This window comes from Triturus cristatus, chromosome 7 (genome assembly GCF_964204655.1).
Source record: "Triturus cristatus chromosome 7, aTriCri1.1, whole genome shotgun sequence".
In the NCBI taxonomy this organism is placed as follows: Eukaryota; Metazoa; Chordata; class Amphibia; order Caudata; family Salamandridae; genus Triturus; species Triturus cristatus.
In genome coordinates this window covers 869,340,390-869,412,478 of record NC_140590.1, presented here as the reverse complement: position 1 = coordinate 869,412,478, position 72,089 = coordinate 869,340,390, and the positions used below count along the sequence as shown (strand labels likewise).

The following is a 72,089-nucleotide window of genomic DNA, read 5'->3' as shown; positions in this document are numbered from 1 at the left end:
TCGTGAGGACGTCAGATTCCTTAAAATAGTCCACTCTACGAGTACAGTTTCTTCTTAGTCTCAGGTATTGTCCGTAAGGCAAGTTGTCTCTCAGATTACGGGGGTGGTGTGAGTTGTATCTTAATAGTGTATTTCGCTCCAAGGGTTTGCGATACAGATCACAATACAAGAGCCCTTCCTCCACTCGAAAAGTAAGATCCAAGAAATCAATTGACTCGTTGTTACTAGTCATAGTGAATTGTATATCGTTGGACCTGGCATTGAGCCACTCATAGAAGTTGTTAAGCTCCGTTCTATCTCCGGACCACACCATGATGACATCGTCAATATAACGTTTCCAAATTGTAATCTGGTTGAGGAATGGGTTTTGGAGACTGTATAGATGTTCCTCTTCGTAGTTGTCCATAAAAATATTCGCCAGGCTCGGCGCATATGTGGCTCCCATCGCCACTCCTTTACACTGGTAGTAGAAATGTTTCAGAAAAATGAAATAATTCTTTTTCATTGCGATCTCTAAGAGTGTGATCAAGAAATCGGTCGGGATCCAGTGGGGTCTCTCTCGTTCATCCAGGGTAGTTCTGATAACTGCCAAAGCTTTGTCTTGAGGGATTGAGGTATATAGTGAAGAGACATCCAATGTGACGAGCAGTTGTGTTTGTGGATCGAATTCCTGCCCCTCCAAAAGTTGGATAATATGCATAGTGTCTCTCACAAAGGATTTTGTTTTGGGTACCAATGGTTGCAAGAAATGGTCGATAAATTTGTTTAGTGGTTCCAAGATTGAGCCGCAACCAGAGACAATAGGTCTGCCTGGTGGTTTCACTAGTCGCTTGTGCACCTTAGGTAACGTGTAGATTGTAGGGATACGAGGTTCTTTGTTGTTTAAGAAATCATGTTCGTGTTTGCTCAGGAAGCCGCAGTCAAGTCCGTTTTTGGTCACCTGTTCAATCATTGATTGTATAGTTGGTGTTGGATCTTTTCTGATTAATTGGTAACTTTCTGGATCTTCCAGTTGGTGTTCAATTTCATCCACATAATCCTTGGTGTTCTGTAGTACCACAGCTCCACCCTTGTCTGCTGCTTTGATAATGATTGAGTCGTTGCCACTCAGGGAACGGAGTGCCTGCTTTTCTTCCTTGTCAATGTTAAACTGGATGTATTTTCTCTCATCCAAAAGTTGCATGGTTTCATGGAGAACAATCTTTTCAAATGCTAGAATCTTCTCACTCATTTGGTAAGCATTTGGGGTGAAAGTTGAAGCCGGCCTAAAGTTCGTCGCTGATGGTGCTGGATTGAAAGAATTTTTGCTAAAGTAATATTTCAGCCTGATTTTGCGAAAGAATTGTTGGAGCTCCAGTTTGACTTGAAATGAATCAGGTATGACAGTGGGCACAAAGGACAGTCCTTTAGTGAGAACATTTCTCTCAGCATCAGTCAAGTTATGCGTCGACAAGTTAATTATTGGTTCTTTTTGATCAGTTGTGATGAGCTTATTTAGACCTTCGATCTGATCTGTTACTCCAGTGGTGTCAGGTAAAGCTCTCGGTGGTGCTGTGGTATCTTCCGTGTCAGTATTGTCAACCACAACTGTCCGTTGTACACCACTGTCAATGCTCTGTTCAGTGGCAATACTCGTCATATTCTGATGTGTCCTTTCATTCTGTGTTCCCGGGTTGGTATTATTAGGGTTCGGTAACAAGGCTTCGTTGTTCATGTTATCAGTGTTGGTCAAGACACTCTGTATCTGAGTATTAGCACTGTTTCTCTGGTTTCCAGTGATGGTCAGAGTACTGTATATCTGGATAGTGGTCGGAGTACTCTGTGTCAGGATGTGTGCACTCGGGCTACAGATATCTACCACCTGTATGTTTGTCTCCGGGTGGATATTTCCCCGTGTGTTTCCGGTTGGTAGAAGCGAACACGTGATGTTCCTTGTTGTGAATTCCTGCCTCTGTTCCAACCCCTTGGTCTTTCCCAATTCTGTGCTCTGCCACCGCCCCTGTTGGTTTGGCGGTAGCCTTCCCCTAAAAAATTGGGGCCTTGGTTAGCTTGGTTACCTTGATAACTGGTGGAGGGTCTGTCTAGATCCGTATCAGAGCCACTGCCAAAGGAAGAATCTGAGAAGGTTTTGAATCTCCTAGGGCCCTGTCTGCTTTTATTAGAGAAGAAACCTTGACTGTCTTGCTGATAATAATCGTCAGATAGGTAAGGATATGTGTTGTTCTTATCGTAACTTCTTATGTCCTTAGCTAGTTTATCCAACTTCCTATTCAGTGTGACTGTATTAAATTCTGCCAATGTTTTTTCTGCCCGCTCTAGAGCTTCTCTAGCATTAGAAAGAGCTCTGTCCTCAAGAATCTCCTTCTTAAGGTCAGAGATTTCTTGCGTAAGTTTTTTAACGTACTCAATAGCAGTCTCCACACCGAGAACCATCCAGTGTCTGTGGCCTTATTTATGTAGGCCAAACCATCCAAAAAGCAAAAGCCAGAATTCTCCAGCATACCAGCAGGATTAGGTGCAAAGTACAAGGGGCGCCTATGGTCGAGCACTTTGTGACACACAATCACCCTCCAGACAGCATCAAATGGTGGATCCTAGAGAAAGTCAGCACCAATGTCAGAGGTGGTGCAATTTCCGGGACCCTAAACTACAAAGAGTGTAGATGGATCCATTTGCTCAACTCTGTACAGACCGGGTTGAACGAAATTGAGGAGATTGCAAAACAGATGGGGCAACTTTAGCCTCTAAATATTTCTAGTGCTATGGGTAATACCGCAACATGATTCCCTCGTGCATGCCCCGGTGTGCCGCTTGGGACACAGACTATGCTGTGCCTTGCTTTGACATAGACAAGGTTGTGCTATAAATTGAGGCAATCAGATATGTCTTAGAATACTCTGCATAGATCCCTATGTTAAAAATCACCTGTAATCTGATCAATTGTATATCTATACAAAACTTTAACTATTGTGTATTCAAAACGTTTGAAATGGTTGGCACACTAATAGATAAGAACTCCAATTTTAATTTTTAATTTTAAGTATTCATTTCACAATTATGGAAACAATACAGGTCAGATGTGTCAAAACCACCCGCAATTTTGTTGACCTTTAAATGTACATAATCTCAATGTTCACATGAACCAAATGTTTGCAGGAAAGCCATTGGTGTATTAACAATTAATATATAAGTTTTATTCGTTGATTATATCATCTTCACTAATGCCTCTTAAACACCCGATGTATACAAACAATTTGAATGCATGTAGACAAGTCTTCACTGTGCCTCCTTGCCTTTCTTTTCTTACGTAAATTCTATTAATGCGGGTTATGTTCGTAATCCAATCGATTCAACCATGGATTGATTCTCAATTCACTCCTTGACTCTAACCATGCGAGTCATCACGAGACCGCAATCTATCATCACTGGTCGCGCTTAAATGGACAGCGCTGTGTTAAATAATTTCCAATAACGAAGGCTTGACGTATTCGACGTCGCCCCATTCTGAGTACACACACCGGGGCCCCTAGCAACAATAGCTTGACGTTGTTACCTCAACTACGTACATTCCAGCCAATCCGGATCCCCCACTACAACCAATCAGGACTCAGAGGTCTGAGTCACGAGCGTTTCTTAGCAACCGGCATATGGCGCGGCCGCACGCGCCAATTCCAACGCGCCCTTTTCTCCATTTAACTGACAGCGCCTGTCACACTCACTGACAGACTTCGCGAATGACAGGACGTTTGCCTGCGCGCTGCTGATTATAAAGCACTTGCTTGAATCGTAACTAACTCAGATGGTGAGTGCGCGCCAAGCCCTTCCCCCCCTCCCCCCTCCCTGATTCTGCCGCCATGCCTGATTGAACTTGAAATCCCGACTGAGCTCTTTTATTATTTTTATCCTGACAGTGAATCGTAACTTTGTCTATGCTTACGCATTCCCGCACAGGACGATTAATCCCCAACGCGGATGTATTGAACAGAATTCACGCATTCACCAAGTGAGTCTATCTATCTCTCCTTAATCATGCGATCACTTCAGTAGCCACGACAGGGCTATTATTAAATCGCAATTTCTCTAATCGATTCCTAACCAGGGAGAACAGGATACAACTGCTCTTGCCTCCCTTTACATTTCGCCCTACAAGCTACATTGGGCCTCCTACTTTTGGTGAGTCTCCACCCTGCATGCACAATTTTAGACGGCACTCAGTCTTTCGAACGCACCTGACCATATTCCTTATTATTATTTCATAGGCTGTCACTCCCTGTCCTGATGAAGACCCGTTTTGACTAGCGAATAACGCTACCTTGGGTTGAAACGTCGACACTTCTTGAAGGACCAGTTGGAAATACTCTGCACAAAAGACTGATTCAATCGATTTGCAGATCTTTCCGATTATTCGCTTAAACTGGCCTTTGTAAATTATCAGTACCCGCAAAAATCACACTGTATATATTACGCACTTTTCACCACAGCACTGAGCACTTTATGTCACTTTATGCCACTTTGTCACAACTGTGTTGTATATTTGACAGCCATTGTCATTAGTTATTTATGAATGATGCAATTCATAAAGCCTTTTTGAAAAACTACTTATGGTCTCTATGTGTGTTCGTATATGCATACAAATGAAGTTTGTTTCTTGAAGTAATATTGTTTACCCGACAGAACCGTTTGTACTATTTTTGATAATCCGCCCAGGTTCTGAGGGATACTGGGTTACCCCATTTTGATATTATCAAGTTGAGTGCAGGTACATACTTGCGAGGGTTTCTAACTCTCATTCATTGTCTTGAAACTTGTTTACCGTACTGTGTTTTAATTATTGTTCATCATTTCTAATTTTGTAGTATGTCTGAAAAAGAAACTCTATCATATACTGAAGATTATATAGCTAAACTTATACAAGATCAAGGTGCTTCTAGTTTTCTTCTAGGCTCAGACAGAGTGTCAGTTGACTCGGGTCTTAACGAGAAACTAGCTAAGATTGAAAGACTGGAAAAGAAACTGATTAGAGCCCGCCTTCACGGGCACGTTCTAACCAAGTATTTGTCCTCAAATATAATTCCCAAGGGATTGCAAGTACGCAACGAACCAGCAATTTTCATAGACATCCCCAAGTTCAGGGAAGGATTCAGCTACGTGGCCAATAACTGCTCCAGACACTGGATGGTTCTCGGTGTGGAGACTGCTATTGAGTACGTTAAAAAACTTACGCAAGAAATCTCTGACCTTAAGAAGGAGATTCTTGAGGACAGAGCTCTTTCTAATGCTAGAGAAGCTCTAGAGCGGGCAGAAAAAACATTGGCAGAATTTAATACAGTCACACTGAATAGGAAGTTGGATAAACTAGCTAAGGACATAAGAAGTTACGATAAGAACAACACATATCCTTACCTATCTGACGATTATTATCAGCAAGACAGTCAAGGTTTCTTCTCTAATAAAAGCAGACAGGGCCCTAGGAGATTCAAAACCTTCTCAGATTCTTCCTTTGGCAGTGGCTCTGATACGGATCTAGACAGACCCTCCACCAGTTATCAAGGTAACCAAGCTAACCAAGGCCCCAATTTTTTAGGGGAAGGCTACCGCCAAACCAACAGGGGCGGTGGCAGAGCACAGAATTGGGAAAGACCAAGGGGTTGGAACAGAGGCAGGAATTCACAACAAGGAACATCACGTGTTCGCTTCTACCAACCGGAAACACACGGGGAAATATCCACCCGGAGACAAACATACAGGTGGTAGATATCTGTAGCCCGAGTGCACACATCCTGACACAGAGTACTCCGACCACTATCCAGATATACAGTACTCTGACCATCACTGGAAACCAGAGAAACAGTGCTAATACTCAGATACAGAGTGTCTTGACCAACACTGATAACATGAACAACGAAGCCTTGTTACCGAACCCTAATAATACCAACCCGGGAACACAGAATGAAAGGACACATCAGAATATGACGAGTATTGCCACTGAACAGAGCATTGACAGTGGTGTACAACGGACAGTTGTGGTTGACAATACTGACACGGAAGATACCACAGCACCACCGAGAGCTTTACCTGACACCACTGGAGTAACAGATCAGATCGAAGGTCTAAATAAGCTCATCACAACTGATCAAAAAGAACCAATAATTAACTTGTCGACGCATAACTTGACTGATGCTGAGAGAAATGTTCTCACTAAAGGACTGTCCTTTGTGCCCACTGTCATACCTGATTCATTTCAAGTCAAACTGGAGCTCCAACAATTCTTTCGCAAAATCAGGCTGAAATATTACTTTAGCAAAAATTCTTTCAATCCAGCACCATCAGCGACGAACTTTAGGCCGGCTTCAACTTTCACCCCAAATGCTTACCAAATGAGTGAGAAGATTCTAGCATTTGAAAAGATTGTTCTCCATGAAACCATGCAACTTTTGGATGAGAGAAAATACATCCAGTTTAACATTGACAAGGAAGAAAAGCAGGCACTCCGTTCCCTGAGCGGCAACGACTCAATCATTATCAAAGCAGCAGACAAGGGTGGAGCTGTGGTACTACAGAACACCAAGGATTATGTGGATGAAATTGAACACCAACTGGAAGATCCAGAAAGTTACCAATTAATCAGAAAAGATCCAACACCAACTATACAATCAATGATTGAACAGGTGACCAAAAACGGACTTGACTGCGGCTTCCTGAGCAAACACGAACATGATTTCTTAAACAACAAAGAACCTCGTATCCCTACAATCTACACGTTACCTAAGGTGCACAAGCGACTAGTGAAACCACCAGGCAGACCTATTGTCTCTGGTTGCGGCTCAATCTTGGAACCACTAAACAAATTTATGGACCATTTCTTGCAACCATTGGTACCCAAAACAAAATCCTTTGTGAGAGACACTATGCATATTATCCAACTTTTGGAGGGGCAGGAATTCGATCCACAAACACAACTGCTCGTCACATTGGATGTCTCTTCACTATATACCTCAATCCCTCAAGACAAAGCTTTGGCAGTTATCAGAACTACCCTGGATGAACGAGAGAGACCCCACTGGATCCCGACCGATTTCTTGATCACACTCTTAGAGATCGCAATGAAAAAGAATTATTTCATTTTTCTGAAACATTTCTACTACCAGTGTAAAGGAGTGGCGATGGGAGCCACATATGCGCTGAGCCTGGCGAATATTTTTATGGACAACTACGAAGAGGAACATCTATACAGTCTCCAAAACCCATTCCTCAACCAGATTACAATTTGGAAACGTTATATTGACGATGTCATCATGGTGTGGTCCGGAGATAGAACGGAGCTTAACAACTTCTATGAGTGGCTCAATGCCAGGTCCAACGATATACAATTCACTATGACTAGTAACAACGAGTCAATTGATTTCTTGGATCTTACTTTTCGAGTGGAGGAAGGGCTCTTGTATTGTGATCTGTATCGCAAACCCTTGGAGCGAAATACACTATTAAGATACAACTCACACCACCCCCGTAATCTGAGAGACAACTTGCCTTACGGACAATACCTGAGACTAAGAAGAAACTGTACTCGTAGAGTGGACTATTTTAAGGAATCTGACGTCCTCACGAACCGCCTGAGGGAGAGAGGCTACCCCATGGGTCTGTTGAAAAGAGCGAAAAAACGTGCTTGGTACTGTCCAAGAGAACAGCTGTTAGAAGTCAAAACTAAAGACACCAAAATCAACAACATCGTTTGCGTCACAACATTTAACACAAGGAGCAACGACATCAAAAAAATCGTGAAAAAGTACTGGAACCTGGTAGCGAGTGAACTGATGACCCAGCAAGACCCTATCTTTGCATTTAAGCGGGGCAAAAACATTAAAGATTCGTTAGTACGAGCCTTTCTTGAACCACCAAAACAACCAGATGTGAGGAACTATTTTGGACTACCACCACTGTCGGGACACCATAAATGTGGGCAATGTAAAGCATGCGACCTCTGCCAGGAGGGGAATAGCTTCAGTTATGAAAATAAAACATACAAATTGCCCCAGTTTACCAATTGTAACAGTTCACAGGTTATCTATGCCATTATCTGTCCCTGTGGCCTTATTTATGTAGGCCAAACCATCCAAAAAGCAAAAGCCAGAATTCTCCAGCAGGATTAGGTGCAAAGTACAAGGGGCGCCTATGGTCGAGCACTTTGTGACACACAATCACCCTCCAGACAGCATCAAATGGTGGATCCTAGAGAAAGTCAGCACCAATGTCAGAGGTGGTGCAATTTCCGGGACCCTAAACTACAAAGAGTGTAGATGGATCCATTTGCTCAACTCTGTACAGACCGGGTTGAACGAAATTGAGGAGATTGCAAAACAGATGGGGCAACTTTAGCCTCTAAATATTTCTAGTGCTATGGGTAATACCGCAACATGATTCCCTCGTGCATGCCCCGGTGTGCCGCTTGGGACACAGACTATGCTGTGCCTTGCTTTGACATAGACAAGGTTGTGCTATAAATTGAGGCAATCAGATATGTCTTAGAATACTCTGCATAGATCCCTATGTTAAAAATCACCTGTAATCTGATCAATTGTATATCTATACAAAACTTTAACTATTGTGTATTCAAAACGTTTGAAATGGTTGGCACACTAATAGATAAGAACTCCAATTTTAATTTTTAATTTTAAGTATTCATTTCACAATTATGGAAACAATACAGGTCAGATGTGTCAAAACCACCCGCAATTTTGTTGACCTTTAAATGTACATAATCTCAATGTTCACATGAACCAAATGTTTGCAGGAAAGCCATTGGTGTATTAACAATTAATATATAAGTTTTATTCGTTGATTATATCATCTTCACTAATGCCTCTTAAACACCCGATGTATACAAACAATTTGAATGCATGTAGACAAGTCTTCACTGTGCCTCCTTGCCTTTCTTTTCTTACGTAAATTCTATTAATGCGGGTTATGTTCGTAATCCAATCGATTCAACCATGGATTGATTCTCAATTCACTCCTTGACTCTAACCATGCGAGTCATCACGAGACCGCAATCTATCATCACTGGTCGCGCTTAAATGGACAGCGCTGTGTTAAATAATTTCCAATAACGAAGGCTTGACGTATTCGACGTCGCCCCATTCTGAGTACACACACCGGGGCCCCTAGCAACAATAGCTTGACGTTGTTACCTCAACTACGTACATTCCAGCCAATCCGGATCCCCCACTACAACCAATCAGGACTCAGAGGTCTGAGTCACGAGCGTTTCTTAGCAACCGGCATATGACGCGGCCGCACGCGCCAATTCCAACGCGCCCTTTTCTCCATTTAACTGACAGCGCCTGTCACACTCACTGACAGACTTCGCGAATGACAGGACGTTTGCCTGCGCGCTGCTGATTATAAAGCACTTGCTTGAATCGTAACTAACTCAGATGGTGAGTGCGCGCCAAGCCCTTCCCCCCCTCCCCCCTCCCTGATTCTGCCGCCATGCCTGATTGAACTTGAAATCCCGACTGAGCTCTTTTATTATTTTTATCCTGACAGTGAATCGTAACTTTGTCTATGCTTACGCATTCCCGCACAGGACGATTAATCCCCAACGCGGATGTATTGAACAGAATTCACGCATTCACCAAGTGAGTCTATCTATCTCTCCTTAATCATGCGATCACTTCAGTAGCCACGACAGGGCTATTATTAAATCCCAATTTCTCTAATTGATTCCTAACCAGGGAGAACAGGATACAACTGCTCTTGCCTCCCTTTACATTTCGCCCTACAAGCTACATTGGGCCTCCTACTTTTGGTGAGTCTCCACCCTGCATGCACAATTTTAGACGGCACTCAGTCTTTCGAACGCACCTGACCATATTCCTTATTATTATTTCATAGGCTGTCACTCCCTGTCCTGATGAAGACCCGTTTTGACTAGCGAATAACGCTACCTTGGGTTGAAACGTCGACACTTCTTGAAGGACCAGTTGGAAATACTCTGCACAAAAGACTGATTCAATCGATTTGCAGATCTTTCCGATTATTCGCTTAAACTGGCCTTTGTAAATTATCAGTACCCGCAAAAATCACACTGTATATATTACGCACTTTTCACCACAGCACTGAGCACTTTATGTCACTTTATGCCACTTTGTCACAACTGTGTTGTATATTTGACAGCCATTGTCATTAGTTATTTATGAATGATGCAATTCATAAAGCCTTTTTGAAAAACTACTTATGGTCTCTATGTGTCTCCCTGGAAATGGCGGCAATCACTGTGGCAGCGCCTTAGTCGGCTGCGCGGTGCAAGTGTATCAAGGTAAAGGTTTTAACCCCTTGCATGCCCGCCCCTTTCCCCGCCCAGTGCCGCGCTTTGCATTAGCGGGCGGAGTTCATGACGAGCTGGACTCGTCATGGGCACAGCGCCACCGCAGCCCATGACGAGTCCAGCTCGTCATGGGCACTGAAGGGGTTAAAACACAGATTATTACACAAGTAATCTTAAAAACAGATTTAAAACACCAGCTCCCGGCTTCCGCCTCAGGAGCACGAATCCAATACCCAGGCCTGGCAGTTGGGGCTGGACTGTTCCCATTGGGCGCAGGGTCAAGACTGATTTGCATATGGCTGGGTCCAAACTGGAATGGCATGGTGAGCAAAAAAACGATGGATTAAGGCCCAGATCCCTGTACTGGGGTGAATGTACGACAATGTTCTGCATTATGTCCATCAATTGTTGTTTTCGCATTTGCCTTAGAGCGTCGGCGCCAAGAAATCAAATCCCCGTTTACCCGAATGTGCACCCAAACCCATGCCACATGCCCACCTTGGTGCTGGCAATAGTTTAGAAGTAGGGGATGCCGAAACATCGCCATGTGCACTACTCATAATCCCATAGGCCAAATACCCATTTATTATATGTCCCGTGGCTAGCATTAACGTGGTTGAAACTGAAGACAAGCAGCACTATTAGCTAGACTAACACCTCCTTCCAGTCTGGACAGAACACCATCTGGGGATGTAAAAAGGAGCGAGGTTCGTCAAGAGCATGTGGTCTTGAAACTTTAGCCCAATCTTGAAAAGGGCCACGGATAGACGCATTGCGTTTCCATCTAGGGAAGTACTGTATTACTCATACGGTATAGCTGCCTAATTCATGCCGTAATCTGATGTTGCAGTGTTTCTTCATGTTCCAGAAGTACCCATTACAAAGTTTTGATTTACTGCCTCATTTTCTTCCGATGCCTGTCGCCTGACCTACGTGACCAAAAATTCACCCTGCTCATGCTTGGGCTCCTGTAGCCGGGTAGACCCCTTGATGGGCTCCGGACCAGATCTTCCTTTTAAATCCTTACCTCAGCAGCCCAAGAATCGGCTTCACGTTTTTGCTATACCCTAAGAGGAGGAGCCTCTCATTACCCCAGCAACAGAATAATGCCCACTTTTAAACTCGCCTACCAGCCTCCCCACCACAGCCTTAAAGTGAAACTTGGCTACTACCATCAAGAATGGGAGCGATGATGGTTCCTATATGAATGTGTGTAGTTATGGAGACCTTCTACTCATGAAACCTGGTAGCCCTGAATTAACAGTTCCTGATGTGGCCCCTAGATGGAAGTGTACACAAACACTTCGTAACCGCAAAACATAGACCTTCATAACCATACTCCCTGCGGAAATGGCACTATGATATTATGGGACAGGGGGAGGAGCCCTCTTGAGCTGTCGAGTCTTCAGCGAAGGGGCGGCAGGAGCTACCTGCCCAGTATGACTTCTGCAGCCGCCATTTTGGAGTTGTTGTCTCGAACAGAGGGGACACCAGGCTTAAAGAAGTCAATTGTTTCACAGAAATCAAAAATCTGAATTCCTATAGTACGCGCACAACGTGACATTCACTCTTCCCCAATTTTCGTCACCTTTCCTCCCCGCTGTGCCAAAGAACTCTCAGAATCAGAGTATGTTTTCCAACGTGTTGCCTTTTTATTCACATCAAACCAGGTAATTCACCACAAACCAATATGAGAGTAACAGTATCCTACTTGGTTATATATAAAATTATTCACAGCATCACCCTGTAGCGGCACCAACATGTCAAAGGCAGTAAGGAAATTAGGCACGACATTACACGTGAACTTGGCCGCACACTTGAACTTGGCTGTACACGTAATCTTGGCCATACACTCGAACTTGGCCATACATTTGAACTTGGCCGTCTCCGCCCACCAAGCACCCACTCTGCTGCGCACATTGTGCCAGCAGGCTTCAACGCGCTACAGTAAACAGTTGCACTACTTAATATCCAGGGCACCGCATAGGGCACCGCATAGCGCACTGGCCCACCGGGGTACCTGAACACAGGCAGCCTCCCCAAGGTTCTACTCAGTCCATACGTTGCGGGGTAGGGCAGTAGAGTGCAGGATCCCCAGCAGGGCAGTCACCTTACACCCCCGCTGTGCAAGGTAACTTGCTTATTCAAGTGAAAGTTGGGAGTAAGTAACAAGCTGCCTCCTCTGAGTACTGTACAGGTAGCAACATGCATGTAATAGGGTGCAATCACTAGAATTGTACAATCCAACAGTTCCTCCCCAGAACTCTAGATATTTGCTGCCCAAGCACCCTCCTTCGTGTCACGTAATATCTGAAACCCATGCATGCATTCCTCAAGGCCAGCACACCAGCAAGTCTGGATCCCTGGAGAGTAATACAGATGCGACTGTTGGCTGCTCACCTAGCGTGAACCAAACCTGGCCCTTGTACAAGAATCCTACCAAAAATGGGCTATACACACTTATGATTATCACCTGAGGTCAAAACACCCGCCCTTGCTCGGGCTCGAACTCCTGCTTCACTAGTTTAGGAAACCCATGACACATGCTTCCTGTTCTCTGAAGCTATCAGGTGCGTACAACGTTCCCTGAGGACTCAACCTCTATTGCAACACAGCATCATTTGTGAAAGCCGTCCTTGGGGCCTGCTGATCGAATCGTGAAAAACCGTGGCGTCACTGAAAGGGGAGATTTAGTTATTCTCAACACACCAGTGCTGTCACACAATACCAACATAAACCATTATAAGCCCTGCATTACGACTCCCAAATCTTAGTTCAGTGAAGTCAACGTATCATCCAGCCAAACCGGTGTCCCCTACCATCAAACAAATTCTGTATGCATGCCTAAGCGGTGCTGAATGGTATTAGGCCATGGAATCTAAAGAGACGAGACAATCCTAATCCGATTCCATCTGATGAAAACCTACAACAGAAGTAAGTCCTATTATCTCCCCGCTGCAGTTGAAGAATGTATGAGTGGACCACCGAGGGTCTTGCACCCCAAGCTCCTGCACTGATTGCCACTTATCGAGTGGACTTATTTCATTTCTATGGATGTTGAGCAGGGAGCGCAAAGTTTACCATAAACCAATACACACGTGGCAATTTTTTTTTCTTTTAGGATACGAACCGGTGGACTTGCAATATAAAAAATGCCACCTTTAATTGGATGGCCTCGACGGAGCCGGCCATAAGTGGGTTAATAACCCGTCCAAGTGCCACCATCATAAACAGCGACCTTGAACCCCCTGTTGGGACTTGCCTGAGGCCGAGGTGCGATACCAAAAGCTGAGAAAGAGCCGAAACCTTTTGATAATCAGCGAATCATACTAACTGCTGCACATCACAGAAGACCCCTGCCTGAACCGTTCCTGCACCCTAGAAGCGGGTTTTCCTAACTTGTCTGAATAATGGTTTCATACAAGGATTTGGACATAGCAAACCAACCGATATCCATATGTGACCTCGGTGCCTTACACCATGACTCCCAGTGCCATGGCGGTCTTCAGTGCGCTCTTGCCTTCCCTCACGCTGCTGGCTGGCCAACCTCCTCAGGATACACTGGTGGACTTCCTGGGACCATGCTGCCGCCATCTCTGCGAGGTGTTCCCGATATGAAAAAGAACAAGCATTGAAAATGCAATAGGTTGCGCCTTTGATTAAGTTAAAGACATTTGCTTTGCTAATGGTATTGTATAGCAAGCAAATGGCTTTAACTTAATGAAAGGCGAGACCTATTGCATTTGTAATGCTTTTTTTTTTTTGCGAGTTGTTCCGACTGCATGCATGGTACCTGCCAAACCCAGCCGTATTCCTCAGAGAGTTGGTGAAACGGCTGCCGTCATTCCTTCTCATGAGGACAAAAGTGGCTTGCTGGTGACTACAGTGCACCGACAGGAATATGGTAGTAAGAAGGGGAAAATAATCTGTCAAATTATGTGCCCGGTTGTGAAAGATTTTTACCCCAGAGATGTTTTTTCACAAGAATGCCATTACAGTGCAGTGCCAAGCACTGATGGAACGCACACAGGTACAGCGCCAAGCACTCATGGTAATAACACACTTTCGTGTTAATTGCAAAGTGATGCAAAGTTTTATATTTACCAGTTTTCAGTCAATCCTTATCTTGGTTATTTTGCAATAATGAAACGCCGAGCTTAGCAGTTCCATGGCCTGCATCTGTGTTACTCAAGATAAAATGTATAGAACGCAGGCTTTGAAAACAGTTTATCTTTCCATATGTACTCTCGAGAAGAGCCGCAATCTCTCCAACTTTTATCTCTTCAATACAGAACTAATGCTGTAGTCTGATTGTACCAAGCTTCAATGTGCTCATGCATGTAAACGCCGTCATGCACAAAGGTGCGCTGGCGATATGTGTAGTGTGAATGTTTAACCTGCTGTATTGCACTGCAAGCATGGGGAATACATGAGGGCTTATATCTAGGCAGTAGAAGAAACCTACAAAGAGAACTTAATTTTCTAGCAACCATCTGCACAGAAAGGGACGTCACTGGATTTCCGATCATCTATCGTACAGGAAGTGACATAACTGGTTTCTGTTTCCCGCCCACGGCACCCTGCACTCCTCCTCTTTCCCACAAACTACTTAATGGCAGCTGAAAAACGGATGATGAAAGGATGCGTGCAGCAGGCACAGCTGTACCTATCTGCATCTGCACCGTGTTCAGCACCAAGGACCCTGGTTCTGTCCCAAGCCCCGCTACCGTGCTCTACTCCTCTGTGCTTTCAGGCCTGGCTGCCGCTCACCGCACTGCTGCCACACTGCACCACATAACGTTGAACGAGAGTTCACATGTGTCTCCTGCAAGTTCTTATGATCAACCACTCCTACACCAATCAATCAATCAATCAATCATAGCATTTATAAAGTGCACTACACACCCGTGACGGTCTCAAGACACTAACAGCATCCAGCAGCCCACTTGCCAATAGCTCAAACTCGCAAAATGCGAGACCTATTGCATTGCAAATGCTTATTTTTTCAACTATGGGAATTACAGGCAAATAAAGAGAAGAATTTTTTAATTAAAAAGTTGTTAAGAAAAATACAATTTACTCTTCATCACCAAATTTGTTTGTAGAGCCCCAAGTGGAGCAGATCTGCCACAAAGTACAATAACACATGCATTTGCAATGCAATTGGTCTCCCATTAGTGAAAGATGGAGTTAATGGTGTTGTAAATGACAATGTCATTTGTTTATGGAGTGGATATATGTAGTGTGGAGTTTAATTATATGGTTTGGTTTGAACTTGTTAGTTGTGGAATTGTGTGGGGTGGAATAGTGTGTGTGGGTATTTGTGTAGTGGAATTATGTGGATAGTAATTATGTGGTATTAAATTAGCTAGACTTATGTAGAATGGGATTGAGTGTTATGGAGTGTAAATATGTGTATTGGTATGTTGTCTTGTGGCGTGGTATGTAGTGGAATTTAATTATGTGGTGAGCTGTTGAATTGTGTGACATGATGTTGAATTTTGAGGTGTGGATTGGATGCATTTGTTGTGTAAGTGTGTTGATTTGAATTATGTGGTTTGTCGTTGAATTATGTGGTGCAGAATGGAAATGTGTGGGGCTGAATTGCGTGGCGTGGAACTGTGTGGTATTTTGAGTGAAATGATGCTGATCGGAATTATGTGGCATGGTGTGGAGTGTATTTGAATGGATGATTGCTATGTGGTATAGTAGTTTTATGTGGGATGTATTTATCTGGTATTTAGTAAAGTGTAATTAGGTGGCAATGATTAATGTGCTCGTATGTGCAAAGGCTATATTGAATGTACTTTATTATCCTTTATGAATAACAGTAAAAACAGCTGCAGGAGGACTGTCAAAATTATATGTGTTTGCAGGGCCTGTTTTAGCCTTAGTAAGTTGTTGGATGCAAAGTTACCAGACAGAAACCGCCAAAAAATAAATAAACACAGATCCTGGAGATGCTGCTAGAAAGAGTACTTAAATGAAGGGTTTCAGGTGATATTACAATTTGGATGCAGCACTTGAAACCATCCCCTGCTTATGACTTGGAAAAGAAATACCTTTTTTAACATAATTTAGGTGATGAATGCAGAGTTAATGAATAAAGCTTCAGCAGCATTTCAAATGTTTATAAATGCAAACTCTAAACATGTTTCTTGAAATAGGATTAGAACTCAGACATACAAAGTGCACAGTAATCTAAATACAAACTCTTGCTCTGCTACTGTGCTGGGTTTATGACACTGCCCTGGTAACATTACATGTGAAGTCTAATGGCTCACTGTAGGAGGGTGGAGTAGCAGACACAGCCATAAATCTTGGCAAGGAGCTCATTTATGGAAAAGAGCCACCTAGCAAAGCAAAGAGGCCCAGCTCGGCAGGCGCTCATGTGAGAAAATAAATAGCTGATGTGTGTGAAAAGTGTGGCAGATCAGAAAGAATACAGAGGAGCAGGACAGCATGCCAGGTCCGTCATGTGGGGGAAGTGCACGGAGCAGAGAGGCACACTGGCGATATTGGATCACTGTGCATGAGCACCGCTTGAATTACACAAGATCACATTCATGTTTTGAGGCACGGGGAGAAGTGATGTGCCCAGAATCACAGGATTTTGAGCACGCCGAGATTCAATCATGGTTCTCAAATTCAAAATTCTGCAGTTCTGGTTGTAACGCCACAGTCAACCCTGCAGCTCGACAGACGTGGAGATTAAGACGCACAGCGCCATTAAACGGAGCCTTGCTGGTGGTGGTGTACGACAACTTGTATTTTGCTGCTTCTGTCATTGCATACAGATATATAATAAGTGAAAGAGGACCGCGCTGCAGCCGGAGCATGGGGATCTCTTCTCTTTATGGGGCCATGTGTTTCCAATTAGAAACACATGGCCCCATAAAGATAAAAAAGTGATTTGCGAAAGCAGCAAAGCAGGCTACCGAGTCTGGACCGGAGGCGAAAGGGCGTGAACCCAAAACCTAATTTCCAATGGCAGGCCACCGTTTAGCATAAACGGTGACGCCAGCCAATGGAAATGAGGGGCGGGGCTTCAAGCCCTCTTCTGAAAGTCGTCCTTAACAATAAATCTCGCTGAGCGAATAGCGCATGCACTGCCACGCTAGGCGAGACCTAAAAAGGCAGAAATTAACTGTTCGGCCGTGAACACTGTACATATTGCATTGCGAACTCTGGCAACACCAATGATCGTCCCCTTCACTGTGCCGCTCCATCTACCGTGCTCACCTTTAAGCTGCATCCTCCCAAGTGCACAAACTCCGTGTGCGAATGCGGTATAATGGATCCCGGTGCATACGGGGCACCTCCTAATCTGTTACAGTTCCACCTTAAATGTTTTGCAAACTGTGTGCGCCACCATACCGCCGCTCCAAGAAAGAGGGCGCGCCCCGCATATCGCAGCGGCCTCAATATCTATCTCAATCTACCTCCGAGCCCACTGCATTTCATTACTGCGCAGGGCCGATGCAGGTAGCATCGCGCCAAGAATTTTATTTTTATTTCAGAAAATGTGAGTTTACCAATATGGTTAACCACCACTACATATTACTAAATGCCCCATTATGCGGGCAACACACTACGCCTAGGCCCCCTCCAACCTTCCGGGCCACACTCCTTCAGCTGCCGACTTGAAACCTCGCTCCTCATCAATGATGAGCCCCTGCAGCTTGGCTGAGGTCCAAGGGGACAAAGAGGCTGGAAACACCAGGGCGCAGCCTTAAATATCCTCCTAAGTTTTCCCTACGCACCCTGATGATGTCACCTGACCTCTTCATTCATCCAGTCCCCTTCTTGGCACCAGAGGAGGCTCAGTCCCATGGTGCTACTAAGGGCACCCCTCCCCTAGGCGCGGGGGGGAGCGCCTAGTCATTTTCAGGGGGTTGGGGTTCAAGATTTAAAATACATCTGTAGTCAAGAAAAAGACAGCTATAGATTTGACAAAAGACACTGAAATTACTAGGGCAAATACTCACAGCAAGAGCTGGTGACTCAATGGACTAATGGTTCCCCTCCTGCGATTTGCGTTTCATCATTTGAGAGGTTGGAATTGTGGGGCATCCACTCTGCAATTTATCATTTCAAGGTAAATAGCAAAAGTGCTACTTAGTTGGCTTGTTCTGGTGTTATTGTTGGTAATAGTGTCCCAAATATGCATGCTTTTTATCATAAATAACTATATGTAAGTTGAAGACAGGAGTGTGGTAAGCCAACATCTTTATTTCACCTGTCAGGGCCGCCCTCCCTGGCAGCAATTGCTATCCTGAGAACCCTCCAACTGATCCACGCATTTTACATTCTAAACCCCTATGCAGCAATGCCATGCAAGTCTTTACACATATCCCCCTTAAACAATAATAACACAGAATAATACACTAAACATAACAATAAAAGCCAACCCAATTAGGCACAAAATATGATGCACACAAAATAAGAACCCAAATGGAACTTTATAATATGAATAAACATAAAATGCACATTTTCATTAACCCTATTCGTACAGCGGTTAGCCAATGGTTGACTTCCGCACTCCCTTCCCATTGCCCGACACAGGTGAGGGCTACAAGGGATCATACGGTGCTTGCACCAGATGAATCCTTTTTTAGGTCGAGCATCAGCGAGCATGCGCTGCTGCAAGACCTGCAGGATTCACTCACTCTACAGGAGTGTAATCTGGCATTCTGGCATTCTGGCATGCTTCTTGCAATTGGTTAATTTGTGTGTCGTTTTTTGTTTCCTTGCTCCTTATTCGTTTGGGCTCCGATACATAAATTCCGGTTTTTCGGAAGGAGCACCGGCCAATTACAGTTCCCTTACACTAGTAAGTGTTATTTGTTATTTGGGGACTACTTGTTTATTTAATTCAATGTTAGTGTGTGGCACGACGCATTTTCACTTTATTAAAGATAAGTGCCACCCGCTTTTATTTGTTTATGGATGGCTGTGCCTGGCGCGATTTCGGTTTTCGGTTTTCCTACGACTGCCTACTGCTTTTGGTCAAAGGGGTGTGTTTTGGCTGTAACATTTACGTGCAAGTTACAAATTAGAACCACATGGTTCTGTGGCTTGTATAGTTTCACATTGCGCTTGGTCCAATGGCTAGATCGTCCACTGGTAATCAATAATCTTGGACACAATGGAAACCATTTGCGACTGGTCTACTGAATTTCGCAGCAGGTAGCATTGTAAGTTTAGAGTAACCTTTCAAGTGCAGTTATATTAATATAAATACAGTATTTACCTTGGTGCGTGACACATTTTGCACACTGGTGGAGTGGGCACTTCGAACAGAGGCGTCGCTTTTCGTGCTTACAATTATTACTGCTCATATTTACGTGGTGCTATGTTGCCAAAATGACAGTTTTTTTTAGTTTTAAGACCGGGGCTCCCCCTGGTATAGATTCAGAGCGGAGTAAAGAGACGGCTGTCGGTGAATCTGACAGCATAACGTCACCAAGTTTATGGTAGCATCTAGTATGCTCCTTCAACACAATAATGATGAGAGTATTTTTACATAGGTGCTTTCTTGAAAACTGCTGTCCGTGCTCGCCTTTCAATAAACACGGTCTAAATCTGAATTTGTAATTAAACAAGTCTGCTCCATGCATGGCTGTCATGTTATGGCCGTCTTATCTTGGACTTAAATATATATTTTTATGAATTTAATGTTTTTAACTATTTATATGTTTTATTTCACATTGTATGTGTTTTTTATTTTGTTTTAACAGACTAAAGATGAAATTGAATTGTGTTCTTTTTCCTCACATGTTCTGTGACTGCTTACCGATTCTGTTTCACCCTCTGTGTAGTCTGTGTCATGCTATGTGCGTTATTTTTCATGTGTTATCTGATTGCTTACTGATTCTGTGTCTTCCTGTGTGTGTTCTGTTTCCTCATGTGTGCTGTGACTCCTTACTGATTATGTGTCAACCTGGCTGTAGACTGTGACATCCAGTGTGCATTCTGTTTCCTCATGAGTGTTCTGTGACTACTTACTAATTCTGCTTCTTCATGTGTGTGCTCTGTGCGTTCACTTTTAGGTTGCCCTTGATGTCCCTGGAGACCGCCGTCCCCCAGGGCCGGCTCCTGCAATGTCCCGGGTGCCCACCCCCGGGACATTGCTGTTTGCTATGGCAGGGTGGGGGCACAACCCTTCGCCCTGTATTAGCAAACTCTGCTTTGCTTTTTGGATGCGAGAGAAGCAAACCTGCTCTCCCTTCCAAAAAGCAAAGCAGATTGCTTTTGGGCAAGGGGAGCTGCATGTAAGTAGCTCCCCTTGCCCAAAAACAATTCCCGCTCCCGCAGGAGGCGGGGAGCCAGCAGGGACTGTGGGGGCATTGGGGCTCCCCCCACAGTCCCCAACTTGAGGGCCGGCATGGGGGATGGTGTCCCGGGGGCCAGAAGTGGCCCGGCAGGGGCCACTCGGCCCCCTCCTTTTTAATAAATGTTGTAATTAAAAATAAAAACGGAAGGCCAGGCCCCGGGTAATGGCGTCCCAGGGGCCAAAAGTGGCCCAGAGAAGGGGGCCACATGGCCCCCTTCCCCTGTAACTAAAAATTTTCAAAAGAAGGCCATGCCCCAGGGGATACGGTCCCAGGGGCTGAAATCGGCCTCGGGAGAGGGGCCGCACAGCCCCCTTCCTGGTTTTTTTTTTAAAATAAAAAAAATGTGGCAGGCCCTGGGGGATGGGGTCCACAGGGCCCAAAAAATTACTTAAAGAAGGGGGGCCACACAGACCTGTCCCCTCCCTACACCACTCTTCAAACGTGCCCCCTGGTGCGTTCTAAGTTGGTTAATTAAGTCCCCTTGAATACTGAGGGTCCCTGGGGGCCAACTAGCCCACCAGGTACCTCCAGTAAGTGTCACACAGCTGGACTGCAGAGAGGTGGTCCGAGGCCATGCCCATTTTTATACCACTCGGCAAATGCACCTCTTTGCACGCTGTTGGTGGGGCGATGAGGTCTTCTTGGGAGACAAGAAGCCCTCATGGTACCTGCTGTAAGTCCTATGCCGCGGAAATCCTGAGCGCTGGTTGGAGGCCCAGCACCCTTTCTCTACCACTCTGCAAACGTGACTACTAGTTAACGAAGCATGTTTCTGCACCTCTGATTTAGAGGTAGTTTTAATCCCCCTTCCCTATTATATACTGGGTCCTACAGAGGAGGTCATGCCAATTACAGGGGAAAAACCTATAGTGTACCCTAGTGTATGTAGGTGTTTTCACTGTATTCTAAGTGTCTTTTAGCATACACTGGCTCTAGGCCTGGTTAGTCAGAGTCGGTTACCAACAGTACCCATCAGCAAAAAGTTGGGGGCACAAGATGACTTTGCAACAAGGCCTCTTTCTGCCCCTCTGTTGGTTCTTTCTGCATATCTCTTGCTTCTTTCTGCACCTTTCTTTGTCTTTCTGGACTTCTGTTGCCTCTTTCTGCATTTCTCTTGCTTCTTTCTGTGCCTTTCTTCCTCTTTCTGCACATGTCCTACCTCTGTAGGCATAGTTAGAAATAAGCATTTAAAAAACCTTAGAAATTCACTGAAAAAACCATAGGTTTCCAGGGACGTTATAGTTAGAAATTAGCATTTAAAAAACCTCAGAAATTCACTGAAAAAAACATAGGTTTCAGGGACATTATGGTTAGTTGGACATTTCACTCGTACAAAACCAGTGAAATTCTTCCATTATAATTAGTTCCGCTAAATATACCTCGTACCCCCGCAATGCACTGCTGATGACTTCAATTGTTACATCATTCATGACATGGTCAGTGACATCACTGATGACATTACTGATGACATCATCCACGTGATAATCTGATGCACCACCTCACAACCTAATATAACCTTTGATACACCCACTCTAAAATACAGACTACCATTTTTGAAACCATAGACACAGCAATATCAGTTACTACATACCCACTCACTGATTCCTAGGTCTACACACACATCCACTCATTCACCCATACAGTCACTCATACATGCAGTCACTCATCAATACAGTACTATCATATGTACTCATACACATATACAGACACTCACAAACCGCCACTCATCCATAGCGTTACTCACACACCTAGTCAGTCATGCAAAGAATCAATCACACTCCCATTTACTCACCTATACATTTATACACACACCACATCGCTTATTCATACAGATACTAACACATACTTACCCTCTTATACAATCACTGATACAAGCACACGCTCACCCATACAGCCACTCTCACAATCACTCACTCTCACATATAGTCATTTAAATACTATGGGCCCGATTCACAGAACTAACCAAAGACAAAATCCTAAACTTACTACCATTTTGGTATTCACAGAAGGCACTTACTCATTTTGATATTCACAGAAAGCACTTACTCAGTTCGGTATTCACAGAAGTTAGGAGTCCTAACTTCAGGACTCCTAAATGCCTTCTGCCAATACCGAAAGTCTTAAAGTTAGGATTTTTCTCAATTTAGGAGTAGTAAAGTTAGGACTCCTAACTGTTTCACCTGATCGGAGGAGGCTGAAGGAGCAGCAGGAATTTTATACACTGTTGCGGTGTCTTTAGAAAATAAAAACGGCAAGATGCCGTGAAGGAACATTCAGCTCTTCTTGTGCTACAGTTTTTACTTAGAGAGGCTTTGTTTTCAATCCATTAGATGTCAATACATTTAAAAGTACTGACAAGTGTTTGCCGTCTAGTTGGCTGGCTATTTAAAATTTAGAGTTTCGCTTAGTGCAAATAGGTGTGCACACCAGAATAATCCTTTCTAACTCTAATTTGGTGGAGACATTAAGTTAAAAAAAAGAAGGTTTAGACTGCAGAGAGGAAAGAAGTATTCAGAGGATCTTCAAACTTGACAACATGGGTTGTCAAGGGACAGTAAGAATTAGAGTTATTGAATTGTAGTGCTGGAACTTTTGTAAAGACTTTAATGCTCAGCAAGTTTTAAAGAAGAAGGTCTAAAGATAAATTCAAGTATACAACTATTGTCAATTCAAGATGGAGGCAAGCCAATCCATTTTCCAGGTAGTTAGTAGTTAAAATGTTCAGACTGGTAATTGAATTACTAGTGTAGTCAGGAAGTAGTTATTCAATTGCTCTTTTCATCCTCTGCAGGTAGCCAAGAGATTCCTTACACTGAACTACTATAATACAGTAAAAACAGGTCGTGAGTTCTTTAAAGGAAGACTTTTCAGCAGAGAACCAGGAACTGGAGGCAATCTCTCTTTCTTCCCATTCCCCTTTTCCCCGTGTGGGTGCTTGACATGAGTCCTTGAAATAAATGATCAGGATTAGTGTTGGCAATCACCGGGGGGATTTGGGAAGATACTTCTGGTCCTGTGGAAATCTTGATATCTGCAAGGTCCTGACAGCATGCCCCAAAATTACCATTTATGTTTATGGGTTGACCCACATACCCACCTGGCCTTATGTTCATGGAATGTAATTTTGTCTTCTCCACAAACCACTGCATGTATGTTTTATTTGAAATGATGGGCAAGTGAGAACACAAAGCAAATTTAATGTTTACCTTAAATCCATCAATCTTCACTTCTCTTTTAGGGTGTTCTCCTTGTGAATTGCCTATTTAGAAAATACTTCATGGGTGACTGTCTCTCTGTCCTTACTCTGACCTTGCCTTGTTTTTTCCCTACAACACTTCCTAAAATGACCATTCTTACCACAGTTATGACATGTTACATTCCATGCTAGACAAATTCTTGAATTGGTCCTGTGTCCACTCCTTCCGCACTGAAAACACTCACCAATAAACTCCACTCAATCTTCTTTTATACCCAACTTACTTTTCACCTCACACAATTTCTTCTACTTTGTCAGTATGTACTTTCTTTGTTTTACTCCATTTATAATTCAGATACACATTTCATCATGTACTCAACTGTTTTTGCAACCAAAATGACTTCTACTAAAGGTGGTTCGTCTTTGGGGCAAAGTTCCACCCTGATTTTAACACATCCACACCTAAGTATCAACTTTTCGGAGGTGTGGCGCAGTGGTCAGAGTGGCTGACTCCGTAGTACAGGTCTCACGGTTCGGTCACCGGCACCGGTGGCCGCACAGGTAAGCATCATGTGACTCTGGGCAATAGCTCACTTAATCTCCCCGATGGCCCCCAGTGCCTTGAAACCTTAAGGGGTGATATGTTTGCTCTTTACAAATATGGATTATTATTATTATTATTATTATTATTATCTCCAATTCTCTCCTCTATATTTCCCCAGAACTTGCAGGTAAATGCTAGTTAGACTTGTCACAAACTCCTGCACAGTCTCATCTTTGCCCTGCTCTCTCAACCCAAAATGGGGCCTTTCAAGAAAGGTGCTCACCCTAGGTAAGTAGTGTTGATCAAGATAAAGAATACATACCATATTCACTCAGTTCTTCCCGTTCAACTTTATTTTATTCTGGTAAATGTTCCAGAACTTTGTGCCTTCTCCCCCCAGACAATATATATCACCAGAGAACATATTCTCTTCTTTTTGCAGTAAGAGTCGTTCCACACACCTTAGCATAATACCCAAACATTTTTTTCTAATTGCTCCATTTTACTGTGGGTTCCCCATGACTACTTGTAGTAACCAAGCTGACGCAAGAAGTAAGAAGCTGGTTATTTATTGGCTACATGAACAGCAGAGCCAGGAGGACCAGCTCTGCCAACAGCTCCAACAGGAATGTACAATCTCAATACAGTTGCTAGGAGACCATAGATTCTAGAGCACAGCAACATCACAGGATAGATAAGCTGCAGTATAGCAAAATAGATAAGCTGCAGTACAACATATCTTCTCTTCTCCCAAGAAAACGTGTTTTTTTTAAAATAAAAAAAAAGAGAGAGAAAGAGAACATAAAGAGAAAAAAAATAACAAACACAGAATTACGACCTGTACCTGGCAGGCCTAACAATATTTCTAGAACTTCTCTAGGAACATGGTTGGTCAATACAAGGAAGAACACTTTTCCTGGAAGGTGGAACAACATCACTTACACGAACCTTCACAACCCTGTTGAGGTTCCACCAATGACCTCCATCAACCATACCTGCATTTCCAAGAATCTTGAGAACTTTGACAGGTTGACTGAATTTGCTGTCACCTTTCTTAGCATGAACACCACTCTTAATTTTAACTGTGTCCCCCACTTCCAGTGTAGCCATTTTAACACCTCTGCGGAAGTCAAACCATAGCTTCTGTTTGGATTGTGAAGTCGACATATTCTCACTCACCAAAGACATTAAATGAGCAACATCAGATTCAGATCTGACCCATTTGCTCATCCAAGCAGGCCTGAAACTAGTGTTTGGCTTCCTTCCTCTCAACAATTTAAAAGGTGAAATTTTAGTTGCAGAATGGGGTGTAGTTCTATAGAACCAAATCATAGCATTAAGTGCTTTGCAAATATCATGACTACCAGCTCTGGCCCACTTAATGCACTCCCCCACCACCCGATTCATTCTTTCAACCAAACCATTACTCTGTAGGTGATAAAGGGAACTCTTGTGGTGTTTTATTCCAGATTCATGGAGGAATTACTCAAATTCAGTACTAATAAACTGATTTCCATTATCTGAAACCAAAGTCTCAGGAAAACCCTCTCTCAACCACAAGTTCTTAAGAAACTCCACAACAGTCTTAGTGTTGGCTTCTTTCACCAGCTTAATCTCTGGGCATTTCGACGCATAGTCCATTAAAACCAGAATAAAACAAGATCCACCTGGGAGTACCTCATAAGGCCCCATGACATCAATGCCCAGTTTTAACCAAGGACCTTTGGGGCACTCAATCAATGGTGGAACAGACACTTTTAAACTTTTGTCAGCTGCGCCGCAGACACAGCAACCAGCAACCATAGAATCAATCTCAGCATCCATCCCTGGCCACCAATAAATGTCTCTGTTGCGCGGCTTAGTGAGTGGTGAACCTAGATGACCATTGTGAGCTCTTTCAATAATGGTTTTGCGGAAAACACCGGGGGGTACAAATTTGTCCACCCTGAGCAGCAACCCATCTTCAATGGACAGTTCACCTTCAACCTTCCAGAAAGGTTGAAGAGGAGTGGGAAGTAGCTTCTCTCTGGGCCACCCATTCCTGACGAAAGTTCAAACTTCACGTATCACACAATCCGATTCCAGTGCCTGCACCTAATCAGTTTCAGAGCCCAAACTTAAATCAGGTAGATCAAGCACAGCAACCAGACAATCATCACAATCCTCACTTGAAAATTCGTCCAGATTGACATCGTCAAGTTCACTCGACTTAATGGGAAAACGGGACAAGAAATCTGCCCTTCCATTCTTACCACCAGAAATATGTTGCACCCCAAACTGATACTGAAGAAGTTTCGTCACCATGCGCATAATTCTGGGAGAACAGCATTTACTCACACTACCCCCCAGGATGCTTACTAAGGGCCTGTGATCAGTCAAAAGCATGAAACGCTTACCCCAGATGTAAGGTTGACACTTCTCAATGGCCAATGCACATGCCAGCAACTCCCTTTCGATGACTGAATACTGGAGCTCAGGAGTTCTCAGTACCCTTGACGCAAAGCATACAGTGCTCTCACCATTGTTGTCCATTTGAGTTAAGGAGGCACCAATACCTACTCGACTTGCGTCGACAGTGACGCAACAAGGTAAACTTGGGTCAAATGGTTTAAGTACAGGACCATCACTTAAAGCAGACTTCACAAACTTGAGGGCCACTACCCAATCATTGCACCATTCAAACTTGACTCCCTTTTTAAGAAGATTGCTTATAGGACGTACAATTGATGCAAAGTTTGGTATGAACTGTGAATAGTACTCACATAACCCCAATAATGACTTGACACCCGCTTTGTCTACTGGATCGGGTGCATCAACTATTGCTTGAAGCAGTCCTGGTCGTGGACTGACCCCCTCTTGGGATATAACATGTCCTAAGTATTCAACTTTTAAGCACAAAAATTTACACTTTTCCTCCTTCAAAATTACACCACGTTTTTTGAACAGGGTTAACACTCTTTCCAAAACACGGTCATGAGAAGCAAGGTCCTTACCAAAAATGAGAACATCATCCTGAAACCCTAAGACCCCATCAACATCCCTGAGTATACTGCTCATTATTCTCTGGAAAACAGACGCCGCTGACGCAAGCCCAAAAGGCATGCAACAGTAGCGAAAAGTTCCCAGAGGTGACACAAATGCAGTTAGATGGCACGATTCAAGATCAAGCTCCACCTGGTGGTAAGCGCTGGCCAAGTCAAGTTTTGTGAAATAGCATACTCCTTTGGTGGAAGAGAATAGGCCATTAATCTTTGGTAAGGGATGGGAATCTACCCAAATCTCCTTATTCAGGGACCTCAAATCGACACAAACGCAAAGATCTCTTCCCCTTTTTCTTGCTACGACTAAGGGGGAAAGCTAAATGAAGAGTCTGTCAGTTCGATGATCCCTTTGGCACACAGACCCTTTAATTCTTTTTCCAAATCATCCCTCACACTGAACGGAACTCCTCTAAGTTTGTGTTTAGTGAGAAGAGCATCATCTTTGACGATTATTTTGTGCCGAAATCCTCTAATTTTTCCCAACTCCTTACTGAAAACCTCAGGGTACTTGTTCTTCCATACAAGACTAGCATCCAACAACTAACACTTGTTCCTTTGCTCCTGGTTCGAGTATCATCCCGAATAGGCCTTGATGAAACCAACCCAGTATGTTGATTCCCTTTACTGCGACATATATCTTTCCCTTAATTCTCCTACCTTGAATTGCAATTCATCTTCAAAATAACCTAATAAATCTATTATCCGCCCCTCATACGAGACAGGAGAACGATCAGGAGGAGATAGGGATTGAGAACCATTCCAGGTTTCTTCAAACAATTTCTGAGTGATCATTGTGATCTTGGTCCCTGAGTCAACTAAGAGTTTCACAGTGTGATCCCCAACCTTAATATCCACAATGGGATCAATACACAAAGAGGGATCACCCTTAACAACATCTTGGGAGGAAGCATGTTCAACAGAATATAACTCATCTGAGCTTCTGATAACAGAAATAACTTCCAGGTCAGACTCGCAATCAGATTCAACACTACAAATAGTTGGCTTCCTAACGCTCTTTTTCTTTAAACAAACTTTGGCAAAATGCGCCATCTTTTTGCAGTAATTACACATAACGTTACTAGCGGGACAACGGGAACCTTTGACATGTGGTGGATTCCCACATCTGATGCACATATTATTAGTATTTCCCTTAGTGGAATTAGCAAGATCAGAATTGGGCTTCGAAGCTTGATGGACCGATTGAGTGAATTTAACACGTTGCTTCACAGGGTTATTAGCATTGACTACATTAACAGCATCATGCGGCTTGTCATCTAGTTCTTTTAGAGAAATGATAGAAATTTCTATACTCTTGGCGACTTTTATAGTTTCATCTAGAGATGGATCACCCAAAGTCAAGAGTTTTTGTCGAATATTCTTATCCTTGCATTGACAAACGAACTGATCTCTAATGAGTTGATCTGTAAAGTTTTCAAACCTACAGTCAGCTGCTAGCCTGCGTAAGGCGGAAATGTAAGCATCCACATCTTCTGCTTCTGTCTGTTTCCTTTTAAAGAACTTGTGCCTTAGAACCATAAGGCTTGGTTGTTTGTCAAATCTGGTTCTCAACTTAATGATGGTTTACTCATATTCATTAATGCCATTAAGTTGTTCTTGAGAAAGAGGTGGAAGATTTTTATGGATAGATCATTCCTCAAATCCCAGAAAGTGAAGGAGACATTTTTTTCTTTGTGCACTAAAACGTAAAGCACCTATGGCTCCCAGATACGTTTGAAAGGCATCAAACCAGTTTTCCCACCTGACTGGAGGATCACCAGGCGACTCAAGAAATGAAGGTGGTGGATTTACAGACTACATAGTGCACAATTCTGCAAAACTGGGCAAATTTGATTGAGAAATGGTGTCCGACAGTGACAAAAGCTAAAGCAACAAATAAATAGTAAACATAAAATATTAAAATGTAAATATGCAAAAATAAGAGAAATGAGTAATTGAAACTGTACTCGTGTATATAAATTGCACTAATACTATGTCACTATGTGAAGATGTGTATACCACCGCAGATGTACAGGTGAAACACACAGTAGGATGCAGAAAGTGTGTGTGTCACTAAAGACACACTAAAGAATATAGTACTTCTACTGTTAGATAGACACTGTGAATAAAAAAAATAAGGTTGTGTTCATCACCACATATGAGCAGTAAAATACTATTAACTGTAAGCAAACAGTGCTTGACACATACAACTGTAGACTGAATGAGCTCTTAAAGTTAAGAAGCACATGTGTTGCTTCAATTTAACTCTGTTGGGCTGTAAACGCAAAGTAATTAAGCCTCGGGTTTTTGCAGCATTTGACACAATGAAGAAAATGGTGTGCGTGTCACGGATGATGAAGAGACACGCAATGTTATGTAAATCAAAGCTTAATATGTTGTGCGTGTCACTGACGATGAAAGGACACACATTGTAATGAAGATCAATGCTTAAAATGGTGTGCATGTCACCGGCAATGAAGAGACACGTGTTCCCATAGATACCAATGCTTAAAATGGTGTGCGTGTCACCGACGATGAAGAGACACGCGTTGTCATGGAGAAATCGTTCTTCTTTTTTCTTGCTCCAAGATGGCACCTATGCAACGTCCACAACGCAGGAAGGTTCCCAATGAGCTAAAATGGCCACCTTCATGCAACGTGATGTGACGCGATGATGTCACATGTTGAAGACATGGAGGCGATCCTGATTATGGACGGACGAAGCGCAGGCTCGAGGAAGGTAGGCGCGAGGATAAATCCGTGATAAGTTTAGAAGCACGAGGAGTGATGGCAGTTGTTTTGATTTAAAATTAAACCCTTTTTCTCTCTAACCCACTCCGAAAAACAGATATGTGGGTGTCAAAATAAAGCGCAAAGCAGCCAATACCGATGTGCACAGAAAGTGACAGTCGCTGGAGCTCAAAGAGTGAACGCTTTTTCTTTTGTTCAAAAAGAGAGTTCCTTTTTAAATGTCACAAAAAACGCAGGGCAGGCAGCATAGACAGACACAAAATACCTCGTATTTAGAAGTCAGAATACGTTGTTCCTCAGCAGTTGTGTGGAAACGAGTTGATGCAGGAGACAGGAGCCAGTTCAGAAGTTTTCAAAACAGCTGCGTGGGTTCCTCCATGTAGCCAAAGATCGTCGCCATAATTTTGTAGTAACCAAGTTGACGTAAGAAGTAAGAAGCTGGTTATTCATTGGCTACATGAACAGCGGAGACAGGAAGACCAGCTCTGCCAACAGCTCCAACAGGAATGTACAATCTCAATACAGTTGCTAGGAGACCATAGATTCTAGAGCACAGCAACATCACAGGATAGATAAGCTGCAGTATAGCAAAATAGATAAGCTGCAGTACAACACTACACAAGAAGAAAGGTGGCGGAATTACATTCTGCATATCGTTGTACCTGAAAACTAAAAGCAGTACCAACTTGGAAAGAGAGAAGAAAAAGAAGAAAAAAAAAGTAACAATAGTGGATGACAGCCAAAACCAGACTAGAAGAGTCAGACTTTGAGAAAATGCTTAAACGTCAGACTTGAAGCATCAGGTTCTTGATAAAAAGGTGTGCCTGTCACCATGTCTGGAGCACAATCTGCCACTCTGCTGCTCTTCTTCACTTGCTGAATACCAACTTTTATACCTTACTGCACTTGTGATGCATTTTTCTGATTCAAAGGTGATTTTCACCAAAATGACACAGAGCACTACCTGTGCACAGAAAGTACTTTCTGTTGTCTCCACCATATGCAAATAAAACATTTCTGGAATCTTAAATATTTTAAGAAGAAAACTCACGGTTTTCTTTTTGAAAACTGTCCTTGCAGACAAATTTGCTTTTGATGTTGAAATAACGATGAAGATGTGCCTGTCACCATGACAAGCAAAGCACTGGCAACCCACTGTATTACACTAGCACACCAAGGCTAATAGATCGATAAAGGTGTGCCTGTCACCGTGACAGGCAAAGTGCTGTATAAATTTAGCACTAGCAGGCAAATGCCGACACCTCTGCTGAATTACCATAGAATATGCTTCTAAAAGTTGTGCCTGTCACCATTACAGACAATGCTCCCAATCACTTAAAATGGCTGTGCAATACTTAAAATAGCTTGCTCCCCAATCACCCAAGATAGCTGCATGTTGCATGTAAAACGACGTGCTTTCCACGGGAGATAGTGCTTGCATTGTTAACAAGCAGGGCTGTTTCTACCGGCAATCTCCCTTGCCAGCAAATAGCCCAATGTCACAGTACCTTACCTCTGAAACCTCCAAATCTTCTAACTGCCTGTAATGCGACCTAACTGCGCCCCCAAACAGTGCTTTCGCCGAGTGCTCTCAGTTCCAAATGATGACTCAGCAAGCCTCTCCTTACTGCGGCAGTGCACCCTTTCCTGCAGCAGAACTCAAACGAGCCTCTCCTTTCTGCCGCAGTGCTCCCGCTCATCGATTAAGAGACCACATTTTTAAGTCACCTTTTCCTTTTTTCCAAAGTACTGGGTCAAGGTGTCTTCCCTTTTAAAATCTTTTAACCCTTTCCGTGCTCATGACGGCCGGGAGCCGTCATGAATGAAACACGGTGGGCGTGTGCTCATGACGGCTCCCAGCCGTCATGACACATCGCCCCGGAAATCCCTCGGGTGCAGGCACCAGAGGGATTCCCTTTACACCCAAAGAGCCTCGGGAGCTGGGGAAGAGCTTCCCCAGCTCCCGAGGGCCCCCCCCCCCCTGGTTTCCCTGAAATGACGATCGGTGCGCACGTCGCACTGATGTCATTTCAGTGAAACCGAAACTGAAATGAGCCAAATGGCTCATTTCAGTTTCCCTTTCTACGTGCTCAGGGGGCTATCTCAGCCCCCTGAGCACATAGAAAGACGGGAGAGGTATCGTTGGAAAGGGTAGAATCTCCCCTATTCAATGGTACTCCAGTGGATCCTTGCTTGGAGATCGCCACAGGAGGGTGAACCCCAAGCAGGGATCCACCCACAAGACACCAGGGAGGGGGGAGCGGACCCTTGGGCAAGGGCCTTTGCTCCCCCAATTCAATTTGGCACAATTTAGTCTTTTTGCCCCCCTTGGGAAGCAGATGGGGGCAGTAGCCCCCAATCTGCCCCCCTGGGGGGGGCAAAAAGCCCACTAGACACCAGGGATTTTTTTTAGCATATAAAAATAAGGGTGGGGGCTGGCCAAAACAGGCATGCCCATGCCCCCGACCCCCCACAATCATTACAGTCTTTCTGCCCCCCCGGGGGGCAAAAGCCCACTAAACACCAGGGATTTGTTTTTTGAACATATTCTTTTAGGGTGGGGTCTGCCCAAAACGGACACGCCAATGCCCCCACCCATCTGCCACCATTAAAGCCTTTCTGCCCTCCCCGGGGGGCAGAAAACACACTTGCTGCCAGGGATTTTATTTGCGTAATTTTATTTAGGGTGGGGGCTGCCCGAAACGGGCATGCCAATGCCCCCTTCCCCTGCCACCGTTACAGCCTTTCTGTCCCCCCTGCAGGGCAGATGGGGCAGTAGCCCCCATCTGCCCCCCTGGGGGGGCAGAAAACCCACTAAATACCAGGGATTTTTTTTGCGTAATTTTATTTAGGTTGGGGCTGCCCAAAACGGGCACGCCAATGCACCCACCATTACAGCCTTTCTGCCCCCCCACGTTTTCCTACTCAGAATCCCCTGCAAACTTTAAATTTAGCTGAACAAAATCACTTTTTTCCCAAATTTCCATGTGGGAAAGTTCTGGAATCTACGTGGATCCACAAATTTCCTACCACCCAGCGTTCCCCCAGGTCTCCCGATGAAAATGGTACCTCACTTGCGTGGGTGGGTCAAGTACCTGCGACAGGTAAGGGCCCAAAACGTATTGAGGAGACATCAAAATGACCTATCACAAAACACCCTGGTTTTGCAAGGGGAGTCACCTGGGTTTTTGGCCCTGGGCTCGGCGGTCATCTTCGGAAACCTACCAAACCCACACATTTCTGAAAACTAGACACTCGGGGAGTCCAGAAAGGTATGGCTTGCGGGGGTCCCTCAATGTTTTCCTACCCAGAATCCCCTGCAAACCTCAAATTTAGCTGAAAAAAATCACTTTTTTCTCAAATTTCTGTGTGGGAAAGTTCTGGAATCTGCGTGGATCCACAAATTTCCTCCCACTCAGCATTCCCCCAGGTCTCCCAATAAAAATGGTACCTCACTTGTGAGGGTAGGCAAAGTGGCTGAAACAGAAAATGGCCCAAATCGTATTGTGGAGACTTCAAAATTACCTATAACAAAACTACCTGGTTTTCGGGGGGGGGGGGGGGGGGGGGACGACCTGGTTTTTTGCCCCGGCTTGCCGCCATCTAGGGAAACCTACCAAACCCACATGTTATTGAAAACTAGACACCCTGGGGAGTCCAAAGAGGTATGGCTTGCGTGGATCCCCCAATGTTTCCCTACCCAGAATACCCCGCAAACCTCAAATTTAGTTGAAAAAAAGATATTTTCCACATATCTTTGCGTGGAATCACCATGCAGGCACAAATGTGCTACCACCCAGCGTTCCCCTTGCTCTCCCAAGTAAAATGATACCTCACTTGTGTGGGTGTCCAAAGCAGAACTGGCTAAAAACGTATTTTTAAAAAAATGTAGCGCTTAGAGTTCTCGGTGCTATACTCTAAATCCCTATGTTTTGGGCTCTTCCTGGTCACAGGCCTTTGGCCCACCCACACAAGTGAGGTATCATTTCACGCGGGAGAACAAGGGGAATGCTGGGTGGTAGGAGATTTGTGCTGGCACGGTTATCCCACGCACGAATGTATGGAAAAAGTGATTTTTTCAGATAAATTTGAGGTTTGCAGGGGATTCTGGGTAGGAAAACGTTGGGGGACCCACACAAGCCATACATCGTTGGACTCCCCCGGGTGTCTAGTTTTCAGAAATGTGTGGGTTTAGTAGATTTCCCTAGATGGCCGCCGAGCCCGGGGCCAAAAACTCATGGGACCCCCCTTGCAAAACCAGGTTGTTTTGTGATAGGTAATTTTGATGTCACCTCAATAGGTTTTGGGCCCTTGCCTGCCGTGGGTACTTGACCCACCCACGCGAGTGAGGTATAATTTTTTATCGGGAGACCTTGGGGAACGCTGGGTGGGAGGAAATTTGTGGATCCATGTAGATTCCAGAACTTTCCCACACAGAAATTTGAGAAAAAAGTGATTTTTTAGCTAAATTTGAGGTTTGCAGGGGATTGTGGGTAGGAAAACGTTAGGGGGCCCACGCAAGCCATACCTCGCTGGACTCCCCAGGTGTCTAGTTTCCAGAAATGTGTGGGTTTGGTAAGTTCCCCAAGATGGTCGCTGAGTCCAGGGCCAAAAACTCATGGGACCCCCCTTGCAAAACCAGGTTGGTTTGTGATAGGTAATTTTGATGTCGCCTCAATAGGTTTTGGACCCTTGCCTGTCACGGGTCCTTGAGCCACCCATGTGAGTGAGGTACCATTTTTCTCAGAAGACTTTGGGGAACGCGGGGTGAGTGGAAATGTGTGGATCCACGCAGATTTCAGAACTTTCCACCACAGAAATTTGAGGCAAATATGTTTCTTTTGACAATTTTTTAGGTTTGCAAGGGATTCTGGGTAACAGAACCTGGTGAGAGGCAGTCAAGTCACCCCATCCTAGATTTATTTTCCTAGGTGTCTCGTTTTCAAAAATGTGTAGGTTTACTAGATTTCCCTAAGTGCCGGCAGAGCTAGGGTTAAAAAACTACAGCTAGGCACTTTGCCAAAAAAGGGTCATTTTTCACTGTGAAATTGTGGTGTGTCCATGTTGCGTTTTGTGCCGTTTTCTGCCGCGGGCACTAGGCCTACCCATACAAGTGAGGTACCATTTTTCTCACAAGACTTTAGGAAACGCGGCGTGAGTGGAAATTTGTGGATCCACGCAGATTCCAGAACTTTCCACCACGGAAATGTGAGGAAAATGTGGTTTTTTTGACAATTTTTTAGGTTTGCAAGGAATTCTGGGTAACAGAACCTGGTGAGAGGCAGTCAAGTCACCCCATCCTGGAGTCCCCTGGGTGTCTAGTTTTAAAAAATGTATAGGTTTTCTAGGTTTCCCTAGGTGTCGGCAGAGCTAGGGTTCAAAAACTACAGCTAGGTACTTTGTCAAAAAAGGGTAATTTTTCACTGTGAAATTGTGGTGTGTCCACGTTGCGTTTTGCGCCGTTTCCTGACGCTGCCACTATGCCTACCCACACAAGTGAGGTACAATTGTTTTTGGAAAACTTTGGGGAACGCGGGGTGGGTGGAAATTTGTGGAACCACGCAGATTCCAGAACTTTCCACCACAGAAATGTGAGGAAATGTGGGTTTTTTGACAATGTTTTAGGTTTGTAAGGGCTTCTGGGTAACAGAACCTGGTGAGAGCCAGTCAAGACACCCCATCTTGGATTCCCCTGGGTGTCTAGTTTCCAAAAATGTATAGGTTTGCTAGGTTGCCCTAGGTGCCGGCAGAGCTAGGGTTCACAAACTACAGCTAGGTACTTTGCCAAAAAATTGTCATTTTTCGCTGTGAAATTGTGGTGTGTCCATGTTGCGATTTGCGCCGTTTCCTGTCGCAGGCACTAGGCCTACCCACACAAGTGAGGTACCATTTTTCTCAGAAGCCTTTGGGGAACGCGGGGTGCGTGGAAATTTGTGGATCCACGCAGATTCCAGAACTTTTCCCCACAGAAATGTGAGGAAAATGTGTTTTGTTTGACAATGTTTTTGGTTTCAAAACACACAAAGAACAGAGGGGTGAGAGGAAAAACCCTCTTCGACCTCCCGCTTGTTAATTCAATATCACAAAAAGAAGAGGGTTAAAGCAAAATTACGTGAAGACCCAATAGTGTGTGAAGGGGAAGGGAGGGGAAAATCCATCAATTTAGTAAAACTGCCCTCACACACAGCAAGCTGTGTCATGCTTCATCATAGGGCTGCTACTACACCTACGCGCCAGCCAAACGCTGGAGGTGGAGCAATAAGGGAGGGGAAGACAATACAACACACACAATATAAGTGGAACCAAAAGTGAGATAAAGGTGCAGAACCAGTGATAATCAGTGATGTAAAACAGATCCCGGGAAATCCTTATTGCAATTTTAATAATAGGTGCCCAGACTGGATTAATAACCAAAGAACGTGGGAGGTAGGTTGGAGAGCTTATAATGAGGTTCCAACCCACCCACTCTGCATAATTGTCGACATGTTTCAGCCAGCTCTAAATAATCACCCGGCTTTCCTCAGGACTTCTCACCATATAGATTCCTAGGTGGAGAACCTTCTTCTTCCCAATTTGGAAAAGTAGAGAACACCTCAAGTGATGTCTCTCGCCTTTGGAGAGGAACCGAGTTTATTGAATTAGTAAACTCGAAATGGTGGGGGAGTGAGGACAGCCGTACACACTCACTCTTGCTATCTAGGCCAGCTGTCCACCACAGAGTCTGTTTCTCCTTCACCACCTTCACCCAGGGGAATCCTGGATTCCCCTGGGTGTTTAGTTTTCAAAAATGTATAGGTTTGCTAGGTTTCCCTAGGTGCCGGCAGAGCTAGGGTTCAAAAACTACAGCTAGGCACTTTGCAAAAAAAGGGTAATTTTTCATTGTGAAAATGTGGTGTGTTCACGTTGCGTTGTGAGCCGTATCCTGTTGTGGGCACTAAGCCTACCCACACAAGTGAGGCACAATTTTTATCGGGAAACTTAGGGTAATTCAGATTTGTAAAGCAACTGTTATTACCTATTGACTTTCGATGCATTTCTGCCTTCCAAATGAAAGACAATGTGTAAAAAAGAAGTAATTTTGAAAAATGACCGATAATTCTCATGCTAGTATGAGTATTCCCAATTTCGGAAATGTGCAAATATCTACTGTTTCTAAACTCTATATTTTGTTCCCATTTCAGAAATACATAGGTGTCTTTCATACCGATTTTTCCATATACACATTTTCCCAGAATAATTGCTATATACCCGGTACATAATAAAAAACCATTGCAAGTTGCTGCTCATTTTTTGGCTCTGGGTTCGTCTGGTTCTTGGTGAACCTACAAGTCCTATATATCCCCACAACCAGGAATGTCCAGCGGATGTAAAGGTATATTGCTTTCAAAGAGGTGTCATAATTAGAAGAAGTTAAATGTGAAAGCATTGACACAAAATGCTGTTTTTTTCAACTAATTTTCAATTATTCCTTTATTTAACTGTTGGTTTCTATAAAGAAACCTTGAAGGATCTACACAAATGACCCCTTGCTAAATTCAGAATTTTGACTACCTTTCCAAGATGTATAGCTTTCCTTGATCCATTATTGCTTTCATACCCATTTCTACCATTAACTGGAAGGAGGTTGAAAGCACAAAAAATAGCAAAAATAGGCAATGTCCCAGAAAAATGCTAAAACTGTATAAAAAGGTTTGGTTTTCTGACAAAAGTCTGCTTGTCCCTGAAAGCTGGGAAGATGTTGATTTCAGCACCATAACCTCTTTTTTTATACCATTTGCAGGGAAAAAAACAGATGCTTTCATCTGTAGCCCTTTTTTCGCATTTTTCCCCAAAAAAACAAAATTTAGCTGTATTTTGGCTAATTTCTGAGTCCCCTCCAGGGGAATCCACAAACCCTAGGTACCTTTAGAATTGCCATGATGTTGGAAAAAAAGGACGCAAATTTGGCGTTGATACCTTATGTGGTCAAAAGGTTACAGGGGCCTAAGCGCGAACTACCCCAAATAGCCAAAAAAAGGCTTAGCACAGGCCTAGCAGCGAAGGGGTTAAAAAGATCCCAACAATCGTTACCAATGTAAAGTGAAGTCACCACAACAAAATAGAGTGACTCCAACAGCTTGTTGATAGTAAGTAAAAGAGTATTTAATGAAGGCACCTCGCCCTAATAACCAGGAGCAACTGCCAAAGCAACTGACAAGTTGTCTCTGATCCCCTTTAACTTCTAAGTTCTACATTCTATATTGCACCATAACACTCTACCTTGGAGACTACACAACACGCACATCCACTGTTATGTACTTTACAGTATACTACAGTATCCACATTGTGTTTTGGGCCTTTTCCAGTTGTGGGCACCGGGCCTTCCCACAGAAATGAGGTTCCATTTTTATCGGAGAAATGTGGGAGTGTAGAATAGTAGAACATTTATTATTACCAATTGGATTTTGTTGCATTTGTGCTATCCAAATATAAGCCAGTATTTAAGAAAGAAGACATTTAAAAAAATACCCTTTAAATCATATGCTAGTACGGATACCCACAAATTCAGAGATGTACAAATAACCGCTGCTCCTAAACTCCATATCTTTTGCTTATTTTAGAAGTACATAAGTGTTTCCTTGATACCTATTTTTCACTCTACATATTTCACCATATAAATTGGTTTACACTCGATACACAATAAAAACCCATTGTACGGTACAGCTCAGCTGTTGGCTCTGGGTACCTTGGTATCTTGAAGAACCTACAAACCCTACATAATTCTGCAACCAGAAGGGTCTAGCAGACATAATGGTATATAGCTTTTGTAAATCAGTCATTAGGACAATAAGTTACAGATTAAAAAACAGAGTCACAAATGGCCGTTTTTCCCACTCATTTACAATATGTCTTTATTTCAACTGTTTGGTTTTTTTAGGAAAACCTTGAAGGATCTACACATTTGACCCCTTGCTGAAATCTAAATTTTACCTACTTTTCAGAAATCTTTAGCTTTCCTGGATCACTCTTTGGTTTCATACTTGTTTTTGTTTCAAACTGGAAGTAGGTTAATAGCTCAAAAAATAGGAAGAATTAGCTACCTCTTTGAAAAATGCCAGAACTGTGGTAAAAAAAGGGCTCAGTATGAGGAAAAGGGGGGGAGGGGTACAAGGAAAAGCAGTTAAAGGACTAAGGTTAGTAATTAGCTCATTAACAGAAGAATACAATAAACTAAAGATGACAAGAAAACTCCAACCCAATTACGCACTGTAGGAAAGTGGAGTATTATATAGTAAGGCTGGTTAGGCTTCACTATGTAATACTCTCACAATGCCTCAAAGATGGTCCTTGAACTCACAATACTAAATTCTTAGCTCAGTACTGGTAGTGTAGCAAAGAGCAGTCAGGCTTTACTAGAGAAACATGTGTTAAGCATTTCAGAGTACCAACAAGGATGAAAAGTAATTGACACGCCTTGAATAAAATCTGACGCCAATTAAAAAAAATAAGGTACATGTTTATATACATTTAGACCCCCAAATAAAGTAAATCGGATAAGTATAACTGCAGTTATGGATTTTAGAAGCAAAACTAAATAAGTGGAAATCAATACCTCAAAACTTTAGCATTGCTGTCAATGGAGAAAGCACTAGTGACAATCGGTCACTTGCAGGTCATGTTGCGTAGAACCCACTGGGGGTTAAGGTGATGCACATTCCAGGACCAAGTCGTGACAGTGAATTTGATTTTACCTAGCTCAAGTGGCCCGGCTGCAAAGTTGTCCTGGCTTTCCTTGGTGCTGAAACAGGAGCCAGGGGTAGCTGGTTTTACCACTTGGACATTGTTGGATGGGAAACAGGTGCAAAAAGTTGAAAACAGGGCCACTGCTGTGATCGGTTAAAGGTGCTGTGGAGTTCCCTCATGTTGCAGCGTTGAATAACGGTCAGCCCTGGGCGTAGTGGGCGTAGTTGGGCTACGTGGAGCATCACGTAGTGTGGCCAAATCTACGCACACTCTCGCGCTCCGCGTAGCCCCACTACACGCCGCACACCTCCCACTCGCCCTCATTTTAAAATAAGTTAAAGTATTTTACAAAGTAAGTAAAATGCCTTACATGCGGTGCGGCGTCCCGGGGCTCCCTCTTCCTTGTTGACGGCAACTTCTTCTCACAAATGCGCATGCGTGGACGCCCGCGCATGTGCATTTCTCGCGAGAAATGCGCATGCGTCCGCGCATGCGCATTTGTGAGGAGAAGTTGCCGTCAACCAGGAAGAGGGAGCCCCGGGACGCCGCACCGCAGGTAAGGCATTTTACTTACTTTTAAATTCTTTAAATTATTTTAAAATGAGGGCGCGCGGGCGGCAGGTGGCGGGCAGCTCTGCTTCGCGGAGCACTACGCCCGGGCTTAATAACGGTGGTGGTTGTCGTACTAGCCACCAACTAGCCTTGGCAACTGTAAAGTAAGCAGGAGGTTATTTTGACATTCAAAGAGATCAGGGGAAAACGACAGTTGCCTGAAACTTACTGGAGGTCAGGACTACGTTTCCAGCAATGCATTGGACTATCTACTTTTGGGCAATTCCTCTGAGGGCTCGATGACCAGCAATTCTTTGGTTCTAGGACATTACCTTTATCTGTGGACTGCAGGGAACTAGTGTCACTTGCCCAAGGGAGTCTGGAGTTGCCTTTGGCATTCAAAGGGGTCCTTCTGTCTGGGGGAACCGATATTTGGCATAGTAGGCATTTAATGGAAAAGGCTACTATAGGGACATATAAGCTGGCACATATATGTCCTTACTTTTAATATAATGCACCCTGCCTTTTAGGCTCAGGAGGCCTTCCTTAGGGGAGGCTGGTGTATATGAAAAATAGTACTTTGACTTTGGCACACATGGTGAGGGCAAAGTCAAGTTGGAGCAATTTTCACCGCTCCTGAAGTCTGCAATGGCAGACCTGCTGCCCTCTTCAGTTTACTTGGGTCACTTAGTGTCACACACCTGGTGACCCCTTTAACTCTCATACCCTTTGTACCACTGGTACCACTTACCAGGGACTTATAAGAGTGTTAAATTCCTTACCAATTGGGGTTGCCAATTCACATACATCATATTTAGTGAAATAGTACTGGCACTCGTGCCTGGTTAGCAGGCTCCAGTGCACATTTAGAGTAGATAACCAGCATCTAGTATTCAAAATGGGGGCAAAACGTTGGGGACACCTGCAAAAAGCCTTCTTTCTCACGCACACATACAAAATAAAACAACTCAAATTTGAATTTACAATGTGAATCACATAAAATGTAGATATTCATTAAGGCTAATAGTTAACCCATTACATAATTCTTATAGCATACTGATGACCACCTCACCCTGATGGAAATATCCTTGGCTGAGGTATCCATCTTGCATGAGGTACTCTCTTTGCACCAAATACCTCCATCCACTCTATCTCCAATAACACCATCATCAGTAACCACATCAGAACCCACATCGTCTCTCGTTTGACCATCAGCTCTTCCACCATAATTACAATGTGGAATGCACTATTGAAGTTTTCCAAAAGGAATTATGGAAATCATGCTCTTATTCTACACTTATCCACCATCAGCCACAATGAAATGATCTTGCACTTTAACGACTTTCTTAGGCATGGAAAACATTTTCTCTCGCTGACCTGTCTCTTAATTCTGATCCAGTCTACCACCTTCACTATCATGTTACTGTTAACACATTCATCACTCGACTTCCCAGACAATGCCTTCTTCACAACCAAAAACGTTCCTACAACATCTCTTTTCACCATTTTCCTATCCATCCATTCCCTGTTCAAACTAACACCTGCACCTTTTCCTCTCATGAGGGTAAAAGGTGACACCCCAGTAACACTACGCGAGGTGTTCCTATATGCTCACACGTATTTAATTACCTGTTTCCAACTCATGTTGTTTACTAAAGCTAATTGTAGCTGGTCCTCTAGTACTTGATTAACTATCTCCACCAAACCATTACTCCTGGGATGATAGAAAGGTGTTCTTATATGACTGAAGGAAATTCACCATCTCTGCTGACATCAACTGCATTCCATTGTCGGGAACTAACTCCTCCGGATAACGTTCCCTAGAAAACAGGTCACTCAAAAAATCTATGACAAAAGAAGTAGATACATTCTCAACCATCCTTATTTCAGGCCATCATGATAAAAAATCAATGAGCAGTAGAGCAAATCTAGGAGTACCTCCCACAACCCCAAATGGACCTGTGATATCCAAAGCCAACTTACTTCATGGCATATATGGAGGTACCACAGACACATCCGGAGATGGCACTGTAATTTTAGTGTTGTCACTAAGAGCACAAGCATTACAGTCTTTAACAAAATATTCTACCACTCCATCCAGTCCCGGCCACCAAACATCTTCCTTTACCTTTCGCTTTAATGCCCTAATGCCTCCATGACCACAATGTGTAAGGGTATGTACTTTCTTCTGTCAACACTTAGGTACAATAAACAATCCTCTCGGTCTTAGTATACCATCAACCACTGACAGCTCCTCTGCACCTTCACCAAATGAAACAACCTCTTCCTGAATATCTTTTGTTGTTAGCCAACCTTGCACAACAATTTGCATTACTTTGCTTAAAATGTCATCTTACCTTACTGTTTGCAACCACTCATCCTTACACAATGCACTGTCCAAACTTCAATCACACTGTTCATCATACATAAAAATGTCCATATGCTCCACTTTAACCCCACCACCACCATCTTCCTATTGCACAGGCAATCTGGACAAACAATCCAGCATAAAATTCCTCTTGCCTGAAATATGTTCTAATTTATAATAAAATTCCTGCATCCGATACTACCACTTGGAAATGCAGGCAGTAGCCCTTCCACCTTCAAGCTTCAAGAGTGCAAAATAAATCCACTAATGGCTTGTGATTGGCACTCAAACTGAATTAATTTCCCCACAAATAGTTCTAAAAATGTTCCCCACCTCAACGCATGGCCAGTTCTTCCTTTTCAATAGTGGAGTAAGTGGCTTCTGCCCCCCCCATAAGACTCTTGATTCAAAGGCAATAATTTCTTCACTACCATTCGAGCTCCTCTGCAACATTATTGCCCCCAAACTGGCATTGCTAGCATCAGTAATTAAAATACTAACATCCTTGGTGACAAAAGAATGGTTGGGCTGAAACAATATTTTATTCATTTATTCATTCATTTGGTAACTCTACCAAACATGAAAATGATTTCAAGTGATTCTTATCTTTAGGGGGCGGCACATCCTTGATGGCATTTAAAGTGTTTCATTGAAGTTGCACGCCACTAGTAAATACATGACGACCTAAATAATCAAAACCCTTTTGAGCAAACTTACATTTGTCTTTTCTGTGTGTCATTCCTCTATTTTTCAATATGTTCAACACTTGCACTGGCCTCATATCATGCTCACTTTTGTCCCTGCCATTAAATCAAAACATTATCCGGGAAACACTTTACTCCATCCATTACTTTAAACAAGAGATTCACTACACTTTGGAACATGGAAGATGCCAAAGCAAACCCAAATGGCATGTGCATAAAGCGATAAGCACCTTCCGGTGTCACAAATGAAGTAAGGTATTTCGAATCCTGATGTAACTCAACTTGATGACATTCTGCATACATATCTAAAGATGTAAAAACTGCAGCACCTTTCAATGTATGTTAAATTGATATTCGGTGGAGGTGGACGATCCACCCAAATATTGCAATTAAGATCGAGAATATCCACATATAGATACAAAGACCTACCTGCTTTACATGCCAAAACGATTTGATAGCACCACTCAGACACTTCTATGGGCTCAATAATGGACCTGGAACACAATTTGTCAAGTTCTTCCAGCAATTTTCCTAATACCCTTCAAGAACTGTTCCTACAGTTTTTGAAAAAACGTCTTCTTAAAATTGTTCACCCTACACACACTAGCAAAATACCCTCTCCTATTACACTTAAAACATGTTTCATTCGCTGCAGGGCAAGGTGTATAAGTGTCTTACTACCACAATGGAAACACACTCCTTCTCTGCACCAGAAAAAAACATCACCTTATTTTAAGCTGTTTACAGGTTTAACTCTTTGACGTGGATTTGTCATTGTTTTCATTTGTATTTTGTATGATCAAAACCATTCAAGAAGGGATTGTGTGGTGATCAACTTTAAAAATCCTGAGGTTGGGAGAGGCCTGTTAAACTGTCTGCATTTTTTGTTAAAATTGCATAGAAGGAATAAGGCCCATTCACTGGGCTTTTTCTATTGTCCAAAATCTGCTACACGGTGCAAACCCAAGCAGAACTGATGCAGGGCTCCTGCGGTAAGGGTTCTTTCAGAGCAAGGACTTTGCATCGACCTTGCAGCTGTATCAAACCTCTGCTGCCAGATGCAGGGCCTTGCAACCCTCTGCAACTAGGATTTAAGGTACTCTTGTTCATCAGGCCTAACCGGGTCCCTGTAGCGTGCCCGCTCTCCATCATGGTCATCCCAAACTTGTGATTTTGTTCTGGTCCGGTACGTCCAGACATCCACAGTTGGTGCTTTTTGCTTTTTTGGTGCTATTTTCACTGACATCTTTACATTTCGTTAACTCCGCTTATACTGATTAGATTTGTGTCATTTTGGTCTCGTTTAATTTATTGCAGTTTACTCTATTCTTCTACGACAGAATGATGGTAGTGGAAAGTTCCACAAATGAGTGAAGTCTGCAAGAGTAGTGCATCTCAGGAGAGAGTTGGGAGGTAATTGTGTGTGCATTTACACAATACGAGGTTTCCCATCATTAGGCTATTAATAGTCAAGGATGATTTGCCCTGAAGTGACCAGCACAGGATCCAAAGGCAGCTAAGCTCAGTGGCTACACCTGAGAAGCAGGAGAACTCTTCCTTTTGCTCTGCTTCTGGGCAACAATACTCTTGGTAACCTCACTCTCTCTTCCTATAGAACCCACTTAGTCATAGGCTCAAGTGGTAGGTGATGGCACAGGGTCGTATCCATCTTGTGAACTCAACCTCTTGTCGCGTTGAATGGTTTGCAAAGGATTTGCTATGCCCAGCTTTGAGGCTGTAAAGAAAATGAACTTGTTTAGGATGAGCGAGTCCTCACCCTTCTGAAAACAGTTAGACAAACAAGTGTGACGAGGTTTTTTCAGGAAAGTGCATCACCTGTTTGAAATTGGTGTATAAATTTCTCCAGTGGGACGTCCAGGCTGATGTGCACAAGATCACAGTGACCAGGTAAAATGATATTCAAAGTCAGGTAGGCCTGAACTCTATTTAACTTGTGGACTTTGAACAACATTTTGTTTTTTCATATTTCCTCTGCTGATCCACTTCAGTTCCTTAATCTGGCTTTATATTCTGCTCTACGTAGTTGGTCCCAGTGGCTCCACCCGAGCCCGGAGGATTCCAGATCAAGCTCCCACAGATCCTCTTTGCTGCAAGCATCTTGCTGGTAGCAGCAGTGTACCAGATGGCGGTGGAACTAATCATGAATATGAACATTGGATCCCATCTTTCTTTGATTAACCTCAACAACACTTCACTTGAAGGGAACTTCAACAAGCTCAGATTACTCGGTGCAGAGGTAGCTCTATCTAGTAAGGCAGGCGCTTGCTGGTACTCCCTCAAGGATGACCTGAGGGACAGATAGCGCTGCCCAGCCACTGGTTCAATTGGTTTGGTTGAGGTCGTTCAGGAAAGAACACAACCAACTGTGGGTACCAGTGATGGCAAGGTGAGGGCAATATTGATGTTTAAGCAAGACTAGCAACTGAGGAGGGCTCTCGCCGAGGTTGGAGTTGATGCGGGTGACAAAGAGATGAAGGGAAGGAAGTGGTGGTATGGAGGGCAAAAACATTTGTACTATACTGCTAGATTTTTTATTTTCGGTCTTCAAAGACTTACATTTTTTGACAAATGTCAGGGACTTTACCTCGTGATATGTGAAGGGATTGAGTGGTGATGCATAGGCAGACACACTCGGAAATGGATAACCCCTAAAGATGGAGGAAAGAGGACAGATGAGAGAGGCATGGAAGGTTGTTAATGTACCATGAGGTAGAGGTTTAAATAATTTCGAGGGACCAAGAAAATAGACAGGAGCCAGTTGTGCAGAAGGGATAGATTTCATATTTTTTCAAGTACCTAAAATGAAATCGGTAAGAAGAGAGATCTATAGAGACAGATGAATCACATGCGATATTCAGTTTGCAAGCAGACAACTTGCAGGAGGAACAGGAGGAAGCATGGATGTCAGAGGGTAGCCAGACAAGGGGGAAAGGCAATTTACATACTGGAAATATTTAGTGAAATTGAGAGTGCATCCAAGACTACAGATTGGAAAGACAGGTGAAGAGACGGGAATAGAGAGAGAGGTTCCTCAAAAGAGGGGAAGGTGGGGGTATGGCAAACCGAGGCCCAAGAATGCCCTGTTGTCTCTGCATTCCTGCTAAACCCTCTGCTGCTTGTGCCCGGGAGAATGGAGGATGCTGGATTAAGTTGATGGGAATGGGTGATGCCTCCTCTGCTATTTGATCATGTGTATTTGGCTTCTATGGATGGGTGAGTTGTATTTTCTTCTCCCCAGATGAGTGTGCGGCGAGCGCATTGCAGGCGGCATCTGACAGTGGTGGCAGTGGCTGGCCAGGTCCATCCTACCAATCTTCACTGCCTAAGGGACGAGTCGGTTGGAGCCAAGAGGTATGTGGTGTCTAGGAGATGCAATGGTGGTGATTACTGGCGGTTCTGCACATAAATGAACCAAACAGTGAATGGAATTGCTACCTCCAGGTGAGGATTATGCTGGAGGAGGCAGTAACTGCGCACCTACGGGGGATGGTCTCTAACTGCTGACCGTGGCCATGGATCACTGACGAAATATCGAGAAGGAGAATATCGACTTGCCAAAATATCAAGGAAAAAATATAGAATGCCAAAATATCGAATCCCTATCTACAAACAGGTAAGTACAAAAATATAGAATCCAAAATATCGTTGTAAAAAATATAGTTGGTCAAAATATCGAATTTTTTAAATGTCTTAAAAGTAATGTAAAATTAATGAAATAATACATATTATTAACTAAAAAATACTTAAAAATACTTAAATAACTTTAAAATTAATAAATAATTAATGTAAGTAAAACAAAAAAAAAATGATTACATATATATTAACGTAATATTAATTTAAAATATTCAATATTTTTGGGGTAGGATAGCGGGCGGGTAAAATTTACTATTCTCACTCCAGAGAGAGCAATAATAGGGAAAGCATTGGATAGCGTAGGGGTAAAAATTACTATTCCCACTCCAGAGAGTGCAACAGTAGGGAAAGCGTTGGATAGCGGGAGGGTAAAATTTACTATTCCCACTCCACTACATTCCAAAATTAATACATACTTTTAACACATATACTAACACTTGAAACACTATAAAAAAAAAATCGATATTTTTAACAACTATATTATGACTGTCGATATTACTTACTTCTATATTATGTAAATCGATATTTCTTACCTGATTTTCGATATTCTTCACCACTATATTTTGGCAATTCGATATTCTGTCCATTCTATATTTAAAACTCGATATTCTGTGTAGTCGATATTTTTTTTCCGATATTATGACTGTTTACCCATGGCCACGCCTGCCTTGTCTGGATCTGGTTCCCTCTCATTCACTGCAGTTCAAAGCTGCCCACTGTATTAAACTTCAGGGCAAGAGATTAAGCAGAATCAAGGAGAGTTCAACTTCAGCTGGCCTCATTTCTTTGAATCTATTTCCCTTACACCTGCCAATAGTGCTGATCTCTGCCCGGGCGGGTTCATGCGCAATAGGTGACAAAAAGTGGACTAAAGAATAAGTCTGCAAGAAGTGTGCCACTGCCCACAAAGAGAGACAAAAAGAAAGAGAGCAGCAGGATCCTTCATAATAAAATGGCCTGATTGGGGGTGAACAATCATTGCACCACTGAATCAACACCTTAAATGAAGGCCTCATTTGGAAAACCAACAATATTGAAATGTCAGTGAGCACAGTCAAGACTGTGATTGTGGACGTGGGTCTCTTGCTCGCCGTGCCACTGGTTTCAAGCTGGCCTGGCTGATTAGGGGTGAAACCCTGAAACCGGTCCCAGGACGCTTGTTTTCAGTCCAGGAAGGACCTGGCCTGGCAGTTCGGACTGAACTGTTCCCATGAGGAACAGGGTGAAGACTGATTTGCATATAGCTGGGTCTGAACTGGAGTCTCATAGTGAGCAAACGAATGATGGATTAAAACCAGATCTCTTGACTGGGGGTGAGTGGTTGAAAAGGTTTAGCACTCTGTCCATCATATTGTGTTTACTTTTAAAAAGTTGGCAGTTTCTTGTCCTAACCATTTGATGCCTGGAGCCTGTCCTGGGTCACATGACTATGTGCAGTTGGCAATTGGCCTTTGTGTATTCCTCCCATACAGCCACATAATAGAGGCCCATGGTGTGCCTGGAAGGGCCACCTCAGACAGGATGTGGGATGGATCAGTGTACAGCCCCACTTGTACTTCAAAAGACTGTGCCTCAGCCTGCACACAAATACCTTCACACTAGCCTATTGTTCCTGCAGACAAACTAGGAACATGGCAGGGAGGCAGGAAATTCCAGATACTTCTGTAAGCCTCCAGAAGTTTATCCCACTTCAAAGAGAACACCATGTAAAAATAGGAGCCTCAGACCCACTCCACCCATCCCTTTGGGACTAGTGAAAGACTCCGAAGAAGAGATGCTCTGTTGCAAGGAGGACTGCTCTGCTGCCCTGAGGCCTCAGGAAGGAGAACAGGACCTGCATCTTGAACCCAGGACCACCAGAGTGACTCCATGGGCTAGTTGGCTTGCCTCCTGTTATGAGCTGCAGGGACATAAGCTCCAACACTCTTGAACCATGGACCTGGACTCAACCTGCAGTTAGTCCTTAACCCCCCAAGAGGTGATACTAGACCTGGATCCTTGAAAGTGGGGCTAAAGGTGCTTTGTCAGCCCAGCTGTGGTCATCATCCCAACCCGACGCAGTGCAATGCTACACAGCCCTCGAAGTTCTTCATCAGTACTAATGATGCATGGTCTCAAAACCAACCCAGACCAATGCATAAGACATGAGCCACAATCCTTAGACTGTCTAACTTGGTCCCTGTATCCGACCAATGCTCAATCACGGCTAACCTGAACTTGTGACTTTGTCCTGGTCTGGCATTTCCAGATAACCACTTTTGGTCTTTGTGCTTTTAGGCACTATTTATATCTGAATCTTTAAACTTGTATAACTCCAGTTCTACTAATTAGATGTTTGTCATTTTGGTGTCAAATATTTATTGAAATGTACTTTATTTATCTAAATATGGGTGGGATTTTTCCTGTGTTGTGTTTTCACTTTATTGCTGTTTGTATGCTGCAATAGCTACTTTACACATTGCCTCTACGTTAAGCCTGAATGCTTTTGTGCCAAGCTACCAGAAGGTTAAGCACAGGTTAGTGACTTTTTGTGGTTCATCCGACGAGGATTGTGGCTGTAGCTAGAGTAGGGTTTCTCACCCCTCATCCAAAAACCCAACTTCTCACATTGATGCTCAGTGGTGGAATCAAGTGCTTGTGTTTGTGCAGTGCCACAAAGTGATTTGCATAACACAAAAATGCCCCTTATAAATATTTTGATACCATATTCAATCTCTTTTTAAAATTCTCCTTGATTAGACATGTTTTGCTTTTTCCAAGTTCACCTCCATTCTACCCGACTGTCTGTGCCAGTGACTCTGCCTGCAAGTATGGAATTTCAGCTCAGCAACCTGCAGAGCTACACTGTAGCTGAGCCCAGATGATTCTGCAAGGAGAGGGGGCTAACAGCCAAAGGTAGCTCCATGTTGAGGCCCACCAGTTGTTAGACACAGCAGAGGATGAGAAGGACAACTTCCAAAAGGGTGATCTTGGTTCCCACCAGAAAAAAGAGGGGGGAAATAAAAATCAAAAGAAGTCCCCCAAATAAGTTCACAGGGGAAAGGAACCCAGCCCCAATATGACCACAATAAATATAGGGTTCAAAGATAAGAACAATTTAAAGTTTGTCCCTAAGTGCTATGAGTGTTACAGGTTTGGGCAAGCAAAAGGGGATCCTAAGTGCCCCAAGAGGGCACATAGTCCCCCTGGTGGGCAGACCCAAGGGTTGGCCAGTGTAGAGCTTGGGGAGGAGGTGGTACCGTTAATATGGGGGGCCCCTGAGGTTACCCTAGTGTCCCTGGGTGACAACAAGATGGTGCCCAAAGAACACATGCCTTCCAATACTTCAAAGTACAGGCAGTGTGTCACCATCAATGGGCAGAGGGTGGAGGCTCTGAGGGACACAGGAGCTAGGATGACTATGGTAAGGTATCATCTGGTGTCCTCGGAGCAGGTGATACCCAATACATGCTTCACATAAAGGGTTAGAGGGGGGTCCGAGGGAAAGTTTTAAGACCAGCAAGAATAACATCCCCAATTAATTGCACCAAAATAACCAATTGCTGGAATCCCTACTCCAGCCAAGGGCTACAACTCCCTCACTTGGAGGGAGGAGCTCAGGGATGTTTTTATACCTACTCTAATTAGGATATTCTAAATCCAGCAGATGAAAGCGACAAGAGAGGGTTTAGGTGAGGGCGCAGCACAACAAAAAAATATCTGTGTAGGTAGTGATTTAAAACTAACGAGAACAAAAATCTTTCCTTTATTAAGTTGTTCTCGCTGCCAGGGTTAAAAACAGTGCACCTGCAGTATGGATTTGAAACTGCATGTGTCAGACGAAAAAACAGGTCTACATGTTTCAGCTAGGGAGACCCAAAACGGTATCACGGCTTTCGTCAGGACCTGAGATGCTGCTGCTGCACAACAAAAATGTGAATGGTGTTCAAAAAAATATATGAGATACAAAACCAGTTATCCTGTTGTTTTCAGTTCTAGGTATACTGATCGTACCTGTTAGAGAAAGATACAAAAACATAGACACCCAATAGATAAGTGGCTCTGAACATGTTTGCAAATAAATTTGTGAAAATTATGTGGGATGCTATCACCACATATCCAATGCGACTAGGATGTGTAAACAATGTAGAATTCGCTTACCTGTAGTGTATGGATAAGATACCTCACCTCTACCTGGCGAGCACAGGGAAGGGGGGCACTGCTCTGAAAGGAGGGTGAATGTAAAAGTGTCAAAAACATACTGCACAGTTGAATTGACACTACTCCTTAAAACACATTTTTGAGGAACAGACAGATCACGGAGAAACCCAGTATACGAAAAACTATGTAGAGTCAAGGGTGTACACAGACAGCTACTACCCTTAATTGAATGTTATGGTGATGGTGACGAAAAATTAAACTGCGTGGTAATAATGGAGCAGTCAGCCCATCTACGTCCACTGACTCCATAGTAGGACAACAAGTGTATTACATTGATGTTGTCTGCCAATCATTATGAGGCTTGTAATGTTAACTTGCCCTCTGTATAGGACCAATACGTCTGTTGCAGTGGTATCCCTACTAAATGTTGAACAGCTGCAGTTTTATGTTACCAGATTAGTAGATATCATTAGGAACCAAAGCCCTTCTGCTAGTACTGGTGCGGTAATGTAATGCTATAAGGAATGCAGCCTAGACCGGCATGAAGTGAGATGCTGAGTCACAAAGTTTCAAGAATTAGGATGCTCAACTGCTCTTTAGTTCAATGACCACTACTGAAGCCCAGGTGGCTGGTGACACGTGGAGATCACCTCATCTGTTGGGAGAATGACCTCCTATATAGTGAGCCTAAGTCGCCTGTGAATGAGGCAACAGGTGTGCTGGTGGTCTCGTAGTGCTACAAGGCCTTCCTACTGGGACTGGCTAATGATATAGCCCTGGCAGGGCACCTGGGGCAGGACAAGATATTTACAAGTCTTGGCTCCCACTTATATTGTCCTCAGATGAAGACAGCCTCAGATCCATTTTGCAGAACATGTGCCACAAGTCAGGCCAAATGGAAAACAGGTAAAAGGCTCAAGGCTTCCCTTAATCCCTTACCCTTTGAAAGGGTGGGCATCAACCTTATTGGATCCTTGGACCCCAAAATTGCCTTAGGAAACAGGTTTGTCCTGGTTTTGGTAGGCCATGCAACTAGATACCCAGAGGCCATCCCTCTGAAGTCTGTAACTGCACCTGCAGTGGCTAGGGCCCTGATGGGGATTTTTACCTGAGTGGGGTTCCACAATGAAGTGTTGTCTGACAGGGGCACCAACTTCATGTCAGCCTACACGAAGTCCATGTAGGAAGAGCATGGGGTAATCTATAAGTTCTCCACACCCTATAATCCTCAAATAAATGGGCTGGTTGAAAGATTCTACAAGACCCTGAAGGGCATGATTATGGACCTGCCTGAGCCCATGAGGTGGAAGTGGGATGTCCTCTTACCGTGACTGATTTTTACCTAGAGCGAGGTACTAAAAAAAGGAACGGGGTTTAGCATGTGCACTAGGTAATCTTAAGCCAATTTTCACCTGCACAAATTTCAGGTATCTACACTCACCAGTCACATCACTTGTACAACACATCTCTCATCAAAGTGCCTCCCCCCCCTTTTTGGGGAGTAGTAGGGCCTGCTAAGCATTGCAGTGCCAACCTAGCATAGTGGCTGGACCCAATGATGAGGAAGCTTTTTGTAAGAGGCTAAGGGTTCCGGTATCCTTATTTGGAATGCCGTAGGTGGACACTTGGATGATAACTACTGGACATATGCTAGCCCTGACCTAAACAAAATTGACCAAGGTTTGGTTTTGGGAATGTCAGATCTGTTGCTGTATGGTAGTTGGGTTTAGCCCATTTAAACACTCCATGGACCTCTTTTTAGAGAAACTCACAGTCTGACAAAGAAGGGGTGGAAGCAAGCTCCCAAGAAACCTCCCAAGATGTGGTTAACTACATGCTAGCCCTCAGAAACCAGATGCAATAATTCTAGAAGAAGGTTTATGATAACTTAGAAGCCAGCAAGCAGGAGGTGGAGTAAGAAGAGAAAGTGTGGGTGATGAAGCCAGCTTAGCCCAGGGCCATCCAAGACCATTGGACAGGGCCTGATGAGATGAAGTAGAGAAAGGGGAGGCCACCTACTTGGTGGAAGTCAAGACATGCAGAAATCTCTTAAAGGTACTCCATGTGAATCCCCTCAAATCACTTTACGAGATCTCTAAGGTCACAATCCTCCTGGTGACAGACGATGGAGTGGATGAGGTGAGTAAGCGTCTCCCTGAACGCCTATCCTCCAAAGAGAAATATGGGCCAGTGGAAGGTGTCAATCTCTCTCCTACTCTGACCCCAGAACAGCAGAGGGACTGTCACCCGTTGTTCGGACAGTTTGCCTTCCTGTTCTCCCTCACTCTTCGGCTTACTCACCTGTGTACTCATGGCAGGTACTGTATACCGTATGCCTGTAAAGAACAAGATTTACAGGTTGTTAGACACAGTGAGGACGAGCATTAAGAAGGAAGAATAAAAAATGCATGAGTTAGCTGTGATTGAGCACTCCAGTAGGCCCTGATCCAGCCCAGTGGTGCTGGTCCCAAACGCTGCTACATTGGGTGCCGCCCCACAACTCAGATTCTTTGTGTACTACAGGGGCTCAATTCTGTCACTAAGACTTATGCACACCCCATCTCGTGAGATGATGAACTCATTGACAGGTAGGAGGCTGCCAAGTTCCTGAGTACTTTTGACCTCACTTCAGGATGCTGGCAGATTGCCTTAACTTAAGGTGCAAACGAGAGGTCAGCATTCTCTACACCAGAGGGTCAATTTAGAGTTATGCCCTTTGGACTCAAGAATGCCCCTGCGACCTTACAGAGGCTGGTGGACAAGGTCCAATCCGAGATGGATGCCTTCAGTGCTGCTTACTTTGATGACATAGCTGTCTACAGTAGCAGTTGGAAGGACCACCTGTTTCACCTACAGAAAGTACTCCAGACTCTGCAACAGGCAGGCCGTACTATCAAGGCCACTTAGTGCGAGACAGGTTCTGTGGTGCACCTGGGACACATTGTGGGCGGGGGCAAGGCACAGCCCTTCCAGGCAAAAATAGAGATGATACAGGCCTGCGTACTCCCAAAACTCAAACAAAAGTTAGAGCCTTCCTGGTTCTCACTGGATAGTAAAGGGGGTTTGTTAAGGTATAGGGCACCATTGTTGCCACCTTAACTGAGCTGACTTCTAAGTAGCAGCCCAAGAAGGTGAGCTGGACCTTCTGGGTCCTTTGACACCCTCAAACAGGCCATGTGTACAGCCCCTGTACTCAAGGTCAATGACTTCTCCAAAGAATTCATTTACAGGCTGATGCCTCAGAGCATGGCATAGGGGCTGTGTTATCCCAGTTAACTACGGAGAGCCTAGACCAACCTGTAGCCTTCATCAGTAGGAGGTTACTTCGCAGGGAACAGAGGTGGAGTGCAATTGAAAGAAAAGCTTTTGCTGTGGTCTGTGCACTGAAGAAGCTGAGACCATACCCGTTTGGGACTCGTTTCTGAGTCCAGGCAGACCACAGGCCTCTCAGACAGCTCATTCAAATGAGGGATGAGAATCCTAAACTGTTGAAGTGGTTCATCTCCCTACAAGGAATGGACTTCATGGTGGAACACAGTCCTGGGTCGGACCACTCCAGTGTTGATGGTCTGTCCAGGTTCTTCCATCTTAGTGATGAGAACTCCTAGTGGGTTGGAAAGTTCCCTCCATTTTCAGCTGGGGTGGAGACACTTGCTAGATCTTTCAGCCTCAGTATGGTCTTCCCCAAAAGGCTTTGCCTTCCCCCTCTACTTTTTTTCTGAATTCGTTTTTGTTGGCTTTAGAACTCAGTGCACTTTACCACTGCTAACCAGTGCTAAAATGCTTGTGCTCACTCCCTAACTTGATGCAGCCCTCGCAGTTCCTTATCGGAACCAATACGGCATGAAGCAATTCAATGCAAGTCCTTGCATTACAGCCCTCTCAGCCCCTCATCGAAATCAATGCTGCGTGACTCACTTTGATGCAGGACAACCACAGAACCAGATACATACCCATTCACACATCCATACAACCACACCCACACTCCCACAACCTTACTACTACTCACACAGACATTCAGTCTCCCATACAGTGACTCATACACACTCGCCTATACACACACTAAAGCAGCTACTCACTCACCCATACAACCACTCACACACCACTCCCTCGCCCATACAGCCACTCACATAGCCACTCATTCACCCATACAGCTACTCACATAACTACTTACACATCCTTACAGCAACTGAGACACCCACTCACACACCCAAACAGTCACTCAGAGATCCACTCACGCACTAATGCATATAGTCACACAGCCACTCAGATTAGATACGTTAGAAATAGTATGAGCAATTACTAGTACATAAAGAATAGTAATTTAACTTATGCTGTAGCTTAGTATATATCTTTAAGTCTCATAAACGTTTATGAAACCTTGACAGTCCCGGGATGATGTCATCAGTTCCCATATCAGGAGTGATGTAATATGTGAAGTCATACAAATTTAATTACGGAGGCTTAAGTTATAGTTAGCTCAGGTGACTATAAAAGCTGAATTTTACTGGTTTTGTAGGAGTGAAATCTGAGCCTAACTATAATGTCCCTGTAACTTTTGTTTTTTTCCAGTGAATATATATATACACACACACACTTATACACACACACAGCATACAGTTTGCCATTTAACCATCAATACACCACCCTTCTCATTGAGAAATAAATAAAAAGAAAGTAGCGGGACGATAAAGAAAAAGAAGAAAACATGCTAAGTAAACAAATAATAAAACAGCCAAAGCTGTAAATCATGAAATGTTAATCACTCGCGTCTCTGGGTATATAAATACTGTAGTTTTTTTTTTTACTAATTAACTGATTTTGGTTCTGGGTTCCAGTGTATCTAGGTGGCCTTCACTGAAACTTCTTGTATGTAGTATTAGTGTAATAGGGGGCACCTGTGGTATTAGAACATCACTAAGTATGCGACTCAAGAGAAAGAAGGGTCTTAACGCGGGAACAACTGTTTGAGCCCATTGATTGAGGAGTGGATATTATATGTTATTACCTTATTGCAATTAGGAGTTTAAACATGGCTGACAGAAGTGCCAGGTCAAACCGGAACTCAAATCCTAAAAATTGTTGGCAATCACTTGTACACCCTAAAGCGAGAGGCAATGAATAACCAACCTAAGACGACGTTAATTCCAGACGACTGCAATAGTCAAACTAGCCAATAGGTGACGCTGCAGGCCTATGTGTCACTTGCTGGTCCTTGCGAGTACGATGGAGTACGCTACAAGTGGTAACCTTTGGATCAAGTTCAAACTGACCTTGATATGAGACTCGCTCGAGGCCAGGGCGCTGTTAAAAGGCTGATGGTGAAAATGAGAAAGGCCTCCTCCGGTAATAGAGCAAATGTGTGTAAGGTGCTTAGAAAGAATGTTCTTAATTGATGGTCTCCTAATGCACCAGACATTGTCAATAATCAGTATCGTAATCATGTAATATTAAGCAGATACCTACAATAAAAGGTTGCGAATGCTGCGTCATACCTTCAAGAGACAGTGTTGGGCGGCAGATTCCGTAGCCTGAATGCTAGATGTGTGTAGGTAGGGTATTTAAAATGATTTTCAGATCATTACGTCGTGAGTGCAGTACTTGTCTACTCCCGGAACAAGAAAACACATTGATATTAACTTTAAAGCACGACTATTAATCGTAGAACGCCCCCCCCCCCTCCTTTTTTTGTGGGGGGCCATTTGCTTATGTGAAAATGATTGGTGTGGAGTGACATCATTAGGGGTCCAATAAGGGGATTGGTTGGTCAGCGTGTGTGTCACCCTGGTATTCGCCGTTACATCTGTGGGTGCTGTGCTGTGAGTGGTCAGTTCAGTGGGGCCTCACTTGGATTAGATGGGTGTGTTATTGAGTATTTATTGTATTGTGATTTGATGGAATCTGCCAATTATTTCAATTCGAAGTTTACAATTTCCCTCTTGCATTGTCTAAGGAGCAAAGATGAAATTCTTTAAGAAAATAAGAACTATTTTTAGAAACAATGTGAGAATATCTGTCCATGAGGTTATGGGGGCCCCTCCAGATGGAACAACCGCACATTATATGACCACCAATATCACGTCACACACTTGTATTTTTATCAATGGAATAACACAGTGAACGAAGGGTTTTTGCAATTTCCCCCCACATAGTACGTTTCATTCTAGAATAACGGAGAACTGTTGGGCCTGGTCCTTCCTGTAGGGGCACCCCAGATTTTTGCCACCTTCTGCCTTGTTTTGCTGAGCCCGCTTTTGTTGGCTTTTACGACTGAGCACTTATTTCCTGCTAACCAGCGATAAAGTGCTTCTGCTCTCCCATAAAAACACGGTAAAGTTGGGCAAAACCTGATTTGAGTATTTCATATACTTGGAAGTCCCTAGTATATGGCACTGCATGTACCCAGGGACTATACATTGAATTCTGCTAGTGGGCCACAGCACTCCTAGTGTCACCCACTTAAACAGCCTCTTAAAAATGTCTCAGACCTGCCACTGCAGCCTGTAGTGCAGTTTTAATCTGCCATTTTGATCTGTCAATATAAAACTTTTGCCAGCCTTCCTTGTTAACACTTATAAGTCACCCATAAGGTAGGCTCTAAGCACACATAGGGCAGGGTGCATGATATTTAAAAGGTAGGGTGTTTTACATGTCCTAGCAGTGAAAAACTCCTAAATTCGTTTTTCGCTGATGTATTTAGGCCTATCTCTCCCACAGCTAACTGGGTTGCCCCATTGCACTTAAGTGCTAAATTCAGATTGGAAGAACATATAGATATGCTGTTTACACTCACATTGAATTGTAATTTAAAATCCTCTTCAATGGTTGCATTTTAGATAACACGCTTCTAGAAAGTTGGCATTTGCTTGCACTAAAGCTTTTGAGGCCTTTAGGGCACAAGGGAGAGGTGTCGCGCAGCGGCCAGGGTGCCTGACTCAGGAACTCAGGGCTCATGGTTTGATTCCCAGCTCCAGTGGCAGCTCAGCATCGTGTGACTCTGGGCAATAACACACTTAATCTTCCCGACGCCCCCCAGCGCCTTGACATCCTTACGGGTGAGTAGTTCGCGTTTTACAAATACCGGATGGATGGATGCCTTCCTAAGAGTTTCCAGCTGCATTAGCCTTTTAATGGTTCCCCCCCTAAAAAAAATGTGCATTGGGCCCAGACAGTTAATAGTTTGCTCTGTTTACAGATGGTAGGAAAACTTCCTGGCAGGCTGGATGGAGATAACACCAGGCAGGTGTTATCCCCATCCAGACAAATTCCCACTAGACAGTTTGGATACAGGACCAGTGGAAGGAGAAGAACTGACCATAACCTGTTTTGGGGTTAAGTCATTATAACCCCCACCCCCCCCCCACAAAGGAAGGTATTAGATATAATAATGAGGACCTTCAGAATCACTCATCAGAGCACTCCTGAACCTGTGGAAGATTCAGAAGACTATCCTGCTGCCAGAGGTACTGCCTTGCTGCTTGAAGGACTGCCATTCTGTCTGAAGAAGACGATTGGACCTGCTTGCATTGATCCCAGGCTACCCAAGTGACTCTAATGGTGGGTTGGCTGAACTACTGTGTATTTTTGTGTATTGTATGTATGAGCTACAAGGACACAACAAGCTTCCAGAGGCCTCCATACATCTACCCAGCATTAACTGAACCTCCTGCTAGTCTCTGCTAGAGTGAGTACTGATTCCCTAAGAGGATAATTTCCTGGAACCCTGTATGTCATTAGTGAGAGCTCCTCCTGGAGTCAAAGATGAAAATCCTGAAGTTTGGGCTCCTTTTGCCTGCTAATTTCCCATTTATGCCAAAACTCTTGAAGCCCTGGTGAGATCTCGTAGAAATCTGGCTCTTTATGTGATATATCAATAACCTGATATAGAGTAAAGAGTCCAGGGGTTCCCTTACTAGTGGGCAGGGCTTGCTATGCAATCGTAAAGTGCTCTATAGGGCGTAGTGTTGTCAAGCAGTCTTAGGCTTAACTCAGAGGGGTGTAAGACACTTGCAAATACACACAATGATCAATAAAGTACAACATGACTCAAGAAGGAGATCCACACCAATTTTAAAAAACAGCAAGTATCTTTATATATGTTTAGACATCGGAGAAAAATCATTCAGGAGAGTACATTTTCAAACATAAATAAATAAGTGGACACTGCAATTTCTGAGTTCTGCAATGTTATCCAATGGAAGGATGGACAAGTTATGCAAACAGGTACAGTACAGCAACTTACAAGACCAATCTCCAGGAGTTAATATGAATGGTAGGCGAGGTCAAAGGAACCTGCGCCTCATGGGAACAGTCCAGCCCGAATTGCCAAGCCAGGTCCTCCCTGGACTGGAACCAAGCATCCTAGGACCGGTTTCGGGGTTTCACCCCTCTTCAGCCAGGATAGTGTTAAGAACGGTCCTCTCCAAACACCAGATGGACTCAGGTAAGAGAAACAGCAATTCTTTATTGAATTAAGTTATCCTGCGTGGAAAGCGATGCTCACCCTAGGCCAGCCAGTTATCAACTGCCTAGCTCAGAATCCACCTCTCCTAGGTCGAACGTGGAATGCACTGAACACAGCGCTCCACACTCCACGCTGGGAGGGTCCTTAACATAACATGCCTAGGAGAAGATTATAACACATCCTCTTCTCTTACACAAATAGATGAAAACAAAAACTGAAGAAGATAACTGAAAGTAAGAATGTGAAGATTAGAAAATGATAAGAGAAAGAATGAAAGAAGTATGAGAGAAAGAATGAAAGAAGTACATAACATTCAGATATATATTTTTTTTAAATTACATGGTACGAGTAATGCAATAATTACTTAACACTTTGGAGAAGAACTCAAAGATACACTTAATCAAACCTAAAATATGAACCATCAGTTACATATGTAATCTCTCAAATAACCTGGAGGATGGCGACCTCTCACATGCCTCACTTCTCTTGCAACCGGAACTATTGATTCAGCCTCATCCAAAGAGACAGAGGCATCACCACCCCCTCGTCTTCCCACATGAGTGGAACCACTGTCAAGAGAACTGCTCAACAAATCAGGGTCAGACATAGATAGGAAAGTGTTGCTACAATCAGTGACTTGACCTTCCTTACTGACATTGTCACTAATACTACCCTTCTGGTACAGTGCCACACGTCTATAATTCCACTTGTCTCCATTGTCCAAAACCACACCATAAGGTAAGGTGTGTTTGACCTTGTAAGGACCTAAAAACTTTGAAGACCGAGCACCTGGTCTACCACTGCATACTTTTACCAAATCACCAGAGGAAATATGTTTCCCAGATTTCTTCTCCGTGCACCCCCCATGTTGAGAAGAGGAGGATGAACTACTACTGGGTGCAGAATCCCTCAACACAATCTCTTTAAACCATGTGGGAACCAGTTTGGTGTTGGGAAGTCTACCAACCATTCCATTGCCTTGCGGATTGTAAAGGGAGGTGCGAAAATGTTTGATGCCAAAGGACCCCAAAAATTTCTGCATCTCATCAGACGTCAGCTGAGTACCATTGTCCGTTATCAAAATTGAGGGTATACCTTCCTCCCTACATATTTCCTTTAAAATGTTGATAGTAGTTGATGTGGTGATATCTTTCAGGAACTTAACTATCAACCACTTTGAATGGACATCAACCACTACCAAGCCAAAATGTAAACTCTCCTTCAATTCATTCATGGGTCCAATAAAGTCTAAGCAAATGCTATGCCATGGTTGACCTGGATCTGTTATGTGTCCTACGGAGGCTTGGACACCCACTTTCAAACGTTTGTCACTCTCCTTACAAACCTCACAATGGGCAACTACAGAATCTACATCTGAGTCCATACCGGGCCACCACCAATTCACTCTCAATCTTTTTTTTGTTCTTGTTTGGCCCAGATGCCCTTCATGAGCCAAGCTGATTAGGTTATGTCTTAACGCCACAGGTGGAATAAACAATTCCCCTCGCATGATTACTACATCTCCACATACAGATAACTCATCCAGGATCTTTACATAAGGTCTAGTGGAGTGAGAGACTGAGCTTTCTCTTCTACCACCTAAGAGAATCAAGCGTTTTAGTTCTAACATAGAATTATTTGATGACATTTCCCTTATCCAATCTGCCTTTGTAATGGCTTGAGATTCAACCACACTCAATACATCTTGTACTGATGCTACAGCCCCTTCGCTTTGTTTCTTTAAAACGGCAGTTTTATCAACAGTCTCCCAATCAAGAGATAATCTCGATAAGCAGTCGGCTTGTACATTTCTCCAACCTTGAATGTAAACCACATCATAGCAATACTCTTGAAGGCGAGAGGCTAATCTAGCCAGCCTTGCCGAACACTTATTTGTACCCCCTGGTAACAGCACCTTGATGAGAGGTTTGTGATCTGATTTGAGTGTGAATCTGGAACCCCATAAATAGGTTCTAAAGTATTCACACCCCCAGGCAGCCGCCAAAGTTTCACGTTCTATCACTGAATAATTTTTCTCGGAATCAGTCAATGTTCTGGATGCAAATGCCACCGTTTTCTCATGACCATTATTTAATTGAGCCAAAACTGCTCCAAGACCTGTGGCACTGGCATCTACAGTGAGTACTGATTGGCGTTTGGTGTTAAAAGGAGTGAGAATGCCTGCTTCACAAATACTTTTCTTAACATCCTCAAAGCATGTCTGATGAGACGTGCTCCACACAAAAGCGACACCCTTCTTTAAGAGGGATCTCATAGCAACAGTTTTGGTCGAAAAATCCTTAACGAACTTTGAGTAATACTCTATAAGTCCTAAGAAGGACCTCAGCTTGTCCTTATCCGAAGGAATAGGGGCCAAGTGAATAGCATCCAACAAATTTTGTTTGGGTTTTACTCCCTGGTCCGAAATTTCATACCCCAGGTAGTCAACCTTATCAACAAAGATTTTGCATTTCTCACGTCTGAGAGTTAAACCAGAGTCTCTTATTTTGAGTAAAGTTTCTCTAAGCGTATGATTATGTTGATCAAGAGTGTCTCCAAAAATAAGGATGTCATCTTGAAAAAAGACAATGTTATTAACATCCTTAAACAGTACATTCATCACTCTCTGAAAAATGCAGGCAGCCGAACAGAGGCCAAACGGCATCCTAGTACACTGAAAAATACCATCCATGGTGATAAAGGCTGTGAGTGGCTTGGACTCATTATGTAACTTGATTTGATGATACGCATTTTTTAGATCTAATTTCGAAAAGAACTTACCCCCACTCAAAGCCAGAATCAACTCATTGATATTCGGTAGAGGAAAGGTGTCTACGACTACATTTTGGTTAAGTGACCTAAGGTCAATGCAGAATCTAAATTTTCCGTCTGATTTTTCAGTGATGACGACCGGAGAAACCCACATGGAGCTCTCCACAGGTTCTATTACCCCCGAAGAAACCATATCTTTCAACATTTCCTTAACTGCTTCCCTGGCCACTAAGGGTGTCCTGCGCACCTTATGTTGAACAGGAATAGCATTGGATTTCAGAATTATTTTATGTACATAACCTTTAAAGCAGCCTAATTCCTCTCTGAATACATCCTTCACCTCTTCTAAAATTTTCCCTAGAGATGGGTTGTCAATCACCATCACCTGAGTGGGAGCTCTGGGATTAACTATGATCGAAAGATCATATTGGTGCATCCACCCTAAGATAGGTGGTCCTTCTGTGGCAACATATACTTTTCCTTGTATGGATCTGCCCTCAAATTCTATCGTGGAATTCATGTATCCCAACAAATTTATTGTTTCACCTTGGTAACCCCCAGGATTAATATCTTTGGGTAATAACACAACATTTGCCCATGACATATCAAATATGTCTTTTGGTATGATCGTGTACATGGACCCACAGTCTACCATTAATTGCACTGGTTTCCCATTTATCAGAAAGTCTGCTTTAGGTCTATTCTTTCTACCTATATGGTCATCGACACTTAGAATATTGTCAGCAGGATCATCCACACTTAAAATTGTATCCACCTGCTGAATGGGTGTACTGACTACGCACGAAGGATCTGTGTAATGAGAAAAAATGTTAGAATTACCGTCAATTGTGGCCACCCTCTGTTTAAACGATTGCTTACACATATTTGCAAAGTGGCCCTTACGTCCACATTTCTTGCAACCTTACCCTATTGCCGGATATCTAGTATAATCCGCATTATGAAATGAACTACCACATCTGTAACACAATCTGATTTGTTGTCTACCTCTTTGTGGCATTTTACCTGACCTAAACACAGCTGCAACATCTGAATCATCTCTAGACACACTCGTAACACTATCTGAAATGTTTTCTTGTTTTTTCTTTAGCTCTCGCATACAGTATTGAGACTGTTCAAGAACTTTTGCAATGTCAATGGCATCTTTCAACGAGGGATTCTTTGCAGCCCAAAGCCGTTCCTGTGTTTTCTTGCATTTACATTGCACTATCAACTGATCACGAACAAGTTCGTCAGTCATTGCACCAAATTTGCACTTTAGGGAAAGTTCACGAAGTTTGGATACAAAGTCATCAACTGATTGATTCTCTTCTTGTCTATGCGTGTAAAAGTGATAACGATTCATGACTATATTGACTTCTTTGGCAAACCTTGTTTCAAGACGTTTCTTAGCTTCCACATACACATCTTCAATAGCGTTCCCATTAGGTAAAGTAGCAGGTGGAAGGTATTTAAAAATACGTTGACCCTCTTTGCCCAAATTATTTAACAAAAGTGCTCTTTTCCTTGCTGCACTAAACTTGGAACCATCAAGAGCATCAATGTAATTTTCAAACATAGGTAGCCAATCTTCCCATTCAATAGATAAAGGTCCTGACGATGCTAGGAAGACGGGAGGTGAAAGGATTGAGCTCTGTGATTCCATCGCCACTGTGACTGTGTGAAATCAATGTGAATGCTTGATCAGCCACAAGATACTTGATCAGCCACAAGAAAGAAGGGCTCCGAGCTCACATGCACACCGCACTGTTTAAAATAAAGAAAGCGCTAAATTTTATGCTTTCAGAAGTTTATTAAGGCAATGTGTACCTCTGATCTTTGCTTGCGCGTTGAGCGATCGGGTGCCGAGTCCGTGTAAAGGTCATAAGAAGACAGCCGTAATAACAGCTGATGCAAAGCTGTGAAAATACTTTAATAAGATGGCCGCCAACGTCGTGGTGACGTGCTATCTGAAGGAAGTAGGGCTTGTCCGGTAAACGTGAGCAGCGTACCAGCCTTCTTTCTTTCTAAAGTTGGTTGAGCACAAGATATTGTTACGTCGGGTGGAATCTCGCGCGCTGTTGAGCTCGTGAGTAAGCAATGGCTCGAGCGTCGGCCTCGCGCTCAAAACCAACAGTCCAGCATATCACAGCCAACAAGGAATTCTCGCCATCTACACACGGCCCACCTCCTGAAGAAGAGAGATTGAAGCCCCAATTGCAGCGCCGAAATCCTACAGACAGCAATCTACTTCACAGTTCACACCGCGTGGGTCTTGAGCCGCTACCACTGCAGGAACGCTGGCCAACTCGTCACCAATGTTAAGAACGGTCCTCTCCAAACACCAGATGGACTCAGGTAAGAGAAACAGCAATTCTTTATTGAATTAAGTTATCCTGCGTGGAAAGCGATGCTCACCCTAGGCCAGCCAGTTATCAACTGCCTAGCTCAGAATCCACCACTCCTAGGTCGAACGTGGAATGCACTGAACACAGCGCTCCACACTCCACGCTGGGAGGCTCCTTAACATAACATGCCTAGGAGAAGATTACAACAGATAGCTTGTTGGCAGGATATGCTCAGACGTGAGTCCCTTGCTCACTTTGCCACTGGATTCAAGCAAGCCTGGCTGAAGATGGCTGAAATGCCAGAAACCGGTCCTAGGAAGCTTGTTTCCTGTCCAGGGAAGACATGGCTTGGCAGTTCGGGCTGGACTGTTCCCATGAGGCACAGGGTCAGACTGATTTGCATATGGCCATGTCTGAACTGGGGTGGCAGAGTGGGCTAAAGAACGGTGATGGATTAAACCCAGATCAGTTGACAGGGGGTGAGTGCTTGCAATGTTCAACACTCCGTCCATCATTTCCTTTGGTTTTGGTTTGTTCGCCATAAGTTGGCAGGGTATGCTCAGACGTGAGTCCCTTGCTCACTTTGCCACTGGATTCAAGCAAGCCTGGCTGAAGATGGCTGAAATGCCAGAAACCGGTCCTAGGCAGCTTGTTTCCGGTCCAGGGAAGACATGGCTTGGCAGTTCGGGCTGGACTGTTCCCATGAGGCACAGGGTCAGACTGATTTGCATATGGCCATGTCTGAACTGGGGTGGCAGAGTGGGCTAAAGAACGGTGATGGATTAAACCCAGATCAGTTGACTGGGGGTGAGTGCTTGCAATGTTCAACACTCCGTCCATCATTTCCTTTGGTTGAGGTCAAAGGAACCACCAACAGAACACCACCAGCGGCATGAGAGCGGCCAGGAGCAGGTTGCAAAACAGCGTCGGTAGCCCAATGTATTTCGACTGCGAAAAGAGGCTGAAGGCATTGGCCAGCGGCCAGTCGGGCTGAACCAGCAAAGGGGTTCAAGACAAGTGATGCTCATAGATGGGGGGACACCTTTGGTCCTCTTCTCCAAGGCCCAGGGGGTGGAGTGCAGGACAGTGCTTAATTTGTAAAATATTAAGTGTCAGGGCTCTGACTGGGAGGCCACTGCAGCTTGCACCACCCATCGCCCTTGTCATTGCTGCCAAAACAACTACTAACCATCTCTCTCGCATGTATATGCGACAGTTCAGATTATTCCAGGTCCCCAAAGCTAAAGGAATGGTTAAGGAGGCAGGTATTAACAATTTTTGAATGTATATTGTTTTCCTAAACAACGGTTATACTGCTCATCTCTAAATTACATGAGCATGTGGCAGACTGCCCTAGGTGTGGAGCTGACAATTAGGTGCCGGTGCCGAGCACCGGAAACCAATTAAGTGCCGGTGCTCAGCACCGGAAAGCACCGGCTCAAATTAAGCACTGGTGCAGGGGTGTCGTTAGGCGTCTGATTTTTCCTTACCAGAGCTGCCGCGGGTTGAGGGGGGCCTGCGTGCAGAGTCTGAAGGCGACATGGGGGAGACCAGGACAGGTGAAACCATGATGTACACAAGCTCTGGAGGGCTGGGGGATCTTGTTGACACCAGTGGACCACTTCAACTCAGGCCGGAGGCGATGGGTGCAGTGGTGACTATGGGTGTCGGGTTTTGGTGTTTCTGGAGGCCTCAGTCTTCTCTTTTGGAGTTTCTTCAGGACAGGTTCGCTGCTCATGGGAGGTCTTGGTCTTTATCAAAGACAGGCAGTTATCCCAAGGTTCCGGAGTCAACAGCTGCAGGACAAGTCAATTTTGGCGCAGTTTTTGACGAGGTATGCAGACAGGTTAGCACCAAGTCAGCTGCTTCTTCTCTCCTCTTAAGCTTCTGCAGCTCTTTGGTGTCCTCTCTCTTCTTAGGTCATCAGGATCTGCCTCTCTGGTGCCAGAAACTCCCATAAATACTGAATTTAGGGGTGCTTGGAGAGCTTAGGGCATTAGCCATTGGGCTACTGACCCTTGTGGTCACTACCCCCCTATATGACCACTTCCTGTGGGAAGTGGACATAACCCTGTACCAGAATTCTTAGATATGCCATCACAAAGATGGCTATCTCTGAAATTTCATGTTCACCTCGCAGTTAGCCCAACTTAGGGGTGGTACTAGCCTGAGGGTAGCATGCCTACCAGACTAGTTAATTTCCCCCCCTGTCTAGGTGCTAACTGGGCTCTAGACAGGAGAGAGGCTTCCTCTCCTGTGAGGGAAGCCAGATTTGCATTTCAAAGATGGCGGCTCCTTTGAAGCTTGTCAGGCTTTTGTTCCTGATCTCCTGGGAGCAAAAGGCTCTCACCCAAGGAGGTCAAAAACTTGTCTCGAGTGGCAGGCTGACAGAATCCAGTCAGCAAGCACACCAGAGACTGGTAGGTTTCCAGTGGATACCTTTAAGGTACCCACTGAGTGCATGCTTTGATAAATCCAACACTGGCATCAGTGTGGATGTATCAAGACAAGATGTTTGGTACCAAACATCCCTATTTTCAGTGAAACCATCATGTATCTGGGGAACTAATTTTCACCAGTGTCCAATACATGGTTTAACATGGCTTCCCTGGTCACCTGCTCTAGCAGCAGTAGGACTGACCAGCACTGGGGCATATCTGATCATGCAAATATGTCCTCACATATAAAACTAAGCACCCTGTCTTAGGGCTGTCGGCCTGCCGTAGGTGTGACTTACAAATATCATATGCAGTGGTAGGGGACATGGCATACAGGGATGTGTGACAGGTCATGTTTTTACTTTTGTCTGCACCAAGACACCCAGCCTGCAATGGAAGTCATGCATGTGTTTGGTGAGGGGTCCCTTAGGATGGCACAATTTGAGCTGCAGCCCTTAGGGACCTTCTTTAGTAACTCAGGCCCGAGGTACCAGGGTATCATTTACTAGGTACTTACAGAGGATGCTAAAGGTTTTGCCAATTAGGTGAACATTTGCACAGTTTTGGGAAACAGCTTTGGCTTTGGGTACCTAGTTCGCAGGAACTCAGTGCACTTTCAGTCAAAATCCCATCATGTACCAGGCAAAAAGTGGGGGCAATCATGTCAAAAAGGGGCACTTTCCTAGAGACCTGTTCTTCTCACCAACAGCGACCATCATTGATGACCGGCAATGCAAGACCTGTACTTCATGTCAACAATCGCCGTCCATGACAATCAACCAAAGCAAAGCTCCAGTGACGACTAAATCTTTGTGCTACAGTAGCAAACATCTGTGAAGCTCCCTCCTCACTGCCTACTCCAGTGCGTGCCGAGCTGGTCCCTGTATCCGTCCGCACTCCATCATAGTTGGCATGAACTTGAGACTTTCACTCACTCCAGAGCGACCAGATAACGGTTACTGACACTTTCTGATTCTCAGTGCTATTTTCACTAAAAACTTTAAAATTCAATATATTTGGTTCCTCTAATTGGATTTTTGTCATTCTGGTATCATTGTATTTAATAGAATTGACTCTATTTTCCCAAACTCTTTGGGGATTTTTCTTGTGTTGTGTTTTTCACATTATCACTGTTTGTATGCTGCATTAATACTTAACACATTGCTTATAAGTTAAACCTGATTACTTCTATGCCAAGCTACAAGAGAGTTAAGCGCAAGTTAATTTAGTGACTTTCGAGGTTCGCCCTGACAAGGATTGTGGTTGTTGCCTGAGCATGGCTTCCATCCCTCTCAACAAATAATCCAATTTCTTACAAGAACCTATGGTCAGTGTTGTATACAATAAAGCCCCCACCAAAACTTGATCAATATAAGTCTGTGAATGCATGGGAATGTGTGGCACATGCTAAACCGAAGCAAAATGATGAAACTCGAGTGGGAAAGAAGGTCCTTAGTTGGATGGAGGCAAAGTGGGAAACACAGCAGCGGAAACGGAGAGGAAATGTGTCCTATTTATATTGTTCTACGATAGCAAAGGGAAGAACAGAGAGAAATAAATCACAAGAGGGAGGGGGGGCTGAAGAGAAAAAGGATGAGAGCAATAGTGACACAGATAATGACTTTTGGGATGATTTGCTAACGTCTAGACCACCTCCATACAATGTTGTTCATCAGGTTGCCAGAAACCAACAGCCACTATTTGGAGCAATAAGAGGAGGAAGAAAATGGGGTACAGGGGCAAGCGCACCTGTTGATTAGAGTTCCCCAGAGGGATCCCTTGTCACTACAGATTCATTATTAAGACCCATTAGTACAACTGTTACCATTACCATGCCAGGTGCATCTGTGGTCACCACTCACCTTAGAACATCTGATACCGGTACTACCCTAGGTTTGGGAGCACAACCTCATACAGGAGGAGACCCTTCTTTAAAACGTACAAGATATTGGTGCGGAGGCAGATCCAGAGTTGCAAATTCAAGAAAAGGAGATATCTCCTAGAGAATTGGATGTTTTAAGACTAAAGGCAGAATTTGAGGAGCTTGCCAAGCGAAATCTTGAATTAGGATCCATACATGGGTAGAATTATGTTTTTGAGTAGGGAATCTGTGAGACAGGTTTGTGAAACTCACAAAAAGCTGTAGGAACTGGATATAGAGTTTGGAGTTGATTTGAATAAAATTCAGGCATTAAAGAAGAATTTTAGAATGTTCATGAATGAAGAAACTGTAAAGAATATGAGGATACAAGGTTTGAAACTACATTAGGGCATTCGTAGAATGCATCAGAAAGTGGGGAAACACCAAAAGCAAAAGGATCAATGGTCAAAAAGGAAAATAAATAGAAAAAAGAAGGAAGATACAGATGGACTAGAAGTGGAAACTAGTAAGAGTGATATGGAGTATCCAGTATATCCATTGAGAGAAATGCATGGAGGTGGATATGTGCACATGCCCTGGAGTTGTGATGATTTTTCCACATTACAAATCAGTTTTCCAAAATTGCAGGAGAATCCCGACCTATGGTACCTATTGGAGAGGTTTGCAACAATTTTGAAAGTGCTTTGGAGATCTTAAATGACTTGGATATTATATACTGAACTGCTGAGAAACGCTCCGACTCATGTGCCCGCTCCTATTTTTATATAAAAGGAAAGTTATGCAGAAAGAGTTAGATTAGCATAAAATAATCAGAACTACCCAAGAGTCCAAAGAGTATGTGCATGCTTCTTATGATAGGTTGATGCAAGTTTTGAGACAGCATAGTGTCTTCAAGAAACAGAAAGGGAAAATCTTAGTGGTTTCTCGCCACAGTTTGTTCTTAATTTGGACCAGTATATTAACTCCCACCTGCAGGAGCATGTGATTTGTTGGCAGTCAAAGTCTTTGGACAAAAAGCTGCACAATGTGAAGTATTGCAGTGATGACTTGGAGGCGAAACAGAAAACAGATTAGGGGAAATACATGTTGGCACAAGCTAAAGTGGTGCACAGGTGGTGTCAGATGGTCCATAAGCAGTGGGTACAGAGATGAATCCCGTTCCCGGAGTCGGTTCAGGAATGCAGTGAGTTGGTTACCAGTGGTTTTCATTATGTTGGTGGTCTGGCTTCATTTCTTGCAGTCAGTACTATAGCATTTGTGTGAAAAACTTAGCCATGTGACCAATCATATTGCTGGAGCAGAGTTTTCATTTAGAAAATTCAGGGGCTTTTTGAAGCTCTAGTATGTCTATGCGTTTTATTAATTATTAATAAATAACAAATTAATTATTTGTCTTGTGCAAGTGTGTTTTAATTAATCAATTCGTTTGTCTTAACATAAGAGAAAGTTACACGAGGGTTAGCATGTGTGTGCTGTTTCTGTTTTCTAAAAAAATAACGTGCAAGTTTTCATGTTTAAACGTTGCTGTGTGCTGTTTATTTTGAGCACAAAACGCTGTCTGAATTAATGCTTTTTTATGTTGCAAAAGCTAGATAAATGCATACACATAAGGGTATTAGTGGGGTTAACACTGTTTAATCACTATGCTGTAGTAACGTTGTTTTTATTTCTTTTAATTGAGATGGTCTATTGTGGCCTATGGAGGCCTAGTCCATGATGGCTGTTTTGGTGAGCCTGGCCTCGAGTGAATATGTGAAAACTGAGACGAGGGAGACCCCTGCTGGAAATGGTCTTGAAGATAACTGACCATGGTCCTTGTTTGCTGGTTTGAAAAACTTTCCATGAGGACAGCAGCAGTTTTTGGGAGTTCTCCAAGAGAAGTGAAAGTGTCCTTGGCAATCTTGGAAAACAAAGGAGCCTTAGAGGGAAACTATGAACTGTGGCTCGATGGCCGAGGAGAAGCAGGATAAATGTGATACATGTTTTATTTTCTTGGTTCCTGTTCCGTAGTTCCGTCCTGTGACTTTTCCTGAGCGGAGATTTTCAGATGTTGCAATGTTACATTTCTTCCTTCTCGCTCTGCTCAGTGATTCAGTGTATTTTGCAAACTTTATGTGTGTTTCCATTGTAATTTTTACTATAAAAATGTTAGCCTAGGGAGGGCTTTTTGCCACTTGCCATTTTGCCTTTGCCGCGTGAACCTGCGTTGCTGAGGATCGATGCTGAAGGGACTTTGTCTTGAGAGACTTTTACCGAGAGACCTGTCCTGACCCGTTCTGACACTTAGTTAGAATAGGTAACTATGAGAACTGATTTATTCTGATTGATTTTCTTTGACTAATTTAGATAAAGCAATATAATTTTTAAACATGGTGTTGAATATTCTTCCTTGTCAATTATTGTGTACATTTTTGATCATTATTGAATAAGATTATATAGAATATGTTTAAGGACAATCACTATAATTAGGTCTTATCGTCCTCGATATAGATGCAGGGTGGTTTAGGAGTTTTCTTCCCACAGGTTTATTGCCAGTAGAGTATTTGAGCGTATGTTAGTGAAATGGGCCCTAGCGTATGATGAATGTATGTGCGTGTAACTGTGAGATTACTCTATCCGTGGTAGTGGGAATAATTTACATACCCTGATCTCTATCAATTTCTCTGGTAGCAGAGGATGGTTATAGATGGTTGTCTTGATCTGATAAGATAAGATTGCTTGTACATTAGCTTATTGATTATTGATTTATTTGGGTTGATGTTGGTATATGTACTAATACTATATGTTGGAGTCGTCATGTTGAGTTATATGTAGTGCTTCTGGAATTTGGGAGCTGGTAGCAGTTCCGTAGTAG

At 43.7% G+C, this 72,089-nt stretch overlaps 1 long non-coding RNA gene across 1 annotated transcript; it reads left to right on the top strand.

The window, feature by feature from the left end:
* The first annotated feature begins 19,123 nt into the window (after window positions 1–19,123).
* LOC146810793 (uncharacterized) lies at window positions 19,124–71,386 on the top strand. The gene is made up of 3 exons (XR_014965732.1): window positions 19,124–19,160; window positions 46,800–46,912; window positions 70,917–71,386. It is a non-coding gene; the product is annotated as an uncharacterized LOC146810793 (long non-coding RNA).
* The last annotated feature ends 703 nt before the right edge of the window (window positions 71,387–72,089 follow it).